At 67.4% G+C, this 64,388-nt stretch overlaps 5 protein-coding genes across 15 annotated transcripts in view; 1 reads left to right on the top strand and 4 right to left on the bottom strand.

Annotated features, from left to right (window-relative positions):
• The window catches only part of LOC123932525 (cold inducible RNA binding protein), a 4,571-nt gene extending 2,326 nt beyond the window's left edge, over window positions 1–2,245 (bottom strand). For all 3 annotated transcript variants that reach the window (XM_045990806.1, XM_045990808.1, XM_045990807.1), the window contains exons 1-6: window positions 2,127–2,245; window positions 1,072–1,180; window positions 897–1,003; window positions 682–820; window positions 508–589; window positions 345–415 (exon numbers count right to left, since the gene is read on the bottom strand). In XM_045990806.1, coding sequence (XP_045846762.1) covers window positions 345–415; window positions 508–589; window positions 682–820; window positions 897–1,003; window positions 1,072–1,174 — 502 coding nt within the window. In that variant the 5' untranslated portion in view covers window positions 1,175–1,180; window positions 2,127–2,245. The remainder of the gene's footprint in view (window positions 1–344; window positions 416–507; window positions 590–681; window positions 821–896; window positions 1,004–1,071; window positions 1,181–2,126) is intronic.
• Window positions 2,246–11,198: 8,953 nt separating this feature from the next.
• Window positions 11,199–20,369, bottom strand: MIDN (midnolin). 2 transcript variants are annotated; one of them, XM_045990646.1, is made up of 9 exons: window positions 20,262–20,369; window positions 18,367–19,022; window positions 17,216–17,303; window positions 16,969–17,031; window positions 14,894–15,022; window positions 14,494–14,808; window positions 14,175–14,319; window positions 13,695–13,955; window positions 11,199–13,040 (listed from the first exon to the last, which is right to left on the bottom strand). In XM_045990646.1, the coding sequence occupies exons 2-9, from the start codon at window positions 18,597–18,599 to the stop codon at window positions 12,784–12,786; spliced, it is 1,491 nt and encodes a 496-aa protein (XP_045846602.1). In that variant the 5' UTR covers window positions 18,600–19,022; window positions 20,262–20,369; the 3' UTR covers window positions 11,199–12,783. The 2 variants fall into 2 exon arrangements, with proteins under 2 accessions (XP_045846602.1, XP_045846603.1); XM_045990647.1 differs by lacking the exon at window positions 14,894–15,022 and having other exon boundaries at window positions 20,262–20,365.
• Window positions 20,370–23,218: 2,849 nt separating this feature from the next.
• ATP5F1D (ATP synthase F1 subunit delta) lies at window positions 23,219–25,560 on the bottom strand. Its single transcript, XM_045990645.1, has 4 exons — window positions 25,348–25,560; window positions 24,558–24,711; window positions 23,962–24,050; window positions 23,219–23,812 (listed from the first exon to the last, which is right to left on the bottom strand). The coding sequence occupies exons 1-4, from the start codon at window positions 25,486–25,488 to the stop codon at window positions 23,690–23,692; spliced, it is 507 nt and encodes a 168-aa protein (XP_045846601.1). The 5' UTR covers window positions 25,489–25,560; the 3' UTR covers window positions 23,219–23,689.
• Window positions 25,561–28,195: 2,635 nt separating this feature from the next.
• LOC123932452 (CACN subunit beta associated regulatory protein) lies at window positions 28,196–35,511 on the top strand. 4 transcript variants are annotated; one of them, XM_045990637.1, is made up of 10 exons: window positions 28,196–28,242; window positions 30,011–30,124; window positions 30,207–30,346; window positions 30,588–30,652; window positions 30,979–31,123; window positions 31,356–31,524; window positions 31,720–31,908; window positions 32,347–32,572; window positions 33,371–33,554; window positions 34,403–35,511. In XM_045990637.1, the coding sequence occupies exons 2-10, from the start codon at window positions 30,032–30,034 to the stop codon at window positions 35,496–35,498; spliced, it is 2,307 nt and encodes a 768-aa protein (XP_045846593.1). In that variant the 5' UTR covers window positions 28,196–28,242; window positions 30,011–30,031; the 3' UTR covers window positions 35,499–35,511. The 4 variants fall into 4 exon arrangements, with proteins under 4 accessions (XP_045846593.1, XP_045846594.1, XP_045846595.1 ...); XM_045990638.1 differs by lacking the exon at window positions 28,196–28,242 and having other exon boundaries at window positions 29,900–30,124; window positions 31,720–31,857; XM_045990639.1 differs by lacking the exons at window positions 28,196–28,242; window positions 31,720–31,908 and having other exon boundaries at window positions 29,900–30,124.
• A 1,196-nt stretch (window positions 35,512–36,707) lies between these two features.
• Window positions 36,708–56,818, bottom strand: STK11 (serine/threonine kinase 11). 5 transcript variants are annotated; one of them, XM_045990641.1, is made up of 10 exons: window positions 55,538–56,818; window positions 46,507–46,590; window positions 45,413–45,502; window positions 44,429–44,561; window positions 44,219–44,355; window positions 43,150–43,277; window positions 41,207–41,264; window positions 40,748–40,944; window positions 38,001–38,214; window positions 36,708–37,288 (listed from the first exon to the last, which is right to left on the bottom strand). In XM_045990641.1, exons 1-10 carry the CDS (start codon window positions 55,825–55,827, stop codon window positions 36,733–36,735), a joined length of 1,887 nt encoding a protein of 628 aa, XP_045846597.1. In that variant the 5' UTR covers window positions 55,828–56,818; the 3' UTR covers window positions 36,708–36,732. The 5 variants fall into 5 exon arrangements, 4 of the variants coding, with proteins under 4 accessions (XP_045846597.1, XP_045846598.1, XP_045846599.1 ...); XM_045990642.1 differs by having other exon boundaries at window positions 36,708–37,261; window positions 55,538–56,334; XM_045990643.1 differs by having other exon boundaries at window positions 37,127–37,261; window positions 38,001–38,219; window positions 55,538–56,323.
• Between the last annotated feature and the right edge of the window lie 7,570 nt (window positions 56,819–64,388).

Here is a 64,388-nt window from a genome sequence, read left to right as displayed (position 1 = left end):
AGAAGCAGGTACAGTGTAAAGCACTGAAGCGCGCGGCAAGAGGCAGCATTCCACTCCCGGGTCGGACCTGGAGGGCGCGGCCCTCGAGCCGCGGGAGTCACCAACCCCCCCCACGGCTGAGGGCCGGGCGGTAGGGCCCTCACTCTCCCTTTCCTCCTCAGTCAGTCTGCTTTTGCCTTTACGTTCTGGAGCAGAGACGGCGGCTGGCACAGAGACCCAGAGGCGCTCTTGTCCCTTACGGGCAAGCACAGTGGCAGAGTCTGAGTGTCGCTTGCACAGGGCGCCAAGGCTCACTGAGCTCCCGCCGCAGGCCCCGCAGCTGGCGCCCTCGGAGCAGGACTTACCGTAACTGTCGTAGCTGTCTCTGTAGGACCCGCCCGAGCTTCGGTCACCATAGCCACCACCTTGACTCCGGCTGGAAAAAAGACACTTCAGGCCACTCACGCCACCCGCCTGCCCGCCCTGTGCCGGCCTCACACACCCCCGGGGCAGGACCTCAGCCACCACCTGCTGTAGTAGTCTCTGGAGCCTCCGTAGCCCCCACTCCTGGACTCAAACCGGCTCCCCCCGTAGCCTCGGTCCCCTCCTCCTGCAGCCAGGGACAAGGAAGCGGTGAGCCACGGCCTACCAGCACGGCCCCCCGGCTCCCGAGGGCCAGGGCCCTGAGCACGCAGCACTCACCTCTGGAGAACCCACGGCCCCGGCCTCGGCCCCCGCGGAAGAAGCCCCGGCCCCCCGCGGAGCCGCCTCGATACCCACGGGAGCGGTTGTCGGACGACTTGCCGGCCTGGTCTACCCGGATCTGCCGCCCGTCCACGGACTGGAAGCGGAGACCGCGCGGTCAGCCTCCGCCCTCCCCGCCCCGCGCCCCGCGCCCCCGGGGCAGCCGCCCTCACCTTCCCGTTCATGGCCATCATGGCGTCCTTGGCGTCGTCGATGTTCTCGAAGGTGACAAAGCCGAACCCTCGCGACCGCTGCGTCTCCCTGTCCTTCACGACCACCACTGCCGGGAGAGACGCGGGTCGGCCCTCGGCCCTCCGCGCGGCCCCCCCGCCCCGGCGCCCGCCTCACCTTCGGAGATCTGCCCGTACTTGGAGAAGACCTGCTCCAGCGACTGCTCGTTGGTGTCGAAGCTGAGCCCGCCCACGAAGAGCTTGCCCTCGTCCGATGCCATGGCGGCCTGCGGCAAACGCGCCCGAGACCCGGGCCGCGGCGCGTCACGGCCAGCCCCGTCGCGCAAACGCCCTGGCGCGTGGCACGGACGCCGCGGCCCTGCGCGCCCGCCGGGACAACGGGGTTCACGGCCCCGCCCCGCCCCCCGGGGCTGCGGGCTCCCCGCGGACGGCGCTGCACCCCGGCCGCCCGGGCCGTCCAGGCCGAGGGCCCCCAGGGACGGCTGCGGCGGGGCCCTCGGGAGGGCGTCGGCCTCCGTCGTGAGCGGCTGCGCGCAGCCCGGGCTTCCCCTTCGTGAGCAGGGCCATGGGGTGGGGAGGGGCAACGTGCTTGGTCCACTGTGGGGCCCCGTGAGGGCCGGGGCTGGGCACGGGGCGCGGGGGGCGGGGCCTCCCACGTGGGGTCTGACGTGGGGGCTGCGGCCCGCTTGGCCCGACTCTTTCCCGCTGGGAGAAACCCCGCCGAGCGGCGCCGGAAACACGGCCAGAAGGCGGCCGGGCCGCGCCTCCCGGACTCTAGCTCGGGGAACTGGGAGGGCGCCGGGCCTGCGCGGCCCTCGCGCGACTCCAACGGGAAACCGGGAGCGGCGGCCCGGGCCACGCATCGTGGCCCCGCCCACCGCCGCGCGCATGCGCCCCGCGCACGCCCTGCGCCACTCCATCCGGGCACCCGGCACTCCCGCCATTTCGCTGGGTGCAGCCTCGCGCTCGCGGCCGCCATTTTGCGGTGGCGTCCCGCTCGCGGAGAGCCGGGCCCGAGGGAAGGACGCTCTCCGGCCACAGCTTGGCCCGGTGTCCCGCTGCCCATCGCCGCCGGCGGGGCGGACTCCACCCCGGGCCCGCCCCGGCGCCGCCCCCGCCCAGGGGCGTGCCGCCGCCGTCCCGCCTCCTCCGGCCGGCCGCAGGCCGCTTGCCGCCCCGGGCCCGCGGAGCCGGTGCCGCCAGGGCCCTCACCACTGAGTCGGGAAGGTCCCTGACGCAGGCGGGAACAAGGCGCAGCACAACGAGCCAAGCCTCCTAACGCGCGACTGAGGGGGGGGCGCCGAGCGCCCGGCCTTAAGTACGCCGCCGCGCGTCCCCGCCTCCCCCGGCCCGCGCCAGCCAATCCGAGGGCTCGGCAGCCGCAGCCGCACCTCATATTCATGAGGCAGGGGCTGGGCTTGTCCCGGCTCCTCCCCCCTCCCGTGCGCGCGGGTTCCGGGCGCGATATTTGGCGAGGACGCGCCTCGCCCGCAGTCCCCCGCCCGCGACCCGGAGGCGGGCCCGGCTCGCGGCGGGGCGGAGCTGACCCACTACCGCAAGCCCGCCCCCACCCCACCTCCCGGCCTGTGGTGGCGAACAAAGGGGTCTCTGGAGGCCAAGGCCCCAAACCTCCCGGGCATCTCCCGGTGTGGCTCGAACTCGGACTCGCGCTCTGCTCCGGCAGTCGCCGCCAGGGCAGCCTTGGCCAAGTCCCTATCCCCACCGGAGCCCCAGCTGCCAGTTCACCTGAACCCTGACATCATTCTGATATCCACGCCAAATCACCGGATATCCTGGTACTGCCGGGACCCCACTACTTGATGGAGTGGGCCCCAACGCCACCCCAAGACTGAGACAACCCCACGTGTGTGGATCCCAGTACTCACCAAGCTCCCGTTTCCTCCTACTTCTCAACTTTGGGGCACCTCGATCGCACGCAACCTGCTTTGCCTACAAACCTCCACCAGCACCCACACCTACTTCCACCCAACCCTGACATCTGCTTGGTGCCGTGTGCACACCGCCACACTCACCTAGACAGACACCTCGGCGCGTTCCAGCTCCGCTCGGCAGGGCAGGCTGACCCCCTCCCGGGCACCCAGCCCATCGCTGGGGCCAGCACGGCACCCAACATTGGTCTCAACCTTTGGCCTCCCCTCCAGCATGCGTCCGGCTTCCTGCCGGCACACACAACAGACTCATCACCCGTGGGGGGTGAGCGAGCGATGCACCCTTCCTCTTCTGTCTGGGGGTTCCGGGAGCTCTGCTGTCAGGAGGACAAGCCTTGCAGGCACCCTCACCCGCAAGATTGCTCTCGGAGAGTCCCAAGGCCACTTTATGGGGGCCCCTGTGTGGCCACCATTTGCCCCCGTGCAGGCTTTGGCTTGTGTTGTCTCTGGTGACCCTGGACTTCTCCATGGGATGGAAAAAACTAGTGCAGAGCCCTGCCTGCCCACACCCTGCTCTAAACAGTCTTCAGAGGGCAGACGCCATGCAGAGGAGCTGGGGTATTTGGGAACAGAGGACCCCACCGCCTGCGCTTTGTTGCCCACCACAGAAGTTCCAGTCCCACTCCAGGCCTCCTCAGACTTGCTGACACCCTCAGGCGGGCCTAGCTGACCAAGTAAGGGACACAGGCAAGGGCATGGTCTCCTGGGACAAGATCACTGGGACCCCTCCTCCGTTCAGCAGCCCCCTCCTGCAGAGAAGCTCCTGACTCATTGCCACCCCCCCCCCCCCCCACGTCGCTGCCCCCTGCCCGCCCTCCCCGTCAGAGGCAGCCCGTGCTGCGTCAGCCTCTCACGCAGGGTGGTTATTAAAAGGAGCAAAAAGAGACGCCAGCTCTCAGCTCCCTCCGCCTCCCAGCCCGCCTGGAGGGGGGCGGGTGGGCTGGAGCCAGGTCAGCCCAGCCCAGGAGCACTTGCCCGCCGCCCTTTTTGGTGGGCGCCCCTAGCAAAGTCAGGTCAAGGGCTCCTGGCTCCAGCCCAGACCTGGCGTCCCCGCAGCCTTGGTGGCCCAGAATCATTCCCGGGCCTGGGCCCCGCCCCCACGTCTCCGCGGTTCCCAGTCCGCCCTCCCCGGGGTTTGTGAAGCGCTCGGTTCATTCATTCCTTCCTTCCAGCAGCGCACGGTTATTAAACGTTTACTACGAGCCTGTTGCTGCGTCTCCGTGTATACCCACGACTGTCCCGGGTCCCATCTCAGAAAGGACCCATGCCTGGGGACACCTGTGGCCAACTCTGCCCGCTCTGGGCATCGTGCGGGGACTGCGTGCGGGCGTCTCAGGTGTGCGGCCCGTCCCCGCCCCGGCCTGCATCCCTGTGGTTTCCTGCATCGGCTCTTCGGGGCGGGGGCGCGTCTCGCACTTTCCTCGCTGTCGCGACCGCTGCGCCACGCTCTCCCCACGGACACGAGGCGGCGCTGCGGCCTCGCTGTCACCCCAGCCAGGGGCTCCGGGTCCCGCCGCGTGCTCCAGCGTGGGACGGGGTCCTCGTCCCGCCCCAAGACCTGACCCCGCGCCTCGGCCAGCGCGCTGGGAGGGGTGGGTGGCGGAGGGCTGGAGGATGGGTCTCAAAATAGCCGCGGGCAGGGGCGAGGCTGCTATTCGCGGCCTGGACGCGCGGTGCTCGCCGCCTGCCCGGCGGGACGGGGATTAGGCCAGGAGGTCCCCGTCCGCGCGTCTACCAATCGCCCCTCCGTGGAGGGGGCGCCCGCCTCCGGGACCACGTCTCCCACCGCGGCCCAGCGGCTCCCCGCCTGGCCTCCCCACCCGCGGACGTCGCCGTGGAGACGAGGGCGGGGCCATCTGGCTCCCGCGGCGCCCCCTCCGCCTTCCCGCCGGGCCGGGCCTCGGGACGCCGGGTCCTCCCCCGACCCGGGCTAATGACCGGGCGGGAGGCGGTAATGAGCGTCTGGGTCCCGGACGGGCGTTGGCCGGGATGAAAGGCGCGTGGGGGGTGGGGCGGGGGACGACCCTCGGGCCGCGTAATTATCGCCCCCTCCCGGTCGGCTAGGCGGGGGCCGGGACAGTGCACCTGGCGGCCTCCCAGCGGGGGCGCACGAGTGGGACCGTCCTGGCGGAGACTCGCGGCCCGCCTGGCCCAAACCCGCAGGGCCCAGAGCCAGGGCGGGGGAAGCGGAGACTGGATGAGTGTGCGCGTTGCCAGGTGTGGTGCGCATGTGTGCCGGTGAGCTGGGAGTCGCGGGTAAACAGACACAAGGATTGCAGGGCCCGTGCCTGCGTGGATGCAAAAGTGGGGCTGTGTGTGCCCGGGTGTGGAAGTGTGTGGACAGTGCTCCGTGCGCAAGACGCGAGGGGTCCAGAGCGTGTGCATAAGGGACTCGGGCGTGGGATCAGTCACGGACAGGCCTGCGTGTGCGTGATTCCCGGGCAGGCCTCACAGAGAGGTGGGCACCCCCGTGGTTGGGGGCGTGCCTCTTGTCCCTGCGGTGGGCCGGAGTGCTTTGTGTCAGCAGTGGCCAGGGGCTTGCAGGGCAGGGGACGGCTGCAGGAGGCCAGAAGCCAGGCGGAGTCCAACTGCCCCCGCCCCACCAGGCTCTGGCTCCTACCTGCAGGAGGAGGTGTAGGCCCTCCCCCCTGTCTGAGGCCCCAGGTGGCTGCTGAGTGTGAATACAGGCAGGTCAGCTCTTTGCCACCCTGAGGCGCTGGAAGGGGCTGCCCCGGCCTCAGTTTCCCTCCTGTTCCTAGGAAGGGGTCTCCACAGTGGAGAACATGCAGGACAGGGGACGGGCAGAGGCACCCAGTGGAGCCCCTGTGAGTGAAGGCCCAGGAACACGGAGGCTGGCACCATCCTGCTCCAGACCCGGCTCCCACCCCAGGGTCGCAAGGGCACTGGACGGTTTGTGGCTGTGAGCACAGACTGTGGGGTGGGCCTAGAGGGGCCCCAGAGACATGCCGGCCCACCTGTGTGAGGGCAAAGCCTCTGGATGTCCCACTCCCGGCCCTCGGGTTTGCACATTTGCTCTTTTTTATACTCCGGACGCCCCAGAGGCCCAGACGGTGACCCTGTCCTTTCTGCAGAGGGTCCCGGAGGCACGTGTGTGGTGGACAAACACACAAGTACATCAAACATGGGCCAGATGTCTGAGAAACGCCCGACCTTGTGCACAAAGACCCCTCTGTGCTCACGAAAACCCTGAGGCTTGCCTTGGTGGGGGCCCGGGCCACAGCCCGCTGGATTTTAAGGCTGGGGAGGGGCCGAGGTTCACACCTCCCCACCCCTGGCGGGAGGAGGAGCTGTCCCGCACAGTGTCCTAGCCACTCACTGGACCTGGGCCCCACACTCAAGATGTCACCCACACACAGCCTCCCTGTGGGCACAAGGAGGGGCAGAAGGACCCCTTCCCGGGGTTTGTGGCTCCATGGCAACACTGGGTGCCCCCCTCCCCCGCTCCTGTGGCAGTTGCCAGGGTCTCAGGGAAGACAGACGTGTCGTGTGGCCTGGGCAGCCCCAAGTGTCCGCGGCACGAGGGCTTCCGTCCCGCAGCTGTCCTGCTGTTCCTTGAAGGTCAGTGAGGGCCGGGTGCCCTGCCGGGCAGGCTGGCGTGGCCAGGTCCCTCTCAGGGCCTCAGTTGCCCACCTGAGACGTGGTTGCAGCAGCAGGGATTCCTGGGGTCAGTGAGGGTGAACAGGGACAAGAGCCCCCCCAGGAGGCACTTGGGGTTCTCTGCCCTTCTGTGGCAGGCACACGGGAAATGGTCTGACGCTCACGCCCCTTCTTCCAGGTCCCAGCAGGGCTGCAGCGAGTGAGGGCACGCGCCCCACCTGTCCCCAACCCAGTCAGCAGCTCTCTGCTTCTCTGGCAGGCCTGTAGCCACGGAGGGTATGGCGGGCCGGAGCGTGTGGCTGGAGCAATGGGCCATGTTCTGGGAGGTGCTGCTGTGGGTGACAAGTCTCTGAGGCTCCGAGGGCTGGCCCTGCCGGGTGTGACTTTCAGTTCTGCGGTTTTCTTAAGGGAGGTCTTGGTCCAGGGTGAGAATGGGGGGGGGGGGCATTGTTTTGAAAATCAGAGCGTCGAGGGACTTTGCGGCGGCGTCCAAGTGTGAGTGGGGCCGTGTGGCGGGTGCTTCGTACTGCAGAGCCAGGAGCCTGGCACTCAGGTGGGAATCGCTGCCATACCTGGCACTCAGGTACGGGCCCCCTAACTGCGGCAGGGTGCACTTCCCCAGAGCCTGGGCCAGAGGCCGTGTGTGGGAGGGGGGCGGTGGGCAGTGTGGGGGGGTGGGGCGCGGGCGGTCTGCTGGCAGCCAGCTGTCTAGAGCCCTGCTCCCCCTGCCTGCGGGCAGCCCCGCCCACATTCCGGAGGAGGGGGGTGCCCTCTACAGCCCCTGCCGGCACCCCAACCTCTGACCCAGCCCTAGCCCACTCCCTCCAGCAGCAGCTGGCTCCAGGGAGGGGCAGCCAGGCGGGGGTGGAGGCTGGAATGTGTGCTGGGGGTGATGGATGGCTCCCCCCTCCGGAGAGGGGGCGGAAGTGGGGGAGGAGTCGGTGGGACAGGGACCCAGATACCAAGAGAGACAGACGGAGATGCTGAGGAAGGCCAACAGAGGAGAGGAGAACCCGCCGCAGGCAGGAGAGGCAAAAAAGGAAGTAGACAGGGGGCAGAACTAGAGGGGAGAAGGAGAGGAGCAAGCCAGGGACAGGGACCTGGAGGAAGGGCCGTCACAGGGCGGTGCCCCAGGTGACAGCAGCCCCGCCCCCACACCGGGGCTGGGCTGCTCACCTGTCCGCGGTCACACCAGAGGCCGCCTGGCCCCTGCCCTTCCAGGGCTGGGCAGCTGTGGGTGGGGCTGGAGTCAAGACTCCTGGGTTGGGCCCCAGCACCCTTGGCTGTGGCTTGGTAACTCCCATTCCCCAGGCGCCTAGAGAGGCAGGCAGGTCCCACTGGGCCTGGTGGGGGCGGCTGTGCCCAGAGCACCCGCGGGGTGCTGGGGCTGCGGGAGCTGGCCCCCACGGGATACCGCTCACTCCTGTCTCCCCACATGGCTCCTACCCAAGCCAGCCCTGACCCTGGCCTATGGCATTTCAAAACCGCGGAGCCAACCCCAATTATCCATTTGGCCACCCCCAAGGGACTCTGGCCTGGAGCAGAAAGCAGTGACCCCCGTGACCTTCTCCCGCTTGCCCACGGCGGTCGTATCAACCAGGAGCACTGCCCACCGGGACCCAAACCTCCAGTCCAGACTCCACAGCTTGGCAGCCCCACCGGTCCCCACGGCCCGCCCGGCCCTCCACTGAGTCCTGCGCCTGCCCCGCGGGGGGCTACCCTTGGACCAGAAGTTCCCCACCTGGCGCGGCCTGCTCCTGCTCCGGCCGCTGCCTTCTCCGAGCGGCTCCTGATCACAGCAAAACGTGCTCCCGCGAGCCTCCCGCGAGCCTCCCGCGGCCCCCTTGCCGGCCACCGCCGCCGCCTGCGGAAAACGCTCCGCCCGGCGCTCCTCGGGCCGCTCCTCTACGCCCAGCCACCTGAAGGTCTGAGCCCTCCTCCCGGGGGGCCCCTCTCAATCCCCGGCCACAGATTTGGGGAATCACCCCCTTCGGGTCGTCGCCTCGGTCTCCTTCCCACCGTTTGTTTCCTCGCCCCCGGCTGACTTCGCAGTTACCAATACACCTGCTTGCGCGTCTCCGCGTCGCGGCGCACGCTGTCTCCCACCTAGGGGCCCCCTCCCCGCTCCAACGCTTGGCCAACTCCTATTCCCTTGGCAAAGCCTCAGGCCGGGGGCGCTCCCCCCCCGCCCGGGGGCCGCGTGCTCCCCCGATCCGGAGGTCGCGCCGCCGAGCCGAGGAGGGGGCAGCACACAATGCCGGGACGTGGAAGGAGGGGTGCGAGCGAGCGCGCCGGTGCGGGGGTCCACGTGCGGCGCCCTCCGCTACGCCCCCTCTTCCGTCCGGGCGCTGCGGAGCCGTCAGAGCCTCGGCGCGCCTCCCGCCCCCAAGTTTGCAGACGCGCGACCGCGGGGAGGGCCCCCCCGCCTCCGCGCCGCGCGTGCGCACTCGGCTGACCCGCACGGTCCCGCCCTCCGGCGCGGACGCCGCGCTGCCATTGGCGCGCGCGGAAGAACGAACGGCGGGGCCACCAGTGAGGCGTCCCCCGGGATGAGTGGGCGGGACCCGAGTCCCCCCACCCGACGCGCGGACGGGGGCGACCGGGGCGCCCTCCCCGCGGTGACGTCAGGCCCGATTCGCGGCGCGTTGCCGTGGAAACCGCGATTCCATTCCTGCGGGTTTCCGGGGGCCACCCCCTCCCATTCAGCTTTTTCCTCAATGGGAGGAGGGGGCGGCGCAGGGCAGACACCGCCCCCTGCGATCTCCGCAGCCCCGGCGGTCACTGGGCCTCAGTTTGTCTTACTTTCGCGTGGCCTGGCCTGCAGCCCCTCTGGCCGCCGCTCCCTTTGGCCGGGCGCCTCCCCCCGGCGAGGTGTGTGCGCTGCGCGCCCTTCCAGGGGGAAGGAGGCCAATGGCCCGCACCCCCCACCGGGGTGTTGTCCCCCTACGACCCCAGGGCAGGGCCGCGAACCTTGGACTCCCGAGCTGGGCTCCAGGCAGCGCCCTGAGGGGTGGGTTCCCGGGCAGCAGGGCAAGGGCCCCCCGCCCTGCCGCGCGCACACATAGCCTGTGATGCAGCAGCCGGTGATTCAGCGGGCGCCTCAGCTGACACCTCCTTCCACACCCCCCACCCAGCCCTGCGGAGTCACCTGGGTACAGCCCTCAGCCCTGACCCCCAGGGGCAGCTGCGTGGGCGGAAGTTTCCACCTGAGGTGTCCCCCCAGCACTTCCAACCTGTGGCCGTTGACTCTAAGGTCTGGAGGGATCATCCTGACATGGGGCACCCAACCTGCCTGCTGTGGGCTTGGTGATTTGGCGGTGACTGGACAGGGAGAGGGGCAGAAGGACCTTCCGGAGATGCTCCCAGGACACTCCTGGGACAGGACCTGTGTCCCTTACCCCTGGGGTCCCTGGAGCTGGGGCTGGGAGGGCAAGGGCTTAGGCCACCCGAAATCTGCCCAGGAGCGAGTGGTCACCAGTTTGACAAACACCGCGATCCTCCAGGGCGACTGATTGCGTCTCCCTGGGCTCTTCAGACGGGGCTGTGATTAGTTAGAACTTCTAGGTGGCAGGGCTTGGGGACTGCGCAAGTACAGGTGAGGAAGCTGGTGCTGTCCTCGCTCTGCCCAGCCCCAAAGTGGATGACAGGGCGACCCTGGCGGACTTGCCCCTGGCCCGGCCTCCGGGAAGTGCCAGTTGAGGAAGTCCCCAGCAGAGCAAGGACGCCCAGGAGAGGGGTGTTCCTGCGTAGGGCATGGCCCGGCCAAAGGCCTGAGGCATGACCGTCAGGGCTGGGGAGCGCTGGAATGCAAGGCCAGGGTGAGGCCAGAGGGGTGAGAGTTCACCCAGGGCTGTGACGGCCAGGCCGGAGGCCTCGAACTCAAACCTCGGGCCCTGGGGAACCACTGACTTCCACCAGACAGCTCCCGGAGGCCCGGTACCCGAGAGAGGGCTCAGGTCAGGGCTCCACCCAGACAGCACCTCCGGCCTGGCCCAGCATTTGAAGCAGGCTCCCCGTCAGCCGCTGGGTACATCGAGGCCCAGAGTGCGTGGTCAGGTAGCCCTGGCGAGAGTCCCAGGGCTCGGTCCCCAGTCCACCTCCCAGAGCCGGGAACGGAGGCCCCACCCCCGGCGCGCTGTTAGGAGGCAGCCCCGATGCCCACACCCTGCAGGACTTCCGGCCTTGGGTACCGGGAAGTGGCCGGCCCCTCCCTCCCCTGCTGGGGCAACTTCCTGCCCGCCCTCACCTCAAGCCGGGGAGCGAACGTGGGAACCGTTCTGGGATCAAGCCCCACCCACTCCCCAGCTGCCACCACCTGTCGGTCTCACCGGGCCCCTCTTCAGGGGAAACAACCACCCGCCCTGCCACTCCCAGGCTTTAGGACCACCCATCGTACCTGGGACCCCCTCTGTGAAGGCCAAGACCCCCCCCCCCCACCTCGCCGAGTGGGCAGCACATTCACGCGTTTCATCTTCTGTTTATTACTTGAAATCACGTTGTTGTATAGGGTTAATCTTTCCCAATTTTGTTTTCATACAGGGAACTCAGGCAAGGTGCTGGGACACCCCACAGCCCGACCCCTGAGGGTGGGTAATGCTTTCTTGGGGGAGCCCTGGTGAGGGCAGAGGGGGACGGGCTGGTTCTTGCCTGGGGCCTCCACCCTCAGACCCGCGGAGGCACAGGTGTTATTTAAAAATCGTTAAAAAAAACAACAAAAAACGACAAAACAGAACACATTTAAATAGGTATCCAACACAGTTCTTCAAAAACAAACCCACTCCTTTTTTCTCCTTTTTCTTTTTTTTTGGAAAATGAAAACAAACAAAAATCAGTGACCCCTACCCTCTGACCCCTCCCTACCCACCCCCCCACAAAAAAGTTTACAGAGCTACAGTTAACACATGGTGTTCACATCTGAAACCATTAACTTCAAACACATAATGGGGGGGTTCACCTACAATAGGATGAAAGGAGGAACAGGCAGGGGCGGGGGTGTCTGGGGGACAGAAAGGTGGGGCAAGGACAAGACTTGGGCAGGGGCAAGGCCTGATCATCTCCATTATCAGTAAAAAAATGAGTGAATGAGAAAAACTCCACCCCCATTGAAATGGCCCCAGTAGAGGGCTTGTCCCTCTGTCCCATGGGAATCTGGGGATAAGGGCACGGGTGGGGAGGGTCCAATTTAGACCAGCAGCGAACCCCCCCCCCCCAGGGGGTTAATGCTACACAGCGTCACCCCTACCAGGGCTTCACAGCTCAGCACCCCCTCCCCTCCTGACTGCCAGGGGTCCCTCAGACACAGCCCACAGGCCACATCTCTCTCGGGCTGGGCCAGGAAGGAGGGCTGGGGGTGATTTCCCCGTCCCCCAACCATTTCTCTCCCGAGTTTTCAAGAGACGCCCAACCACTATTGGCTCAGAAAATTAATAGTCTATAAATACCCCAAGCTCAGAACAAAAAGGGGGTGGGGCCGGGGGAGATGGCACAGTGCGAGGACACGAAGGCTGGCGGCTGGTCTGTCCCCTCCCTCCCTTTCCTATTAGGAGAGGGCCCCACACTTCCACCTGAACCCCAGAGGCAGGCTGGGGCCGGCCTACTGAAGCGCCCCTCCTTTGTGTCCTGGAAAAAGAGACCAAGAGAAAAAAGCACAGGTGTGGGGGAGACCTGGCCGCAGGGCCAGCGCAGCGGGTCTCCGGTGGCTGTGGGGCCTGCCGGCCGCCCTGGAGGCCGGGGTGCAGCTGCCGTGCGCCTTCCCTCCTCAGCCCTGCCCGTCTGTAAAGTGCATCATGAGGCATCTACGTTTTTGACTTAAACCTGAAGGGGATGGGGGCGGCTTCCTCGTCTCGTCCCACTCGGCCATCTGGAGTGACTGCTACATCTCTGGAGCTTGGGAAGTGGGCGGGGAGGGCCCGGCTCGGCCGAGGACGGGAGCCACCGCGGGAGGAAGAGGCGGGGAAGTGTGAGCTGAACCAAGGAGGCAGGAACCAAGTCCATGGAGAGTTCAGAAAACCATGGTAAGAATGGAAATAAAAAACAAAACAAACCAAAAACAAAACAAAAAAAAAAAAAAAAACCCAAAAAACCCCCAACAAAATGAAAAAAAAACCACAAAAAACAAACAAACAAAAAAAAAACAAAACAAAACCCCCAAACAAAAAAAAAAAAACAAACCAAAGAACCAGAAGGAAGCTGGTGGGGAGGGAGGGGCCTCCCGCTGCCCTGACCCCAACTGCCTGCCCTCCCGCACGCAGGCTGGCCCAGGGGACTCTCGGCCCAGGGTGGCCGGGCGAGGGACGTGGGTCCTAGGCCACCACAAACTCTGACTTAATGTCAGGGTTGACTTCCGGCTTCCAAACGGAGTCCTCGAAGTCGAGGCCCAAGGCCTCGCTGGGCCCGCTGCTGGTGTCGCTGCGGCTGGCCTTGCGGCTTGGCGGCCAGTGGTAGGGCCCGCGGGCATCCCGCCGGGCCTTCCTGCGGAGCCGTTTCTGCTGGAGCAGGAGCTGGAGGCGCTCCACCTTGCAGCGGGTGGCCCGGTTTTCCGTCTGCCGCAGCCGGTCCCCTGAAAGGAGGCAGTGACCATGAGCCCTGTGGCCCTTGGGGGGAGAGGCCAGACAGCACCCCCCCCCCCGCCCCGCCCCGACCCCCAGAGCATGAGGCACCACCCAGCCTTCCCGGTCACCAGGAGGTGGCTCAGATGCGAGGCTTCTCAGGCCCCGTCCACCACCAAGACCCAGCCGCGGCGGGCGCTGGAGAACAGAGCCGGCCCACTGGTCAGGTGGGACGTCAGCCCTCAGGCTCGCGGCTTTGTGTCCCCTTCGTGACCTGGGCCGGAGGCCCGCCAGGCAGAACAGTGACACTGTTCCACAGGGCTCAGGATCTCCTGGGGCTGGCTGGGTCTCTGGGGGACTCGAGCCACCCCTGGAGCAGCTCGGCCCCCCCCATCAGACCAGGCCATTCACAGAGGCCCCACCTGCCATCTGGACAAGGTGCAGGGGGTGCGGGGGAAGGAAGCGGCCCCCTCGGGAGAGGACAAGGACACTTTGTGCCCCAAACACACATGCTCCGTTCTCGCCGCTCTCCTGCGGAGCAGGGCAAGCAGCAGCTGCCGGCCCCCCCCCCCAGCCCCCCAGCCCCCGGCGGGTCAGCTGCTCTGAGCCCCGCACAGAGGGGCCTTGAACAGCCCGGGGACGGGCGGGGTGCGCTGGACACTCACCCAGGGGCTTGCACATGCGGGCCTGGCTCAGGGAGGCCGGGGCCGCGGCCGCCAGCTTCTCGCAGGAGGTAGTTTTGGGGGCGAGGTCCGGGGCAGGTGAGGCGGGTGCGCACTGCGCGTGGCAGCGCAGCTGCGTCAGGGACGGGGGCAGGCCCTGGTAGTGCCGCGTGGCACTCAGAAGGTCGTTGAGGATCTGCAGGATGGTGCCGATGTCACGCCGCGGCCGCCCGCTGCTGTCCTGGCAGTTGGGGTGCAGTGTGCCTGCGGGGGGTGGGGGCTGCTGGTGAGTGCGGGCGGGACGGACACGTGGCCTCTGAGGCGCATGCGCAGACAGGTGGGCCCGCAGCCTCGCGTGCGCTGGGGCCCGGGCCAGGAGACCCCGGGGAAGTCGGGTGAGACCGTACCCCCCCCGCCCCCGGCCCCCCCCCCCCCGGCTGCCCCTGGGCGGAGGGCATCTGCGCGGGGTACTGCGACACCTACCAGAGAAGGTCCCTGAGAAGACCCCCGGGGCATGGTTCACGAAGCTCTCGATGACAGCGCCGGGCTTGCGGGAGCGGGAGGTAGGGCTCCCCCCGGGGGTGGAAGAGGGGCTGGCGCCGGCGCTGGCAGGGGGCGGACAGTCCATCTGCGGGAGGCCGCGGAGAGGGAGGCAGGTCAGGCGCGGGGGCCGAGGGGGAGCAAGGACCGCCCCTGGAGGCCGGGGGGCGGCCTTTCGCACAAGCGCAGACCTGGGGCTCGGCGCCCCCTCCCTCCCCGAGGCGGTGGGGGGCGGGGGACAGCCCACCTTCCCCAGACTCACCTCAGGGCAGGCGGCGGACGCGGAGTGGGATCGGAAGGAGCCGGCGGTGACAGGCGAGGGGGACGCGGGGGCAGGGCTGCTGGCCATCGGGGGGACTCGGGCAGCGCCGGCCACGGGCCGGCAGGGGGACGACACGGGGGCGGCCATGCCGGGGTCCCCACGGGCGGCGGCGGCGGCGGCGGCGGCAGCGGCCAGCACGTGGCGGTGCTGGAGCGGGGCGTGCTGGGCGGCCAGCTGGAGCTGCACGAACATCATGTGGTCCCCCACGCGCAGCGCCAGGGTCAGCGGCGAGCGGCCCGACAGGAAGTCACTGACCTGTAGAGAGGGGCCCGTCAGCGCCAGGGCCCCAGCCTGCTGCGCCCCCAGCCCGGCCCAGCCCCGGCGCCCCACGCTGCGTGACCTGGGGCCTCTCGCCGCCCCTCTCTGGGCTCTGGGGTCCCTGTCGGTGCCACGGACGCTTAAATAAAATGAATCGGTATTTCCGGAAGACGCCTCCGCCAGCCCGGCCCGGCCCGGGCGCCACTGGGGGCTGTGGGGGACAGAGGCGGGTCAGATGGGGGGGGCCTGGCCCTCCCTGGCCAGCTTGGTTCTTTCAAGGGGAAACTGAGGCCAGAGGGGGCAAGACCCAGTCAGCAGCCGCTGCCCTCAAATAACCCCACCCTCCCAGCTCCCTGAACACCAGAGGGAGACGATCTCAGACCCCCTCCCAGTTAAGCCACCCAGGCAGCAAGTGGGCGGGAATTCCTGGACAAATTCTTCTTCCTAACCTTTGCTTTCTCAAGATAAATATTTATCTGTCCTGGGTGGGGCTGAGGCTGAGGGGGAGGCTTTGCTGCTGGAGGGGGCCCTGATGGTTCTGAGGCCTGGGTCCCACGAGACCTCTACGCAGCCCCAACACAAACCCTCAGATCTGGTGGGTGGCGGCGGCAGCCGGGTGCATCCGACACCCAGTGCAGACTGGGTCCCTCCTCTGGAGCCTGGCCAGTGCTGAGCTTTCCCCAGGGGCGAGGATGGGGGGGGTGGAGGTTTCTGAGAAGTGACATAGGCCGGATGACTCAGAACCACCGCCTCCCAGCCCTCCGCTGGCAGCGGCTGGCGTAACCTTCTCTGCTTGGGGGCCGCAGGGAGGCGGCAAGGAAGGCGGGCAGTGTGCAGCTCCCGCAAACCCTGAAGCCTGGTCTGCAGGGTACCCGCCCCAGATCCAGAAGCTCCCCTTGCAAGAAAGGCTTGGGGTGGCTCCCCGAGAGCAGCTGGGGAGTCCCCCCCACCCCTCCGCCCTGCAACTTCCTCCCTGGGGAGGGCGAACAGGCAGGCATGACTCGGTGCCAGGCGGGGAAACAGCCCTGGGAGCCAGTCACTCCGCCCAGAGCACCCCCCCCCCCCCCCGCCTCCTGACGCAGGCACTGTGGGGCGGATGTGAACCAAAGACACCCCTGGCCCCCCTGCCAACCGCAGGCCCCCCTGAGCGCCGAGAGCTCAGTTCCCATCTTCACCAGGAAATCCAGTGCGGCCCCCGCCTGGCTTCTGGGACCCCAGCTCTGCCTGTAGCCCCCCGGCCCTGCTGATGGTGGACCACCCAGCACCAGCGCCCCTCTTCCTCCTCACTGCCTAGCTGGTGAGGACAGGATGCTACATGTCGGGGAGGGGGCGAGGGCCTCAGGGCAGGAGGAAGGGAAGCCGCTGAGCAGGTTTCCTGCGGCCAGCCCAGCCCAGCCCACCCCCTAGCCGGGGCGGGCAGCAGCCTGCTTCCCCCACCCTGGCAGCAGGCGGATAGCTGAAGCCTGTGTCACCCTCCTGGGAGGAGGGCCCTGCCGCCAGAAAAATGAGGAAAGGAAGAGGTAAAAAAAATAAATAAATAAATGCTGCAACAAAACCGGGAACCCGGCCGCGGGCCCGTCCCTGCCTTCCGCCTCAGCTCCTGGCCAGTTGCTAAATCTTTTCCTAACATCCTGTCTAGGCCATGGCCCTGGGGTGGGAGCCCCCCTCCCCCTTTTGGGGCAGAGAACAAAGGCCAAAGGGAGAAGGGGGAGGAAGTCACCCCTTACAATGGGGTCAAAGAAGCCGGAAGGAGTGTCACGCAGGCTGGCCCCTCCAGCCCCCTCCCGCCCACCCACAGAAATGTTTAAAAAAAAAAAAAAGAAGAAAAGAAAAAAAGGTCGTCCTGGAGAAACCACAGTGGCTGTGGAGGGGGTGCTCCTCAGTAGAGGGCTGGGGCCCCAGGCCCAAGGTCACCCCGGTAGGCAGGCTTGTGAAAGCCCAGCCCCCTCCCCCACGGCAGCCACCGTGGGAGAGAAGGCCCTCAAGGTCAGGTGGTGAGTGCGGAGGGCGGGAGGAAGAGGAAGCTGGGTGACCAGGCCAAACTGGCAGGAAGGCTGGGCGGTGCGTCCCCTCCCTCCCCACGGGTCTCCGGGGAGCACAACCACCCCCACTCCCAGGCCCTCCCCCTGGTCTCGGAGGGACCGGCGCGGGTCTTACCTGTGTCTCGGTCAGGCTCTCCAGGGCCTGCATCACAGACTGCTCCGGCCTCGAGGCCTGGGACTGAAACAGAGAAGATGCCGCTCTGAGCGGGCGCTCCGCTCCAAGAGGGCCGGGGCACCAGGGCGGGGGAGCTGCTTGCCGGCGGGGCCGCCCTGACAGGGTGTGTGCTGGGAACCAAGCTCTCAGGGGAAGGGGCTGCCCGCCTGCGCCAGAGCCTCAGGGGCACCGTGCCCCAGCCATTTACCATGAGGCCCGCCTCCACGGTGGGCACCAGCGTCAGCTTGCTGCCATCCCCCACGCCGAACTCCTGCAGCTTCCCCGAACTGAGCCGGCTAGGGGGAGGAAGGAAGGAAGAGGGTGAGGCCAAGGAGACAGGGCAGTGAGGCGGAAGCACGGGCGGGGGGGGGGGGGGGGGGGGGGGGGGGGGGGGGCTGTGTTCCTGGGGGAGATATGGGAGTCCTACCCACCCCTATCCCTTCCCAGCTCCCCAACCAGAGGGGTGGTATGTGTGTGTATGTAGGGGGGAGTGTCAAATATCTGGCCCCAAGGGCCCCCCATGCAAGTGGCTCAAAGCTCCTTGGGGAGGAAGGCCCACTCTGGGCTGGGCACCACCTCTGCACCTCAACAAAGCACTTTTTGGTCCCCAGGCGCCAGTGCACCCTGGCGGTCGTCTGCCACCCTCCCCTCACCCCACAGCCGGCCCCTGCCTGTAATTCACCAACTCCGGCCCCGAGCTTCTCTCTGTGGGAGCCACAGGCTTTAGCCTTTAGGGTCTTTTGCTGTGCCGGGCTCCCCCTCCTCCCTCCCTCCCCGGCGCCCGGCGCAGGCCGCGGCGGCTCAGACAAAGGAGACCCTCCCCCACCCGCCCCTCCCCCACTGGGGCCCCTCCGCTGGGGATGGACACTGCGTGTCCCTGGAGGCCCGCGGGGGGAGTGCTCCCCGGCCTGGAGGCGATTTAAATACCAGGGGGGAGGAGGAGACTGCGGGAGTGCTCGGTGGTTAGAACAAAGGGGGGTAGAAAGACGCAAGTAGGGGAAGAAAACAGCCAGACGTGGGGGGGGCACCGAGCAGATGCGGAAGCCAGCGGGAACGCAGGCAGAGAAGGAGGCGGCCGCGCCCCCCCACCCCCGCTGCCGAGACCCCCACGCTGACCGGGGACTCCTGCCTTCCCAGGAGGGAGGGGGACGCCCTCGCAGCCGCCTTTGTGCAGCGACCCCGGGCGGGGGAGGGGGCCGAGGCAGGCAAGGCCGAGCAGAGGGCGCCCGAGAGCGCGCGGCGCGCCCCCGCCCCCCGTCTGGCCGCCCCCTTCCTTCCCCGTGCGGCGCGCTCTTTGTTCCCGCCCGGGGGCCGGGGCCCGAGGGGGCGGCGGGTCCGAGGGCGGCGCGCGGTACCTACGTGTCTTTGTGGAGCAGCGCCAGGCGCTCCTTGGGCACTTTGAGCCGCTGGGACAGCCGCTTGCGCAGCCCCTCCACCGTTTCGTCCGGGGGCACCGACAGCTCATAGCGGGTGCCCGTTGTGCTATGGATGGCCAGACTCATGGGCGCCGCCTCGGCCGCCGGGCCTAGCTCGCAGGCGCCGCCGGGGGCCCCGCGCCGGCAGCTCCGGGCGCCGCCGGGCTGCGGCTCCATCCCCGGCCCGCGCTGGAGGGCTGGGGTCCACCGGGCGCCGCCAATCCTCGTCGCGCCTCCGGGCAGTGCGGGGGGGGGGGTTGGGCTCCCCGAGCCGGGGGTCCTCGCGGTTCCTAGGGGAAGCGCACGTCCCCTTTGAGAAAGTCCCAGAAGCGGAAGGTGAATCAAGAATCAAAAATCCGAGCGGCGCTCCGGGGTCGCGCTGGCTCTTCGGGGCGCCTTCCGGGGGTGGGGACTGCACTCGCGGCTCCTTTCAAGGACGCTGGCCGTGGGGGAGGGTCCCGAGGAGGGGGCGCCGCTTAGGCGGTCGCGCTCGGTGCCGTCCGCCGCTCGGGCCGCGCTTCCCCGCGCGTCCCCTCCCTTAGCAACAGCCGTCCCCGCCGCCGCCGCCGCCGCCGCCGCCGCCGCCGCCGCTTGAAAGATCTGGGGGTGAAAGTAACAAGAAAAAAAAGTTATAATGTATCAACGTTCCAAGGGGCGGGACTGCCGCCCCCTCCCATTCACTACTTACTCCGCCGGCCCTGAGTCGGCCAATCGCCGCGCGCCCAACGCCCAGTCGGCCGCGCGGGCGGGCCAATGAGAAGCGCCGTGGAGCTGCCCCACGTGGCCGCGCGGGCCCGCCCATCGCCCCGCCCCCAGCCCGGCGGCCAAGGGGAGCTCGGCGGGGGCGGGGCTGGCGCCGCTCCGGCCCGCCCCCGCGCTCCACCCGCCCGCGCCGGGGGCCATTCATACCGCCCGCAACAAAGGGCAGGCGGCCCGAGGCAGATCGGGTTGGTGGGGGGAGAGCGGCGGCGCGGGGTCCCGGTCCCGGACGGCGCGGCGTGGGGGCGGGCACTATCCTCGCGCCGGGAGGGGCAGGAAGCCGGGGTAGCTCCCCCCGCGTCTGTCCGGGAAGCCGCCGCGAGCGGAAGCGGGAGGCGACCCCTGCGCTTCGGGCCCGGGCGGCTCTCAGGAGGTTCGGCCGCCGGGCGTCCCCCACCCGTGGGGCGTGAGGTCCGGGCGAGGAGCGGGGCTGCGGGCGGGGCCTGCACCGCGGTGATGTGGGCCGGTGCCGGGAGGGCCCTCCCCTCCCCTCCCCCTCCCGCACCCTCCCGCGCCGGTACCACCTCGCGTCCCACCCCTGTCCCGCGGGCCCGGCCCGCTTCCCTAGTCGCGCCCGCCCGAGCCGTGACGTGACGCGGCGTCCCCGGCTGCGCCCGCGCGCGCCGCTTGGGGCTGCGGTGAGTCAGCAGCGCCAGCGCGCCCCCTACCGGCCCCGTCCGGGAGCGCTGCCTGAAGTCTTGGGGAGGGGGCGAAGCAGCTGCCCCGGGGCGGGGGAGAGGCCTGCGGGACTGCTGGCGAAGTGGGAACCTCCGCTGGGGGTCTGGAGCCTCTACGTGGGGAGGCCGGGCCGCACAACTGGAGAAACTGAGGCTGAACAGCAACTTGCTCAAGGTCACTCGCGGGGTAGGAGGAGTGCCCGGTAGGCGGGGCGGGGGCTGAGGTCTTGCCTGGGCGGTGCTGCTTGCGCCGAGCCCTTCCCATCCCACGACCCGAGGGGCTCGCCAGGGCTGGAGACACCCCGAGCCCTGCCTGCCCCGAAAACAAAGAAAAGTGGGGCACCTTTAAGAGCCTAGAGTGGGGACCCTCCTACTCGTCCGGCGAGATCCCACCCGCACTCACCGGACGCGGCCAGTCCGAGGTCTCAACAGTCCGGAGGGTACCCACGTCCGGGGACAGAGCGCGGTGGCGGGGCAGGTCTGGGGCCGAGCGGGCGGCCCCCAAGCCTTTATCCGCACCGCCTTCCCTCGGGGTGGAGTTTGGGCGGGCAGGGGGCGGAGGGCCGGGCGGCCGGTGACGCAGGCGGGCCCCCGCCCCTGCCTGCAGGCCGGGGCCCTGGGGCGCCTTGGGTTCTCGGCCACCCACCCCGAAGCCTCGCCTCGTATGTTGGGGGTCGCTCCATAAATGCTGCTGAACCCAAGGTCACGAACGGTAGCGCCGATGGATCGGATCCCCAGGACGGGGTTTCGGGGTGCCCAGGTTGGCTCCCGCCCCGCCCCCCTTTTCTGCCGCTCTAGGCCCGGTGCTTCCGCCTGGGGGCGCCCGCGTGGGGGAGCGCAAGGGAGGGGGGTGCCTGAGTCAGCGGCCACGGTCCAGGAAAACAGGCTGGAGTCACCTGCCTGTTGTGGGGGTGCCCCAGCCAGCTGCCCCAGCAGCCTGGCCTCCTGCATCCCTTAACGGTGACCTCAGAAGGCATTTACGGAGCGATTAACCTGCGCCAGGCCAGCCTCGTGCGGCTAGTCACCACCCACCACGCTGTGACCTTTCCGAGCCCTGTTTCCACGGCTTCCACCGCAGTAGACCGATGGGGAGAATCCAGCTCGGCTCATTCTGGGGCCCGGGGGTGGGCAGGATCACCCCACCCATTTCACAGACCAGTTAACTGACAGCAGACAGCAGCAGGTGGAAATGCGGCCGGTCCTCGTTCTCCCAGCATGTGCTCTGCGTCGGGGACTGAGGACCACCCTCAGCGGTGTGGGGTGCTTAGTCTTCCTGCTCCCCTGCCCCTTGTCCATTTATCTGGTCTCTCACTGTATCGGGCCTGACCACCGCCACCCCACCCTAGTCGTGGGCACCACTCCCAGGGCTGTGTTCCTTTCCAGGTCTCCATCCTGCTCCCACCCAAAGCTCCTGCAGCCTTTGACCTGCCCCCTCCCACCCTCACCAACCCCTCCACAGCCAGAGGCTCCCAGGCCCACAGGGTCAGGAGAGCTTTGGGAGGGGGCGCTGGGGGCTGGGAGGAAGTGCTGGAGCCTGGGGAGGAGACCATGCACCCTGAAGCCAAGCATTTGGACGCTGGGTCAGGGACCTGCGGCCATGGCAGACAGGGCTGTGTGATCTGCGGAGGGCGTGAGACCTTGCCCTTCGGGTCCCCGGGGGAGCAGCTGGTCCTCCTGGAACTGGGGCCCCGAGGGTCCACGCACGTTTCGGAGTGGGAGAGTGCTCTCAGGAAGGGCCCATGGGCCCAGCCTGGCTGGACAGGTCCAACTTGAGAAACACCAAGTCAATCCACTTCCTGCTTTGTTTTCCCGCTTAAAGCATCCCGTGCTCTAGTCTGCCCCTAGGTGTGGGCACACGCAGTCCAAGGGGACCCCCTTCCTCAAAGAAGGACCAGCCCTGGTGTGAGCCTGCTCTCGAGGGAAGGGTGGTGACCTCCGGTTCCTGGTCGTATGACCCACTCCACCCTGGGTGTCTCCAGCCCAGGACAAGGCTCCGGACAACTTAGGCTGTCCCTGCAGACCCATGGGCATCCCTAACACTCCAAGGCTCCCATCTCCCTCAGGAGGCCTGTTCTGTGCCGAGGAATCTTACCGATGTTCAGAGCTGTACCCCTGGCCAGCGGCCGAACCCTCTCGGGAACAGGGGCACGGCCAGGACCGCCGGCGTGGGTGCCCGTCCAGCAGCGCGCCTCCACGTGCTGCGCTCGCACCGCCTTACCTGGCCGTGGTGTGGCGTACAGTTCCCGAAGCCTGACCCCGAACTCCAAAACCCAGAGCAGGGAGGAGGGGGCCTGCTCCGTGAGCCCATGGCTGTCACGACGCCCTCTGGCCTGGGGAGAGCCGGCTGCTTGGCCTACCAGCCTGAGCAGGGGGACCCAGGGAGAAAGCCCCCGTAGCTGTGAGCTCGCTAGGAGGCCTCCACAAGCAAGGCTCCCGCCACATGGAGCACCAGCGAAGCCAGGGGACAGTCACTCGCACGGGACCGTGACACACAAATCCACAGCCCGTCTGTGCTGACAACATGCCCGGGGCCGGGGGGGACCTCCCTGTCACCTCCCGGCTGCCAGTGACACACAGGCAGGCCCAGGCTCTCCCGCACACTCACCACCCTGGAATCGCCTGCCAGCCCTGCTCAGGCCCAGGGCTCAGGCTGGGGGGGCGGGGGGTGAGGAGACCCCTCCCCCAAAGTCTCCTGCCGCCCACCTGGAGCCGGCTTCGAGGCCACCCCCGTGCTTGCAACAGAAAAGAAATGGAACAGCACAGAAGCTGCCCGGAGCCAGGGCTGCCCCCGCCCGGCAGCCCCACCCCATCTGGGGCCAGCCCAGGGGCCTGATGCACAGCGGTGCCAACACCACCAGGGACGAGGCGCTCGGCCAGCCAGGCCACCCACAGGCCGGGCGAGCAGAGGGCTGGGCCTCGGGGGGAGCAGGCAGGACCCGCCTCTTCCCAGCGTGGCTGGGGTGGGCTGGGGAGCCCACAGGGCAGACGGCACAGCCTGAAACTTGGCAGAGCCCCAGGTGGGTGTCCAGCAGCCCAGGCCTGGCCCTGGAGCAGCAGCCACGCCCCTGCCTGCCGTCTCCCCACACCCCGCCAGCAGCCTGTGCCAATCCCCGCCCTCCTGGGCTGATGGCACCCCGCCCACCACCTACCCTGGTTTTACAGGCCATGCCCCCTGCACACCCCACTCCCCAGCGTACTACAGACCCCCGAGGACCTTTCGGCCCCAGCTTCCAAGCCCTGGAGCCTGAAGCTGGTGTTTAACGCCTGATCCCCGTGCAGAGACACGCGCGGCTGGCACAAAGGCCAGGGAAGGTCCTGAAGACAGAGTTCCAGGCAGCACACAAAAGCAGCGTACACGAGTCGGGTCCCTGGCTTTTAATGGGGGCTCGAGCTGGGGACAGGCCACCCCTCGGAGGCGGCTGGGAGCTGGTCTCCATGGCAGGGGCTACAGGCTCAGGAGGATGGTGGGTGACACATGAGGTTGGGGGGAGGGGGCTGGCAGGTGGGGGGGACACAGCCCCTCCTCGAATGGCAGAGCAGGTCTCTGGGCTCGCCACCAGCCCTACCAGCCCTGCCAGCCCTGGCGAGGCGCGGGGGTTCCCTGCGGTTCCCTGCGTTTGCGGGACGCTGAAAGCTAGAGCCGTGCTGCCCCCTGGCGGCCTTCGCGGGCGAGAAGGCTCGGGCCACAGGAGAAGCCCGGCGGGTGGCTTACAGCCCTTCCTCCCCAACCCACGGGCAGACCGGCCCCCTGCCAGCTGGTTCAGCCTGCTCGGGACACCCCCTGCCCAGTTCTGGGCTTCGGGTTCCCTGCTGGCCAGGGCCACGCACCGCCTACTCGAGAGCCTTCACCAGGGCCTCGTTGGCCTCGATGCGGATCTGGATCTCAGCCCTGGAGGCCTCGTCCGCCGCCCCCGACAGCTCCGCCTGTGCCTTCTCCAAGTTCACCTTGGCTGCCTGCAGGAAGCGGGGAACGGGTGAGAGCCAGGCGGCGCTCCAGCCTGGCGCCGGCCCCTCCACCAAACTCGCGTTCCCTTCCCCAAAGCCCGCCGTCTCTAGCACAGCCCAGGCCGCCTCGGTGCATCCGTCTCCCCTGGGACACTCACCCCCACGTCGAGCATGTCCAGCGTCACGGCCTCTTCGGCCAGCAACTGCACGGAGGAATCCGCGTTCACGGTGACGGAGCCGCTGCTCACTAGGGGAAGAGGAACACGTGAGACTGCCACGCCCCCCTGTAGCTGACACCATCACCCCCAAACCAGGAAAGTGGCTCCACGCTGCAGCCCTGGAGTCTAGCATGGAAAAGAGGCATCTGGAGAGAATGACACACGCACATGGGGCTCAGGGGCACCCGCTGGAGGCTGGACGCAGGGGACACCCACCAGCCGTCAGTTAAGCCAGCGTGAGGACGGAGGCGGGAGGCGGGAGGCGGGAGGCAGGGGCGAACCCCGCCGCACCTCGCAGCAACTTCCATGCCAGTGGAAGCACGTCTGGGGATGCAGGGGTCTGCGCCTCCTGGGCGGCCCCTCCCGCGCGGGACTTGACTTCTCTGCCTGACCCCGGTCCCCGTGCCGCCTCCCTACAAGCTCTTTAACCCCCAGCCTGCTCTGTGCCCTTTACTTTTCCCAAGCCTGTGCCCAGACGCTGGATCCGGCCTGAGGAAGTTCGCGGCCCCTGGCCAGCCCCTTCCCACCGGACTCACCAAAGTATTTGGACGTGGTGCCGTCCTCAGCGTGGACGACCACCAGCCCCGGCCGCAGGACCTGCAGGGTGGGCACATGGGCCGCGAGGATGCCAAAGGCTCCCGTCTGCGTGGGGACGTCCACCTGCCGGACGTTGGCCCCGTTGAAAAACACCTGGAAAGAAGACACGGAGCGCGTCACTGCAGGCCAGTCTTCCGGCGCTGGGGCTGGCCCCCCTGCAGGAGCACGGCCAAAGGCAGGAAGGAAACACTGACGGGGGACAGAGACGCCCCGCCGCGCGACACATGGGTTTTGGTCCCCCGCAGCCTCTAGCGCAGGACCCGTCCGCACAGAAATGCTGCAGGAGCACAAAGGGCGCACCCACCCAGGCGGGCACCCAAGAGAACGAGTGTCCGACGCTGTGGGACACGCGGAGGGGGCGGGGGGGGGGGAGGTCGAGTCCGTGGACGTTGGCGTCCAGAGAAAATTCTATAGGACTCGGATTCCACACCACAGGGAAGAACGTAGGGCTCGGGCAGGACTGCGGGGGGCGACCCCGGGGTGGGGGGCCCGGAAGCCGGAGCAAACGAGACGGAAGGGGCGCGGGTCCGGGATCCCAGATGGGGTTGGGGGCCTCGGACACCCGGAGGCTGCGGAGCCCGGATTCTGGACGACACCCGGGAGGGACCCAGGGAGCGGGACAAACGGGGATCGACACCCCAAAGGCGGGGTTCTCCGACTGCGGACCACTACGGGTCCGGACCGGAGACGGCGACCAAGCGGGGTCCCGAGCCAGACCGGCCTCCGAACCTGCGTCGGTGAGGCGAAGGTGAAGGACATCTGTCCCGGGCCCGCAGCCGGGGCCGGAGCAGCGGCGGCCTCGGCGTAGGCGCGGGCCTGGCGTGCGAGGGAACGCAGGCCCGGACGGCGGAGGAGGGCGGCGGGGAGCATGGCGACGGCTGCCGGGGGACTCCAGCCGAACGCGGGCAGCTGGAGGACGAGGAGGACGACGCGCGGGGACCTCTGGGAAGAGGAGTCTTGGCAAAGGCGCACGCGCGCACTACGACTCCCAGCGAGCCGCGCACATGGACGACGCATTGCGCCTCGCGCGCGGCATGCTGGGGCTTGTAGTTTCCTTCCAGTCCCAGAGACCAGCCGCGGGGTAAGATGGGGTATGTGCCAAAAGCCTCCGCGGAGCAGGGATTACCTGAATTCAAGGTTTTGGGGGCGCTCAGAGGATGCCAGGCGCCAGAGCCATCAAGAGGAATGCCAAGATTCCGGCTTTGGTTTGGGGCGGTGGGGACGTTTAACGAACATCAGTGTGACGAATACGCAAACCATATGGCACGTTGGAAGCTACGAAGTACTCAAAAGAGCAAAGAAACGCAGCGCTGGGGGCCAGGATGGGGTGCGCTGCGACTGTCGGACGCAGACGTGCTGGGAAGGGCACCTGGGCCTGTCTCGCGCGGACAAGCGCCGGCGCCGCTCGGGTGCAATCCTCGACGGCGCCGGCAGAGGGCACTCCGCGACCGGAGATGCACGCGCCGCGGCCTCGTCCGGCCTCCGCCCCCGCGCGCCGCTGACGCACGGACGCGTGCGCGGGCGGCCCGGGGCTGCGCTGACGTCACCTCGGCTCGCGCAGCCTCGCTCGCGGCCTTGACGTCACCACCCCGCCCCCGCGCTCACGCAGGTGGCGCCCCGGGCCAGGCCTCCAGGCCCACATCTTGGTCTCCGGCAAAACGCGGAGTGTGGGTTGGACGGGGTTGGGGCCCACACCCGGGAGGGCCTTGGCTGAAGGGCCGAGGGGTGCAGCCACAGGGGAGGGGGTGTCACTCCTGGGCCCGGGTCTGGGCACACGCGTTCCGACGCGGTGTTGCCCCGTGGCTCCCCAACCCCAGGGGCTGCCTGCGTCCTAGCTGCCTGCCTTCCAGCATCTGGGGCGCCTGTGGCCAACACAGGGGAAGGACGCAGACCTAGTGCCCAGACCGCCGCCGCCTCTGGGCATCCCGGCTCAGGGTGTGTGCGCGCAGAGAGAAGCCGGTTCGCATTTCTAGGGGTGCGTCCCGTGCGCAATCGCAACCTTTCCCAGAGCCCCGGACCCCACATGGGGCGAGCCTGATCTACCTCGTCAGTCCGCTACTCGAACCCATCCACTGGGCAATTTCTCTCCCATTCCTACTCCAGGGGGGCCAGTGCGTAAAGGCAGCACCTGTTACTCAGGCCCCAAACCTAGGGTGACCCCGGAGCTCTCCAGTGGACCTCCGGTGGGCATGGCCTGTCCACTCAGTGGCCACTCTCACTGGTTTGCACAGTCGCAGCCTCCTCCCCTGTCCTCGAGGCAGGTGAGTTCACACACAGCCAGCGGCACCATGTCATTCTTTCGCTGGGAACCACTAGACGGCCTCCCTTGTTCCCTCCAACACAACACTTTGATTTCCAAACGTACTTTCTTACCCCAGGTCCTTTGCACACCCAGCTCCTGCTCACTTCAGCCAGCTCTTGCCTGGGTGTTCATCCACTTGACTGGCAGATTGTTTTCGATGTGCCGGCCGTGTGCTATGCCTGGGGACCCCAATCCTGACTTGGGACTCACCCTGCAGTGAGGGAATGGGTGAGGAGGACACGACACACTGGAGCAAATAACAGGCGACACGCAGGGCCACAGAAAGGGGCAGGGTGAGAGCTGCTGTTACCAAAGGTGGCCAAGAGGACGCGCACTGAGAATGGGCCATTTAGGAAAGAGTTGAAGGAAGCCAGGGAATGACTCTTGAAGCTGAGTGGGAAAGAAAGAGCCTTCGAGGCTCGGCACCTGCCAGCGCAAAGGCTCTGAGGTTGAAGCGGTAGTGTGGGTTTTCACTGGAGGGGAAAGGGGAGACACTGGGTTGAGCATAGGGCCAGGGGGCTTGGGCTAGGACCCAGACCACCCTGCTGCAGCTTGGTGTCCTAGAAGGCCATCTAGAAGGACAAGTCACGATTCTCTGAGATGGAGAATGGGGGCAGCTTTGTGGGTCACCAGGCATGGAGTCTCTGCTGGAGTCGTTCTGATGTCACCTGGGCAGGCCATGGTGGCACTCAGCACAGGTCATATTCTATCATCGTTCCTCGTTGTTTGTCCCAACAAGACGCAGAGCCTGGTGAAGCTGACAGGGCCACATGTTAGGGCAGAGAAGAGGGGGGCGCATATATCCGACCCCACCCCCCAGACTGGGCATCCTGGGGACTCCCAGGTTGGGGGAAGCGAAGGAGGGGAAACCGATGGACCGGACTCCTCCCCTTGGCTCCCCGTCCCCGCGGACCCTGGGAAGGGTCAGAAGCTGAGTCGCAGGGGAGGGGGTGGAGACTCAGCCACCGCGGGGAGAGCCGCTCGGCGTGGGGAGGGGGCGTCCGGGAGCGCAGGCTCCGCCTCCCACTCCCGCCGGAAGGGAAGGGGAGGCGGTGGCCCGCGCACCGTGAGCCAGACGCGGCGGCGAGCGCGGCGGGGGCGGTCGGCCCGGGACCGGGTGGCACCCAGCGGGTCGGAGCGGGCTCGCCGCCAACGCGGTCACGTGCGCGGTCCCTCCTCTTGCGCCTGCCTCCCCCGCGCGCCGCGCTCTCCATTCATAAATTCTCCGCCTGCTCCGCGGCCACCGGGCGCCGGAGCCGCCGGGAACGCCGCGCAGCCGCCCGCCCGCCCGCCCCCCATGGGCCGCGCGCCCCGGCGCTGAGGTAGGCGCGGCGGGCCCGGGGATACGCCAAGGCGGGCGGGGGCAGGCCGAGGCCGCGCGGCCCGTGGGATCGCCGCCGGCTCCCGACCACCGGCCCTTTCCGCGACGCGGCGAGGCCGGGAGGGAGGGAATGGGGGGAGCCGGGGCGGGCGTGCGGGCCAGTCCGCGGAGCTCTGCATCCGCCGTTAGCGGCTTGGAGAGGGACCCCCCCCGCCCACGCCCTTGCCCGGCCTCAGTTTCCCCCGAGATGCAGCGAGCGCGATGGCGTCTCCGTCTCCCGGATTAGCCCGAAGCGGCGATGTGCCCGGAGTCCGGCTCTCTGCCTCTCCGCGAGGGCTCGCCATCCCGTCCCCGGGGCTGGTTGGGGGCGCAGGGATGGGCGCGATGGCGAGCGAGCTCGGGAAGGACCGGCTGGACCTCAGGGGCGGGCCGTGGGGAACGTCCGCCCTCGGGTCTGGTCCCCGCCTACCCCTCGGAGTCCGCCTCTCTTAGCCCTCGGCTTCTGCCATCTTTTCGGGCCTCCTGTCGCGGCCCCTGCGCTCTGCCCCCTCCCCCCGGCCGGGCCTCCTTGCCCGACCTACATTTTGCGCGCCCCATCCCCTGGAGGATACCGGGCAGCCTCGGCCGTTCTCGGGCCGAGCGCTGAGAACACCTGGCTCTGGCCCGCCCCCCCCCCCCCCGCCCCCGTTCTCGGGCCTGTTTCCCCCCGCTGTCGAGGGGGGTTACAACCCGGAGGGGCTGGGGACGCGGGAGCGTGCACGGGCTCCCCCTCTCCTCTGGGGAAAGGCCGAACGCGCGCCCTGCCTGCTCAGGGCTGCGGGGCATCCCGGCCCAGACGCTGCTCCCCGAGATTCCAGAGTGCAGTCCCCGGTCCTTCCCACCGGGAGGAGCTGGCGTAGGGGAGGGCGGGCAGGTGCGCTCTCCAGGCAGCCCCTTTCCCGAGGGCTGACTCCCCTCCCCCGGCCTCAGTTTACCCCGAGCCCGAAGCAAACGTGGAGGCTGGCGTGCTTGGCCAGAGCAGCTGCTCGTGGAGGCGCAGGGCCCCGCGCTGGGCACTGGCGGGGAGGCGGCGGCAGCAGCCATCTTGCCACCCAGGACCGGCTCAAGCCGCCCTGCAGGAGGCCTCCCTCCCCCGCACCCCCTCCTCTCCCCCAGTGCGCCCTGGCAACACCCCCCTCCCCGCTCGGCCTGCTCGCTCCGTCGCCATGGGAACCGGATTCTTAAGGGCTGGGAACAGATGCGCCTTCTTTGGCCTTTTCGCTCCCGCTAGCACTGGGGGGGGGGGGGGGGGGAACACAGCGACCTCCCCGAGCTGTGACTTGTAGGCACTGAGCTCAGTCCCTGCACCCCGCTCCACGATCCTGGCACCACTCTCTGTCGAACCAGTCTCGGGGCTGCGGCAGGCCCCTCCTCTCCCCCGATGCGGCTGGCAGGGCCCCTGGGGTCTCCCGGTAGTGAGCCGACAGCTCCGTGTCCCCGTTGCTCCTAGGACTGCGTCCCCCTTCCTGGGCAGGCTTCCCGGCCAGCCGCTGCCTTGCTGGGCCGGCCCCACCGGCTGGGGTGGTGGTGGATAGCATACACCTCCCCCATCTTCAGCATGGGGAAACGGAGGTCCCCGCGTTGATCCAAGCGGGGTGGGGGCTGCCTCGGGGCTCTCCTCCACCTCCCCGTGAGTCACTGCCCCGTGTGGACTCCTACTCCCACTCCCTGGGAGCTAGGAGAGGGAGGGGAAGGGGGAGCTGGTCTGAGCAGGCCCTGCCCCCCACCAGGCCCCTCCTCCTAGCTTCAAAATGCAGCCCACGCCCACCATGGCCACGGCCGCCAGCACCGCTGCCTCTGTCGCCCTGACCTCCAGGTGGGAGAACGCCACCGGCAGCCCCACCGTGAGTGAGGGGTTTGGAGTGGGGGGGCCGGGCGGGCCTCCAGAGGCCACGCCCAGCGCTCCTGACCCCTGCTGGCCCACAGGCGGAGCCTGACCCCATCCTGGACAACTACGTGCTGCTGGTGGTGGTCATGTCGCTCTTCGTTGGCGGCACGCTGGTGGCGCTGTCCGGCGTGCTGCTCGTGTGCAGGCGCTGCTGGGAGGCTCACCCGCGTTTCAACAGGTGCGCAGCCCACCCGCCCCGGCGGCCGCCCCGGCGCCCCTGCGGGCCTGGAGCCGGACCGTGCGAGCGCGCACACGCGCGTGCGCGACAGCAGGCGTGTATGGCACCCCGTGTGGTGTTGGGGGCTGCTTCCGAGTGCCTGGGGAGCACGGTGTGTCTGCCCCGGGGCCTGGCCCCGCGAGCTCGGGTCGCGGCCGCTGGGCCCTCCGACCCACCTTGCTGTCCTGCCGCCCCTCCCCAGAGCGACGGAGGAAGCGGAGAAGACCACCACCACCTACCTGGACAACGGCGCTCACCCGGCCCAAGGTGCGGCGCCCCGCCAGGCCCGCCCCCTGCCCACCTGCCCGCCCTCCCGCCCGCCCCCCTCGGGCCGCCTGACCGGCTGTGTCTGTCTGTCTCCCCCACCAGACTGGGCGCAGCTCGATTCCGACTCATCTCTGTTTCCTTAGAGCCCGCGCGTAGGTGCTCACAGGCGCGTGCTGAGCGAGTGAGTGTGTGAGCGGATGTGTGAGTGCCCGCCCCGCCCCCGCCGGGCCCCGCCCCTCGCCCCCGCCCCGCCCCGCCCCAGCCGGCCGCCCGCCCAGCGCCAGGCGCGGCCCGCCCGGGGCCCACCCTCTCGGCTCTCCTCGCAGACCCCGACTTCAGGGGGGAGGACCCGGAGGGCCAGGACGCGGAGACGGAGCGCTTCCTGTCCACCAGCTCCACCGGCCGCCGGGTGTCCTTCAACGAGGCTGCCCTGTTTGAGCAGAGCCGGAAGTCGCAGGATAAGGGCCGCAGGTAAGGGACCCGGTCCCCAAGGGAGGTCCCAGAGCCTGATGCCCTGTGACTGGGCTCCCTGGGCGGTGGATGCTGGGCGCTGGCCTTGCTCTCCCCCAGAATTGACGGGGTGGGCCGTGGAGCCAGGGACAGCAGGTGCGGGCTTGGGGGTTCAGGCTGTCGGAGGGAGGGCCGAGCGTGGGGCGCGGCGGGGGCTGGCTGGCGCGGTGACAGGCAGCCATGCTGGGCGCAGGTACACCCTGACGGAGGGGGACTTCCACCACCTGAAGAATGCCCGCCTCACCCACCTGCACCTGCCGCCCCTCAAGATCGTCACAATCCATGAGTGCGACCTGGGCGAAGCCAGCGCTGCCACTCCTCCCCATGCCGCCGCCCCCAAGGCCAACCTCGCCATCTTCCAGGTGAGTGTGGGGGTGGCAGCTGGCTTGGGGCTCGGGGGATAGGACAGCGCCCCCGCTGGCGGCCCCTTTCTCTCTGGGCTGGGCCCCTCGTCTTAGGACAGGGAGGGGGGCCTGGCTGGGGCGCACAGTGGGCCGTGGGTCCAGCAGTCCCCTCACCCACCCGTGCTCTTTGACCTGTTACTGCTTCCTCCCTAGCCCCCGGGGAAGGCCCTCACCGGCCGCTCCGTGGGCCCCAGCTCCGCCCTGCCAGGTGACCCCTACAACTCAGCCGTGGGCCCTGCTGACTTCGAGATCAGCCCCTTGGCATCCAGCGACTCCGGGGAAGGCACCTGGGTGAGGGCCCCCGAGCGGCCCCTCCCCTCCCTGCCCCACTCCAGGACAGAGGTCAGCCTGTGGCCTCCCCCACCCTCACCCCCCTTGCTCCTGCCCGCCCCCCTGCATGGGAAGAAAAGGGGTCGGCGGCACATAGACGGCACAGCCACCCCTCCCGCGCACAGAGCGTCCCGGCGGCTGGAAGGGGGCAGGTCAGGACCCAGCCGGAGCCAGAGGCCGAGTGCTCTCGGACGCTCACCCTTGACGATGCCTCTGTCTGGGGCTGGGAGGAACGGATCTGGCCGGCGCCTGGCTGAACCCCTGAGCTCAGCATAGCTTCCAGCCGGCCACCGAGTGCCCTTTGCTGCTCCTCTGCGTTCTGGGTGGGGCGCGGTGGCCCTGTCTGCTAGGGCTGCACACTAGAGAGCAGAGCTGGGCCCAGGCTGGGGCCAGCACTCGGGGCAGCAAGGAGAGGGCCCCGGGCCTGAGAGCATTCCTCTTTTCTTCCAGTTGGAGCCAGGCACCAGGAGCAGCAAACCTGCCGGGCCAGGGCCCGCAACGGGGCACAGGGAGGCCGGGCGCGGGGAGGCAGGCCCTGGCTCTGGGGCCGGACCCGTCCTGCAGTTCTTTACTCGGCTGCGACGCCACGCCAGCCTGGACGGGGCCAGCCCCTACTTCAAGGTCAAGAAATGGAAGCTGGACCCCAGCCAACGGGCATCCAGTCTGGACACTAGAGGTGAGCTGGGGCCCTTGGCAGAAACCGGGGCCCAGGGGGTACAGCTCCCACTGCTGCCCCAGCAGCCTTCAAGAAGGAGGTTTCACACCCGGGGAGGGGTCAGTGCTCTCGGACCCCAGGCACGTGCCCTGTGCTGGCCAGCGGCGCCTGTCTGCCAGCAGGCATCCTGCCCGCCAGCAGGCATCCTGCCCAAGGGCTTCCAGTTGGTTGGGTCGCACGCTGGGCCCCAGTGAAACAGGGTTGGCAGACCGGTGACCTTCTGTAAGGCATGAGACAACAGTGGTTTTGGGTCTGGGGTCAGCCTGTCTGGTCTGGCAGCGTGGAAAGAGCTGCAGACTGCATATAAATGAGTGTAGGTACGTGCCAATAAAACTTTATTGACGACAACAGCTTGCGGGCCCATTTGGCCCGTGGGCCTGAGCATCCCCAGGCCTGAACTACCGAGACCAGCCCTTCAATCCCGCAGAGCCCAGGACACAGGCCTTCCTCATCCTCAGTCCAAAGCAGGAGCATGTGTCGGGGGTTGGGGAGTGGGCACCAACGTCTCTACGGATCGCCTGGGGGACTCAGACAGGACAGGACAGGACAGGCTGCGGGGCTGCCTGTGGGGGTGGGCCCCGGTGCCAGGACAGGCGAGGAGACGGCACAAGCCCCCGTGCTGGGGGCCGGTTCCAGCTAGCGCAGGGAGGGGACGGCCCCCTCCACTGCCTTGGGAGCAGAGATGGAGCCCTGATTCCTGAGCACGATTAGAGTGGAACCCTCCCCTGGCCCCAGGCTGACACGCCTTCCTCGGTACAGGCTCCCCCAAGCGGCACCAGTTCCAGCGGCAGCGGGCAGCCAGCGAGAGCACAGAGCAGGAGGAGGGGGACACCCCCCACGTGGATTTCATCCAATACATTGCCAGCGCCGGCGCCGCTGTGGCCTTCCCGCCCCCCCGCCCCTTTCTGGCCGGCCCCGCCAGCCCATCCCCCACCCTCGGCAGGTATTTTTCAGTAGGTAGAAGTGCCAGGGGTGGACCAGTGGGCCCCTGCCCCCCCCAGTCCCCTCCCCCTTGCCCTGGGAAGGGCTCTCCTCACCCTGCAGACACGGGGGTCCGTGCCTCCGGTTCCGCCAGCCCTCCTGGAGGCTGCCTCACTGGGGCTACCTCTCCAGCATGCCTCCCAAGAGGGAAGCAGGGGGAGACGGGGGAAGGGCAGAAGGGCAGGTGGGGCCCTGGACGATGGCCCCAGGGTCCCCAAGACAGGATGCCTGCCCAGCCGGGGCTGTGAGGGGCATGTGCCTACTTGGATGTTATCGCTTCCCGGTGGGGTCCGTGGCCTGATGGGCTCTGCTGTAGCCTGGTGCTGCTTCCCGCCTGCCCGTGTTCCTGACAGCTGCATGGCCCTTTCTCAGCAACTGTGACCCCTCCCGCCAGCAGCACCCCACTCCTGCCTGTGGATGGGAGCAGCGGGGGTGGCGAGGTCCAGGGCTAGAGGCTGAGTGGGGCTACCCCCGAATCCAGTCCATCCCCAGCCAGTGTCCGCAGGACAACGTCCCTCTCTCCAGGCGAGGAGCCGGCCACCTGTGCTCCGAGCAGGTGCTTGGCTGAGGCACTGTAAAAAGTGACCTGGTTGAAAAGCAGGTGTCCGGAGGACTCAGATTTACCCAGAAAATATACCCTGCAACAGGGACTGGCAACATTTTTCTAAAAAAAATTCATTTTCCGCAGAGCCTGGCCAAGCCTAGGGGGTCCCCACCCATGCCCGCCCTTCCGGACCCAGAGTCAGGGGGGCTGGGGAGAAAATGCAGGGGCGTGCACGGCCTTCTTGACCGCTGCGGCCTGGCTTGCAGGCTAGTGGCGGCCGAGGAGGTGGGCGCCGCGGGAGGAGCGAGCCCCGAGTCTCCCCCAGAGGCTAGCGGCGGCGTGGGGCCCGAGCAGCTGCAGCAGCAGGAGTCCGATGGCGAGCGGGACTCGGGGCCGGAGCAGGCGCAGACCAGCTACCGGGATATCTGGAGCCTGCGCGCCTCCCTCGAGTTGCACGCCGCGGCCGCCTCGGACCACAGCAGCAGTGGCAACGACCGCGACTCGGTGCGCAGCGGCGACAGCTCGGGCTCGGGCTCCGGGACCACCGCGCCCGCCTTCCCGCCGCCCTCGCCGCCGCCCACACCACGGTCCGCGGACGGCGAGGCGGGAGGTCCGCGGAAGCTGCTCCAGATGGACAGCGGCTACGCCAGCATCGAGGGCCGCGGCGCGGGCGACGACGGGCTGCCCAGCGCGTCCGAGAAGCGCTCTTCCTTCACCAGCGCCGGCCGCACGGCCACGGTGGGCAGCAGCTTCGAGGGGGCGCTGGCGCCCACGGAGGCGCCCTCCCGGCCCCGCAGCCCCCGCGCCTGGCCCCGCCGCGCCCCGCGCCGCGACTACAGCATCGACGAGAAGACGGACGCGCTCTTCCACGAGTTCCTGCGCCACGACCCGCACTTCGACGACGCGCTGCCCTGCACCGCCCGCCACCGCGCGCGCGCGCACCCGCACCCGCACGCGCGCAAGCAGTGGCAGCAGCGCGGCCGGCAGCACAGCGACCCCGGCGCGCGCGCCGCCACGCCCGCCCCGCCCGCGCCCCCGTTCCGCCCCGACCCCCGGCCCCCACGCGCGCCTCTGCGCCGCGGCGACAGCGTCGACTGCCCGTCCGAGGGCCGCGCGGGCGAGGACCCCGCGGCGCCCGCCATCCCGGTCATCGAGGAGGAGCCCGGCGGCGGCTGCCCCGGCTCGGGCCTGTGCGTCGGGCCCCCGGGGACGCTGCTGGACAAGCTGGCGGCCGGCCTGGACGACAGACTCTTCCCGCCGCGCCTCGCCCAGCCCATCGCCGCGGCTCCCGCGCTGGCCGCCGCCGCGCCTCCCGCGCTGGCCGCCGCCGCGCCGACGTCTCCCGACCACAGCCCGGCCTAAGCCCCGCGCCCCGCACCCGCCTCAGCTTCTCGGCGCCGCTCGGGGCCCGCGCCACAGGACGCGCCTCCAGCCGCCCCCGGTGCGCGGGCTCCAGTCCTCGGGTCACCCTCGAGCGGCCTCCGGTGCGCACGCGCACAGGGCCCCCCCCCCCGACCCCGGGCACGGAGCCGGGGCCCTCCGCGGCGCCTCAGCGTGCGGGCCGGTCCGGAGGGAGCGGGGCCGCTTCTCCATCTGCCTCTGGCCTCGACGGCAGCCCCGGCGCGGGGGCGTCTTGCGCACAGAACGCCGGCAGGCGCGCGCCGGTACCCGCACCCGGGAGCGTGCGGGTGGAGGAGCCGAGGGAGGCGCATGCGCGGGGCGCCCCGAGCGAGGCCCACGGAGCCTCGAGGGGGCGGGCCGCACGCGCCGGAGTCTGCCGCGGGGCGCATGCGCCGAGCTGGGACCGCACGGCGGCGGCGCGGGAGCCGGGCGCGCGGGCCCTGGGCTGGCCGGGAGGGCGGAGGCCGCAGCCGCCCAGGCCCCGAAGCTGTTTACCTCACCGCGGTCTGAGCTCGCGGCCCCCGGCGCCCCCTGAGCAATAAACCCCGGCCGCCCGCCGCCCCCTCGTCCCCGCCCCGCCCCAAGCATGTGAGCGGGCCGCCGCCGCCCGCCGCCGCCGCCGCACCGTCCAAAGAGCTGCCACGACTCACGTTTGGAGACACACGAAACCCAAACGGCCAAGGTTCGAGTTTCCCGAGCTTTATTTATTGCCAAAAGATGCGGCCGCCCCGCCGCGCCCCGTCCCGTCCCTCGGAGCTTCCTGCCGTCTGTGTTCCATCCGTGGTGGTGTTTCTCGTGGTTGTTTTCCGGGTGATTATAAACATTTACTGCTCACGCTCGCCGTCCGCGTTTTCTCTGGGGCCCTGGCGCACAGAGCCCTCGGAAAGGGGGCGGGGGTCCGGCCATCAAGGGGTCCTCCAGCCGCCGCACTGGGCACTGGCGGGCCCTGGGGCTGCGCGGAGGGTCCTGCTGAGCTTTGGGGAGACCGGTCGCCACTGAGAGGACTGATGTCCGGCACGGCTGAAGGCTGACCCCCGAGGAGGACCCAGGTCCCACCACCTGCCTGCCCGCTGGGCTGGGAGGTCCACCGAGGGGGCGCGGACTCAGACCCACTGCCTGCAGGACAGCGGTGCCGCCGGACAATTCCCACACACCCTTCACAACCACAGCTCAAATCCACCGGCTTTATTTTTTCTTAAAAAAAAAAGAAAAAAGGAAAAGGAACCAACCAAACAGCAACAACAGGGCCGCGGCCCGGCTCCCTTGGGCTCGGGGCATGCATCTCGGCGGGCAAGCCTGTTCCTCCCGCGGCTCCTGCCGCCCGTGGTCTGAGCACACCACCAGCTGTGGGAGGCGCCGGCGCGGAGCAGAGTGAAAGGAAGTCCGGCCGGGGCGAGAGCCAGCAGGTCTGAACGTAAAGTGCACGGCAAGGGCTTCCCCCCGGGCTACGGACTGCCACGCGTCCTCCCCTCCGGCCAGGGGAAGGGGCCCGGCACACGGCTACAGAGTCATCAAGAGGTCGTGTCCACTGGCCGTGAGGGGAAGGCCAACCCCCAGCCCCTGCAGTCCCCCAGCCACAGCCCTCCAGGACCCCTGGCTTCCCAAGGGGCAGTCGGCAAGGCGGGTACGGTGGCGGCCTTCCTGGGCAGCAGGCATGGGCCAGCAGTCGGCGGGAAGATTGAGGACCTGGGCCGCGGCACCTGGCTGGGGTTCCATGAGACAGGCTGCAGACGGGAACACACGGGTCACTCCTGGGCCAGCAAACAAGCTCTGCATCCCAGGAGGCAGGCCCCACCCCGCTGTTAGGGCGGGGAAACGGAGGCCCATATAGGGCTGTCCGACACCCAGAGGGGCCAGGAGAGGTGGTGCCGATTCCAGGGCTCACCCTGTCGTTCACGCGCTGCCCAGTGGAGTAAGTGCACCGGCTGCCACAGAGGAAGCCGGGTTCCCAGCCCTCCGAGCTGGTTCTGATGCCAGCAGGTGAGTACCACGGGGCCACTGGGGCAGCGGGCAGCTCCCCCGGAGAGGGCACTGCAACCCAAGCAGCATCTCCCGCACCCCTGCGGCCCCATTTCCCACCGCACACACCTTCTCGGACTCGGGAAGGCAGGGGCGGGAACAGGAAGCAGAGGGCGGCCGAGCAGCCACCAGGACAGGATGGTAGCCTAGGCCCCCCGAAGCCGTCCCCACCGCCCACCCGCAGGGCCTCATATGCTGCCAGGGGGAGTCCAGCATCGCCCGGGGCTGGCAGGACAGGCTGTCAGAGGGAGGGACCCCCTCCTGCACGCGGGAGCGGCTGCCCTAGCTGCCTGGCCAGGGTCCTGCGGGCTGTGCGCGCACCGACAGAACAGGAAAGGCAGACCTGGGGGCCCCGGCGGCAGCGGCTGTAGCTGTCCGGCCACGAGAGGCCAGTGCCCACTCACGGGCCCCACCCTCCCTTCCCAGGCCCCTGCAGTGGCCCACCTGCGGGCGGCCGCCCTCACTGCTGCTTGCAGGCCGACAGCCGGCGGATCTTGCTGCTGGCCGAGCAGGCCTTGCGGGTGGGGTTGGAGGCAGCGCTGGCCCGGCGCTCGGCCCTGGATCTGGTGCTCAGCGGCGCCGACTCGGTGCCGTTGGCGCACAGCACTTTGGGTAGGCCCCGGCTCTGCCCGTTCTGCCCAGACTCCTCCTCTGGGACCTGTCCTAGGAGGGAGAGGGCGAGTGTGGGCTGATGGGAGCCTGAGGCCGACAACCTGCGCCCCCGGCCCCGCCCCGATCCCCAGGCCCAGGCTCCTCCACCACCGGCCCCGCCCAGGGCCTGCCTGCGGGGGCCCCTCATCCAGCTAGAAAAACAGATGCCCTCGGAGTTGGCCAGCCAAGGGGGGTGCCCAGCCCACGCTCACCTGCCTGCCCCTGTGCGAACCGGGTCTCTGCGCTCAGGAGGGCCTGCTTGCCCCGCTCACCCTCCACCGCAGCACAGGGTGGAGGACCAGGGTCCCGGGGCACAGGGCCCTAGGCCGGGCCCGCTCACCGGCGCGGGGGCCAGACCTCACTGGGCCCTGAGCGGCAGAGAGGGGCTGGGCTCCGGCCAGGCAGGCCACACTCATGTCTCCCCTTGAGGCCAGCCCCAGCTCCCTGGACTGGGCACGGGACGAAGAGATCAGAGCCAGGGGCCTGCCGTGCCCCTACTCGCTACCAGGCAGCACCGGCCCTTGCTGGCGTCCGGGGGGGCGGGTCACAGGCCTGGAGCTGCACGACTGCCTGCACTCCCATGCCCTGAGGCATGGTGGGAGGGGAAGGGGGAGGACACACAGGGGTCAGCCAACCTGCCAGGGCCCACACAGCTCATTCAGTGCACATGGTAAATCGGCCTCTTCCCCACACCCCACCCTCCCGGGACCCGGGTGAGAAGCCGCCCTCAGCCGCCTCTCGTCCACCTCTGTCCACAGAGCACCCTCTAGGCCAAAGGTCCCCAGTATCTGACTCAGGAGCTTCTGGAACTTGCTGTGAGCCTCCCCTATGCACACAGGAGGCATCCTAGATCAGAGCTCGTCGCTGTTGACAGGTTTCTGCCGGGGAGAGGTCTTGTGTGGGGTCGAGAGCCCCGCTCTGACAGGGGAGGGCCCCGCAGGCACTGAGCCCCGCAGCTCCGCACAGGCCACCTGGAGCCCAGCTACGGGCACAGCCACTGTGGCTGTGGGTCGGGGCAGGAGGGTGGGTACAGGATCTGGCCTCCTCATCCCCAAAGGACTGGAGCATCGCCCACAACCACCCACCTCTGGCCGAAGGCCCAGCACCCAGCTTTCAGAGCAGGAGGCAGACCCCCGCAGTGGGGACAGTCCCGGGAGACCAAGACCAAGCAGCTGAGGGCCTCTCAGGGCGACCACAGCGCTGGGACCGCAGTGAGGAGGGACGAGGCCGTAGCACCGCCCCTGTGGACCCACGAGGGCCCCGAGAAAGCATCAGCGGTCCTGGGAGCAGCTCTGCTCCTTCTACCCCAGATGGACGGTCAGGCGTCGGACTCCAGCCGGGGAGCCGCTGTGGCACGAGCCCTCCCCAGCCACGACAGGCAGCTCCTGGCCTCTCGCACACACAGTCAGTGTTCTGGCAGGGTTCTGGGCATCTGGCAGAGTGCTCACCCCCCCTTGCTCAGACAGCAGATGGCCCACCAGTGAGGGTCCCTCCCAAGGTCCTGACACGAGAGCCCAATCCCTCGGAGAGGCAGGACACCTCTTTCCCGTTCTACAGAGGACCGACCTCTGCAAGGCCACAGACACCCAGCACACATCACCTCCTGGGACTTGACAGGGTCACCGCTGAGCCAAAGCCACCGCCACTTGGGGTCCAGCTCCAGAACGGGCACCTCAGACCCCAAGCACGCCCCTTGCTCAAGTGGGACGCCTGAAGCCTGCCCCGGCTCTGCCGGGAAAACAGCTTTGGCTCTACAGCATTACTGGCCAGTGGGGTGTCCCCAGGGGCCCCACCCACCACACAGGCCACCCCCGCACACCAGGTTTGTCTACAATAAACTGACATTTGGCAAACGAGCCAGGGAAAAGGGAGACAAGGGAGACGAGAGTCACCCACGCACGCACAGCGGGGCGAACCTTTATGATGGGAACCCGCGAAACCGGCCCCAGAAAGAACGGGGAGCGCTGGGGTGGGGCAGCGGCCCTGGCCGCCCTCAGACACCTGGGCAGGGTCAGGGAGGGTTGGTGGCCAGGCGCCCAGGCCTGGCCTCTCCAGCGCCGGCTGGCACTGCGGGGAACAGAGGCAGGGGGCATCGCTACACTATGGCCTCAAGCCCTTCTGCGCCCCTGGCCTCAGCTTCCTCTCCAGAAAGGTCTGAGCACTGGCTCTTCTGCGTGCCTCTCTCCTCTCTAAGCCCTGCCTCAGACGCCTCCTCGCCACCTGGGGAAGCAAGGCGACATGCATCAGGGTGGGCAGCCCGGTGCCAGGAGGGCCACTGGACCCTCTCAGGCCCGTCAGAGGGGCTGCCCCCCCCTTCACCACCTGGCAGGATGTGCTGTGTGCTCCCCAGAACACAGGAGGGCGCCCTGGGGGGCCTCTGCCCTCCAGGAGCCCCACCTGCCTCCGTGGGAGAGGGGAGGGGCGGCCACACCCCCAGGGCTGTCTGTGCCCCACCGGGGACGTCGGGGGACGTGCGCTCTGCCCTGGAGGCAGGTGACAAGGAGGCCAGGCCCCGAGGCTGCAGCGGCGGCCGCACTCACCGGGCACCGTGAAGTCCTGAGTGTAGATGATGTCATCCTCGATATCGAACAGGCCCTCGTCCCCATTGTCGTCAGCGCAGCCGTGCAGGTCCTCCAGGTAGGGCACCACCGTCATGCCACGCCAGCGGTCCTTGCCGTCGGCGCTTGGCGGGATGGGCACCGGCTCCTCGGCCGGCGCGTGCTTCTTCCGGAACCAGCTGTAGGAGCCCGCAAGTCAGGACAGCCCGGAGGCCCCCCCAGCTCCCCGCGCCGCTCTTGCCCTCAGGACAGGGCGCCTGTCAACCTCTGGGCCCACCCCTAAAGTCTGGATGGGGGAGCAGGGCGGGCAGGAGAATGAGGGCCAGGAACACCCCTGTAACCTGAGACCCCACCCACCCACCCACCCATGCACGCCCAGAACCTCCCATTCAGGCCCGCACGGGGACGCCCACCCCGCCGCGGGGCCACGCAGGCGCTCACCTGTGCTGCCGGATCTGCTGGATAGAGAACCTCCGGGCGGGCTCGTACTCCAGCATCCCTGGCGGGACAGCAGCGGCCGCGGGGGTCAGTGCCGGGCAGGCGCCCCTCCCCCCACGCCCCCGCTGCGCAGGCCACCGCACAGATGACACCCCCCGGGGGGCGGGGGCGCGGGCGTGTGGGAGTGCGACTCCAGCTCAGGGTGCTACCGGACCCTCCCACCGCGGTCCCCCGTGGCCTCCACCGGCAGGGCTGACCCAGGCATGGGGCACAGACGCAGAGTCCGCGGCTGCGTCAGGACGCCCTGCGGCCCTAGGAGGCAGTCCGGCGGGTCGGGAAGACAGCCAAGGGCAGCAAGTGCTTTTCACACAGACGCCAGAGGGGCTGGGAAGCAGGACCGTCCCATGGCAGGGACGCACTGCCTGTGCCCACGCCGGCCGGCTCTCTGCCGCGCTCCTGCAAGGGCCCGGGCCGGGGCAGGGCCCACCCCTGAGCCCTCGGCCGCCGCTTCCGGCTTCCCCAGAGCAGGCGGCTGGAGCTTCTCCAGCACCACCCGGAGGAGGGTGGGGGGCCCGGTTCTGAGAGCTCGGCACAGCACCCACGAGGCGGGCAGCCTTGTTCTCAGGACATGGGCAGAGACCTGGAGAGCTGGGGACTCAGAACCCTGAAGGTGTGAGTAGGGCCGAAGAGGAGGCGAAACCATGGGTCATAGCCCGCGTGCTCAGGGGCAGACGAGGACGGCCACCAGGCCTCAGGGCCAAGACGGTGCTCTAGGAGACCCCGGGAGCCACCCCACCAGTCCTGGCTATGGAAAGAGCCTCCAAGGCACGCACTGCCAGCACAAAGGCCCTGAGGCAGGCTTAGGTGCAGGGGGATGTGCGGACCAACAGCCCTGGCAACCTCGGCCTTAGGTCAAATGAGGTGGAGGGGGTAAGGGATGGGGCAGCCCCGCCTGGATCTGGACACAGGGACTGACGCCCTCGGCCATCTAGATCATCGGCCTTTCTGCGCACTGAGAAGGCAAGGGCAGGCGTGCATCGAGCAAACACACCCCCAGCCAGGGCCTGCCCTTGCAGCCGCTCCTGCCGTGATCCCCAGCGCCTCGGCCCTCAGCCAGGCGGCTGGGGGGCATGGGAGTAGGTCAGAGGCCTGCGCTCTGGGTGCACTTGAGGACAGGGACAGCTGACATCACGACCCTTCCACAAAGAGTGCCCGAGGACTTCCCCAAACGTGGAGACGGAAGGAGAAGGCTAGGTCTGCGCAGTGGGAGGGCGCACCCACCCAGCCATCTTTCAGGGTCCCAGGGAGGGGATGGGGAGCTGCCCGGGTGCCCAGGGGTGGAGTCCAGCCGCTGCTGCCCAACAGCCCAGCTTGGGCTCCACTTCACTGGCACCAAAACGTAAAAACCAGCTGGACTCTGTTCTAGAAGACTCTCAAGCGCCTCCAAGGTCACGGGGACCTACTGTCTCGACCGTAAGTTACATGCGGTCTAGAAAGGGACGAAGGCTCCAACCCGAGGCAGCATCTCCTCGAGGACAGGAACCAGGGACAAGTGGGGGTGATGGTCTGCACGTGCTTGGCCAATCAGGCTCCGGCCCAGGGCCACGACGCGGACATCGCCAGCCCACCCCCTCCCAAGCAGCCGCATCCGGTGGCCCAACCCCAAGGGGTCCGGCCGTGGCCACTCGGGTGCCGCCTGCTACAAGGCCTGGGCTGTGCAGGATGCCACCCAGGGACTCCGCAGCCACGGCGGGGGCGGGTGGCGGAAGAGGCTGGAACAAAAGGCCCAAAGCAGCTGTAAGTGCGTCCGTTCCCTGGGGGGCTGCGGAGGAGACCCAGGGTCTCCAGAGGCCAGTGGTCAGCACAGCAGCCCAGGACCCCCATCGCCCCCTGGCAGCCTGCTCCCGACCCCTCCAGCCCCACAGGGGCCGTCCCGGGGGCCTCACCTCTCAGCAAGTCCGAGAGCGGGGGTCCGCAGTCGCCCGGGATGGTGTAGTCTCCCTTCCCAATGTTCTCGAACAACTTGTAGATGTTGTCCCCCTCAAACGGGTACAGGCCTGTCGTGATGTTATAGCTTCGCCCCCAACGGGAAGGAGAGAAGCCGGTCAGTCGGGGCTCCTCCTGCAGCGCCAGCCGGAACCCAGCCCGGCACGGGAGCCTGGAAGCTCCCTCACCCATGAGGCCTCACGGTGGCGCCGGCTACACCACTCGGGATCCCCGACCCGCCGCAAGATACATCTTAGGAGGATGGCTCTTGCATGTGAATTCTCTCCCAGTGACGACACAAAACCGGGCGCCTGGGCGGCTCAGTCGGGTCCATGCCTGACAGCTGATCTCATCCTCAGGTCTCAATCTCAGGGTTGAGTTCAAGCCCCGCTCTGGGCCCCACAATGCCCAGCGTGGAGCCTACAACCAGTCAGTCAAATAAAAATAAAAATAAAATAAAACGGACCCCTGTGCTGGCTGGCAGCTGCCCTACAAGTGGGGACAGGAGGGAAGGTTCTGGGCTGCGCTGGTCCGCGCTGGGCTCAGCCGGTACATCTCTGCAGCGCACGCTCAGGTGAGGGCCCCAGTGAGCCCTGCCGCCCACTCAGCCCCCGCTCAGGTGCTCAGGGCTGCGCGCCGTCCGGGTGGGGGGCCTCGCAGCTGGCTGGGCAGAACCGCAACCTGCCCCAGAAACCAGCAGGAAGACGGGGGCGCGCCCTTAGCACAAGACGGGAGGCCGGGTACGGCCCGAGGACGGCCAGTGTGTGTGCCCCCACATCAGGCCTCCGACCCCGAGGACCCCACAAGATGGGAAGCGGCCCCATCTGCTCCTACCCACAGGGGGCCCCGCTCCTGGCTCCACTGTCTCTCTGGCGCTCTGGCCACCCCAGTATACTCGGGAATGGTATCTGCAGGACCCACTAAGAGGGGCAGGTTCTAGAAGCCTGGAGCCCAAACGCAGTTCCTGAGTCCTTGGTGGGCAAAGGAAGGATCCCTGGGGCGGGAGGGGGAAGGCCTCTGGGCACTTACAGAGTGACCCCAGCCGACCAGATGTCCACTTTAAACCCGGAGAAGGTGTCCAGGCCGTTGGCAATCTCAGGGGGCTGGAACGCTGGGGAGCCCTGGCTTGTCCGGCACGTGTCGTCCTCGGCAAAGGGGTGCAGGGCCTGCGGCAACAGCGCAGCCCTCAGCAAGCGGCCCTCGGGCCCCCGTCCCTGCGCGCCACGGGAGGGACGCTACCTCGGCCACACCCAGGTCGGAGATCTTGAGCGTGCCGCTGGTGGTGAGCAGCAGGTTGCCCGGCTTGATGTCCTTGTGCACGATGCCCTGGCTGTGCAGGTACTCCAGGCCGTCCACCAGCTGGCAGAAGTACCTGCGGGGGCGGGCTCCGTAACCATCCCCACCCAGGGCGCCCGCCCCGCCTGGCCACCGCCGCCCCCGGGGGTGCACCCGGCAGGACCAGAGACAGAACGCTGCAGCTCGGCGGGCCCTACAGCCGGCCCGACAGGAAGGACAGGACAGGCAGCCCGGCCAAGCGACCGCCGCCGCAAAGGCTGATGCAGGCCTCCGGCTCGAGCCTCCCGGGGCAGGCAGAGGAGGGCTCCCCGGCCCCCAGCTGCTACCCCAGCCGGCCTGCCTTTCTTTCTGCTCCCCACGAGCCCAAGGGCCGTGCCCTGTCCTCCACACTCGGTCTGTCCTCGACGTGACCCTGTCGCCTCCCTAGAACTGCCCCCTGGGGCCAGGGAGACGTGACCCCCCCCCAGGAGGGCCAGCTGGCCTATGGCAGCTCCGTCCTCATCAGGACGTCTCAGGGACCGAGAGATCTGGGAGCCCGAGCAGCGGGCGCACCCGGGTGGGCAGCTGGCAGAGGGGCTGCCCCAAGTGTGCTGCCCACGGAGCTCCCCGGGCGGGGGCTGATCACACACCAGAGCGTTCGTCCCACGCACGACACAACACCCGTCCCAGGGCCGCCCGGGGGCGCGGTTGGTGAACTGTCGCACTCTTGCCTTCGGCTCACGTCGTGATCAGGGGCCTGAGACGAGCCGCCGGGAGCTGAGCCCCGCAGGGAGTCAGCTGGACGTCCGCCCCCCGCCCTGCACCCACGGGCCCGCGCGCTGTGTCCCCACCACCCTTCACGCTGTCTGAAGAGAAAATGAAAGAGCGCGGTTTGAACTCGGGCCAGGAGCCCCGGAGCCCGCGGGCAGCCCCGCAGCAGGCACTCACCCGTGGGCCTGGCACACGGGAAAGCGCTTCTCGGGCACGCTGTCCAGCATCTCCTGCATGCCGCACACGCAGTACTCCATCACCATATACGTGCGGCGCTAAGGAAGACGCACCGCGGAGAGCCCGCCCCGGGGAGCGCCCAGGGGGAGAGGACCCCGACGCTTCTGGGGGCTGCGTTAACAGAGATAAGCAGGAGCCCCGAAAACAGCGAGAAAGACCGCAGGGATGACAGCGCCTGCGGGGCAACTCTGCCCTCCCACTGACCCGCCCAGGGTCACCTTGCAGAGGCCTGTGGCCGCCCGTCTGGGCTCAGCGCCCTGGACCCACAAGGAGGCCTCCCCAGGGACTCAACAGCCTGGGGCGCTCCATCCGCCCGAGGCCCAGGAGGAGGTGAGGAGACAGCCTGCAGGACGGAAGGGAGGGGCCTCGGGCCACACTGGAAAGGGCCAGGGGTCTCGGGCCAGCCGGAGGGAAGGACAAAGCCCCCGCCGTGTTCCCAGCACAGGTGGCCCTGAGAGCAAGCTGGAGGGGAGCCATGGGCTCGACACCCCATCACCCCGTGCCCGGCACTTCTGTGGGAAGACGCCTGCCCCCCGATGAGACCTAGGGCCCCCACATGCCTGCTCCCTAGACCTGACGCTGCCCAGAGCCTCACCCGCCTGGAGAGATGGGGCCCGTCCCGGAGGGGAAGGGCAAAGGCCGAGGACACTCCCACAGAAGCACTCGTGCGCAGGGACACCCCACGCCACGCTCTCCCCGCAGCACGGGGGCCCTGGCGCCAGAGGCGAGGAGAGAGAGCACCGGCCGTGAGGCCCCCCAAGCTCAGAGCCACCCAGACCAGCACTCCCGCTCCCGGGCACAGGGCAACAGCAGCCACACAAGTAAGGGAGGTCTGAGACACTGTGGGGCCCTGGCAGGTGACCCGAGGGCTTCATGGTCCACGGCCTGCGGCACCAGCTGCACAAGGCCGGCCTCGGACCGGGGCTGCTGCTGCCTTCGGGGCTCCCAGCCGGAGTCACAGAGGGGTGGCTCCAGGGTCAGGAAGACGGCGCCCGAGCCCCACCCCGCCCCCAGCGCGGCGGCCGCAAGGATATATCTTCTGCTTCTCGTCGTCGTACAGCACGTCCACCAGCTGGATGACGTTCCTGTGCCGCAGTCTCCTCAGCAGCTGGATTTCCCTGAAGACGACAAACAGGCGTCAGCAGCCCCACCGCGAGAAGGGCCGCCGCCTCGTCTGCTCACATCGGCCCGCTCCCTCTGCGTGGGAGGAAGAGCCCGCTTGCCCTCCGGGTGCCGTGCAGAGGACACGCCGGGCTCTGAGGCGCGCGGGCGCCGGGAGAACCAGCAGAGGTTCTCCTGCTTCCCCTCCAACCGAGCAGGCCCCCCCGCGAGAGCAACCGGGGCTCCCCGAGTCTGCGGGCTTCAATAGGGACACCACCATCCGGAAGCTTTCTAAACGTTTTACGAACGTTCTTCACGAGGGACCACGGCACGCAGCACAGGGACGGCAGGTCAGGTGTGGAGTGAGACCTGCTACGTGCCGCAGCCAGGGCGCAGCTCCCTGGGCCACCCAGCAGCCCTTCCGAGCCTCCCCGGAGCAACAAAGCCCCAGGCACCGCGCCACAGCTGGACCGGCTCCATGAGGACCCCCTTCCTCTCCCTGGCGCCCCACAGCCCTGCAGGAAGGATGGAGAACCCTTCTCACGAGAGCCCTGGAGACCTCTGGGGCTCCAGTCCCGGCATGGAGAGAAAGCAGCTGCTCCGGCCTGCCAGAAGGGACACCAAGGCACAGCCATCCACCTGGCACCAGCCTCCAGCGCCTGCTCTGCAGACGGCCTTCTGACGCTTCACCTGGCCGGGCTCCGGGCAGGTGCTGGCGGAGATTACGGCCGAGCGACCGGCCGAGCCAGCAATCCCATGCAGGTGCGCCCGCGGTAACTGGGCGCGTCCACGCGGAGAGCCCTATGAGCGCGGTCACGGCAGCACGAGCCACAGGGACCCGAGGTGGGAACGGCTCCAGGGTCCATCACCAGGTGGACGGACAAACACAGTGTGTCCACCATGCACAGGAGCGTCCTTTAGCCACGAGCAGGAGCGAGGCCCCCATGCGCCACCCGGGGACAGACCCCGAGCCCACGATGCACAGGGAGGGAACCAGACACAAGAGGCCCCACGGGGTGTGAGTCCACGCGGGTGACACGCCCAGACCAGGCTCCTCCGCGAACGGGAAGGGGGCTCGTGGGGGCCGGGGGTTGGGGACGGGAGTGGGGAGTGACCGCTGATGGGGAAAGGGTTGCCTTTGGGGAGATGGAATATTCTGGAATAAGATAAAGGGGATCCCTAGGAATACACCAAGGGCCACCAGATTGAGTGACTGTGAACAACATCTCAGTGAAGTTCTTTTCAAAGTCCTCACCTGGCCGCCCAAGCCCGGGACCTAAGAACAGCTCCTCAGAGACTCAGGTCCCATCCGTCCCACTGTCCAGGCTCTGGGAGAAGGCTGCCTCTTCCAGGAGGCCCTTCCTGACAGCCTCCCCCCCCCAGTGCATGAATCCTGTGCCCCGACCCCACTCGCCCCCCGGGGGCAGGTCCTCTGTCGGGCCGTGCAGCCCGCAAACACCGGGCAGCCACCGCCACAGAGCCGCCAGGGCCCCGGAAAGGGCATCCGTGCACGGCGCCCACCCAGACGGGAGACCCCAGGCCCAGAGCCCAGGAGGCCATCAACTGGCAGCATGAAGCACAGCCTCGCGGCCACGTCCCCCCAGACTCGCCGACAGAAGCCTGTGCCCACCCCCACCAGAGCGTTCCAGGTGAGACAAGGGTTCTACCCTGGTTTTCCCCGGCTTTCAGATGGTGCCCTAACCACCGGGCTCCAGAGGTCCTGGGACACCGCACACGCTTCACGACACACGCTGAGTGGGGGCGACTCACAGACGCTGGGGTCGCCCTGGTTCGTACCCTCTGACCCCGGGGATTTACTCCGGTGTCCAGCGTGAGCAGGGACCAGACTCAATCTTTTTTCCAAATAATTAATGCAGGGTTTGTCCCCCTTGGCCGCACCGACGTTCTGGGCAGGTCACTCTCTGTGGGAGTGTCCCGGGCGCTGTGTGCGGGGTGGTCAGCAGCGTGCCTGGCCCCCACCCCCTCAGTGGCAGGAGCACCCCAGTCCCGCCGACCACAGACGTCTCCAGGCACCACCCAGTCCTGGGGAGCAGGACAGCATCATAGGAGAGCTCCGCTGTGAGGGATCCACAAGGCCCCTGACGGCTTGGCGCCGACCCTAGAGCCCCGGAGCCAGCACAGGGGTCCCTGGAAGCCAGGCCCCACCTTCCTCCCCCACCCCACCCCGCCCTGACCCAACCCATCCCATTGCCCTGACTCTGGCGCCCTGCGCCCGAGGCTCACAAACACTCCGTTTCCATCCGACCAGCGCAGGGTGGCCGCAACACCCACTTCGCGGCCTGGTGCCCCGTCAGCTCCCCGCCTGCGGGCATCAGGGTCCCCGCCACGTGCTGCCTGGCCTGAGTGCACCTGGAGCACAGAGCAGCTCCTCTCAGAGGCCACTGTCCGGCACCTGCTGTCCGCCCAGGCAGACCGACACCCCCTGAGCACCTGGTCAGCAGCAGGGCCCGGGAGCCAGCTGCGGGGGCGCCTGTCCAGGGTCTGCAGCCAGGGTGCAGGCAGGGAGGCCCGGGAGTGACGCCACCCCAGATGACAGGGGCCTCCACGCAGGGCGCAAGCTAGTTAGCAAGCCCTGCGGGGCCAGTGGGGACGGAGGGGTCAGCCATGGAGACAGGCCCCAGCTCCTCCAAGCTCCAGCTTCCTGGGACACGGGACTGGGAACCGTCAGGGCGGACCCCGGCGCTGGAACGAGACTCCCCGACACACTCAGGGCAGCTCCGGTCAGCGGATGCAGCCTGGGGAGCCAGGGGCTTCCTCGAGCAGTCCACACCAGCCTCCCCAGCGCGGAGACGCCCTCGGGGCACTTCTCTCCATCCAAAGAGATCCCCGCGCTGCGGGCGACACAGACTAAACCCACGAGCGGATGGCGCCGGCCGGCTCAGTCCGTGCAGCGCGGGTCTCTCCCTCTCAGCGTGCCGAGCTCAGGCCCACACTGGTGTGCAGCGTACTTGAAAGATAAATAACGTAAAAATCACAAAAATAAAAATAAAAACACCTGTGCTGGGACAAGGAGGCCTTTCCTCAATGCAACCTGTGGGGGCAGGTGCCGAGGAAGCGGCGCTGGAGAGTCTGCCGCTGAGCCGCCCCCGGCCTCCGGCGCCTGCGACCGCACGGCCGAGCTCCGGCACGGCGGGCAACAGAAGGGCACCACGGCCCCGGCGACGCGCATGCTGGCTCCTTCCTAGTGAGAGGGCGAGAGCCCAGGGCTCCGCATTCTCTTCTGGCTCGAGCCAGCCCAGACCGTGCGTCCCCCTCGCTGACGGCCGTCAGGGGAGACCACGGCCGTACCGGTGTCCGTCTTCCGAGACGAGCTCACGTCGCGCACTCCACGAGGCAGAGGGCAGCACCCTCTCCGCGAGGAAGCCGCTGGCCACTGCTGCTCCATCGCCCGTAAAGCTCTGCGCTCTTCGCAGGAACAGAAAAGGCCGGGCTGGCCCACCGCGGGGCGCCCCGCTCGCCGGCTCACGGGGATCACGCCAGCCCCCTGCGCCACGCCGGGAGCGAGCGGACACGACGGCCGACCCCACAGAAGGGACCGCGGGAGCCACGCGAGCGGAGCTTCCCCGGAGACCCCGCGGGAGGGGGTGCGCCCAGCCACGCGCCCAGCCGCTTCCGGGGCGCACTGAGGGCCCCGCCTCTGTACTTGCAGCGTCTCCGACAAGGGACAGCGCGGGTCCGAGACCGAGAAGAGATGACACGTGAAGAAAAGGCAACACGAGCAGCCCGGCCAGGGTGAAGTGAAGGCACGCGCCCCCCCACGCCCGGGCTCCGCGCTATGCTCACTAACCTCCCCGCCCCCGCTGCCCATGGAACCTTCCCCCGGTCGCTGCCTGACCCAAGTGGCTGTTTATCGGTTCACTGATGATTAAGCAGAAGAAAAACGGAATGAGGCTCGGGAAGCCAATCAAACTCGGAGAAACACCAAGCAGCTGCCTCCAAGGGCAGGCCGGCCCGAACAGAACGCACAGGGGCAGGGACAGGCCCACGGCCACTGCCTTGAGAAGCACCGGCTCCACTCAGCCCAGAATGAGACGGAGCCGCCCGCGAACCCCCGCCACTCCCCTCCAGACAGAGACGGGTCCGCTGCGTGCCCAAGGGGCGGGCCAGGGGCCAATGGCCCTGCCGGAGGGACACTGAGCAAGACCCCCCTCACCTCCCAGCCCCTCTGCTGATGCTTCCAAACATATGACCAGAGACCCCAGAGGTCCAGGGAGGAGACGAAAGCAAGGGAAATTGCTAGAAGCAGAACTCAATGGACACGTGCCCGCACGTCCCCAGCAGCACGAAGCATAAAAGGCATCAAGTGGAATCAGTGCAAAGACCCGCGGGGCTGGACGGACAACAGGACGCGTCCCCACACGCGGGAGTGTCCCCGGCCCCGGCAGGAGCCAGGAGCCCCCACGCACAGCCCCGGGGATGGACCGAGCCCGCGACGCCCAGGGAGGGAAGCAGACACAGGAGGCCCCGCCAGGTGTGAGTCCACGCGGTGACACGCCCAGACCAGGCTTCTCGGCGGCCGGGAAGGGGCTTGCAGGGGCCGGGGAGCGGGGACGGCTGACGGGTCGGGGCTGCCCGCTGCGGAGCTGACGCTTTGTCGAGTCTCACAGCCGGGTGCGCGGCACGGACATGTGCCTGGACGCCGAGAGTCTGGGTACGCGGGTCACGTACTGGCCAAGCTGTCGCGAGCGTAAACCACAGCTCGGCCACGTGGTGGCTCCGGCAGCGTCGCACACGCTCCCAGGCCGGGCACACGTCCCTACGGCCCCCAGAGCCCAGGGTGGCCGGGAGCTCCCACGTTCCAGAATCAACACTCCCCGCCCCGAAAGACCAGACATCAAGGAGGCCGCCAGGACCTTCACGGTGGGTGAGCGGCCTGGCCCTCCTGCTGCCACCTCTGGCGGCGGGCCGGCCAGCCCGGGCTCACAGGGGAACCCTTCCCAATATGGGGCGGGGGAGGGACGCACGCCACACACGCCACTTGGGACGAGAACAAGAGCCGACAAGGCCCAGAGCTCGGAGCCGGGACACGCTAGAATTCCAACCACTCGCTGCCCAGACCCAGCTGTCCGCCAATCACCGCAAGACAGTCCTGGCCTCACTGAGGCCCCCGCCGGGCCACTGGCACCTGCTCTGAGCTGCGGTCCATCTGCCAGGGACTGGGAGGACCAGGTGCTCCTGGGGGTCACTTGGGATGCAGAGGCCGGCTGGACGAGACTGGCTGGGGAGGCTGGGGCATTCTGGATGGAGCTTCTCAAACATGCACAAGCTCCCTCTGACCCAAACCTCCGCCTGTGGGGACATGCCCTTCGAACACCCTTGCACTTCTTATGGGACCGTGACGCAGAGTAACCCACCTCCACAGCAGACAGAGCCGCCAGCACAGGGTGGGTCAGAGCCGGCCACAGAGCCCCGCCACCGCCAAGGCCACCAGGACGCCTGACCTCAGAAAGGCAGCCTGGCTCGGGCAAAAGGACAGGGCTCCAAGGACCGCGGCCTGATGGCCAACGGTGACGGCCCCTGTGCCCATTCCACAGGGAGCAGCAAGCGATTTCTACCCCCCAAACAGTCGATGGAAGATAAAGCCCCAGAGAGCGTCTTGGGACGCAGGGAACTCTGCGGAGCCAGTTGCGCGGTCGTGGCATCGAGGGTCCGGCCTGCACCTGCAGCCCGCGGCCACCCTCCCGCCGCTCCCACACGACGCTCGGTAGGCCGCCTGCACAGCTGAAGCCACCACCACCTGCCCCCCGACCGGCACCAGCCCGGGCGCCTCTCCCTGCATGAAACCCCACCGGCAGGACCCACAGCCACGGGTCACCCTCGCTGCCCCCAGTGAGAGGGAGACCCCGCTCATGTCCTCTTTCCAATGTTCACAGGGCCAGTGCGTGTGATTCTACGGTCACTTAGAAAAACAGCTATGAGCAATTTTCTAAAAACAATGAGGAATAAAAAATATAATAAAAATGATACGGAGGGGCGCCTGGGTGGCTCAGTGGGTTAAAGCCTCTGCCTTCGGCTCAGGTCATGATCCTGGGGTCCTGGGATCGAGCCCCACATCGGGCTCTTTGCTCTGCAGGGAGCCTGCTTCCTCCTCTCTCTGCCTGCCTCTCTGCCTACTTGTGATCTCTGCCCGTCAAATAAATAAATAAACATTAAAAAAAAAAATGATAGGGAGGGGCGCCTGGGTGGCTCAGTGGGTTGAGCCTCTGCCTTCGGCTCAGGTCACGATCACAGGGTCCTGGGATAGACCCCGCATCGGGCTCTCTGCTGGGTGGGAAACCTGCTCCCCCACCCCCACCTGCTTGTGATCTCTGTCAAATAAATAAAAATCTTTTAATATAAAAAAAAAGGATATATGAAAAATACTTGGACAGATTTAAAAACAACCAAAAAAGACTGGAGGAAACCTGGCAAGATGGATCAGTTCTGAGATCATGAATGATTCTTTTTTTTTCAAATCGAAGCTTTCTGAAACGTTCTTGCTCTGTGATGAGAACCTATTAATTTTAGGATGCGGGAAGAGCAGAGGGGGCTAGCAGAGGCCCTTGGCAGGCCCGGAGAGGAAACCACACTGAGAGGATGCCCCGAGCGGCCCCCACTCTGGTCACAGACATCAGTCTTCACGAAGAAAGCTTCTGATCCAAGCCGGGACTCCCGACACTTCTCTGGAAGGTTCCGGACACTTTACTGGGAGAAAAGCTACTGGAGTTTATTAAGCCTCTCAGAGACAAAAGAGCCCTTTTTCCCTGCAGCCGGCTGGCAGCAAGGCTGTCCCGGGAGCCCAGACCTCCCCTTGCAAGGACACCCCTTTCTTTCCTACGAGAGCCAGGCCCTGAGCTGATGCAATGGGCCCAGCGCCCTGCAGCTGGGAGACCTCATGCTCGCTGCCCAGCCAGCCGGGGACCCCCCCACTCTGCCTCCTGGGCCTCCGTTTCCCCTCAGGTTTTTCCGACGGACACTGCGGGACCGAGCTCCTTGCAGCCTCAACACCGCACAGCCAGAGTCTCCGCAAGCTCCTGGGGCCCTGGCGGAGAGCTCGGGAAGGCCGAGACGGGGACACCAGTGCTCACCAACCCTCTGGTCAGCGTCGGGGCACGTGTCTCCCACGGAGCACGAGGGAACTCCCGGAGGTGGCGACCAGTCCTCTAACCTGACCTTGTCAAACACACACCGCGTCCCACGGTGAGCCCCACGGTGAGCGCCCGCGCAGGAGGCCCCTGCCCACCCCGACGGCACCGCCCCCCGCAGCAGGGTCCAGAGAGTTCCGGGACCTGCTCAACTCTGCATCTACCTGGTGCCCCAGGACAGCCAGCTCGCGTGCCTCTGAGCGCACGTCAGTTGGTGCTGGAACCCAGCCCGGGCCCTTGAATGGGACTCAGGGACTCCGGGAACCTCAGGGTGCTGCTCCCCAGAGGCTGGGGCCTGGGGCCCAGAGCAGCACAGAGCACTGCGGCCAGCAGACCGCCTGCACGGACCTGCAGTGCATCCAACCAGCAGAAGAGACCCGCAGCCTGCTGCCCAGGCGTTACCAGGGATGGGACCTGAGACGGGCCAGGGGGACAAAGATGGACCTGGAGACTGGGAGAGGGCTCTGTTTCCAGAGGCAGGACTCAGGAAGCCAGGACGCAGGAGCTCACAGCCCCCCCAACCCACAGCCCCCAGAAGCTTCTGACTTCGAAGCCAGCAGGTGGGGAGGGACGGATCTCTGAATCGGGGGGTGAGAGCTGCATGGACCTCCGAGGGTGCCGGCCTGCCTCAGTCTCCCCCAGTACATCGGGGCCCCTGCCCAGTACCACCTCACAGGTAAGAGAGGGGCCCTAGGGCACGGGGCCATCCCTGCTCCGCGTCCAGAGGCTGGGGCACGAAAATCGTCAAGAGGCCTCAACATACCGCCCATCCGCCTTTGGGCCGCACTGGCAGACGACTGCCCTGACTGGCTCTGGGCCCCAACACCAGAGCCGGCCCAGCGCCGGTTCTCCTTTCCACGCACAATGTCACCACGCCCAGACCCGAGGGGGCCCGGAGCAAGGGGCAGAGCGGCGCTGCCGCGTGAGTGTAGGCTGGGCAGGAAGGAGGAGGTGAGAGCCGACGGGGAGCAGCACTTTCCAGGACGGGCTGGAGGGAGGGCCAGCAACAGGACGTCCAAGGTCGTCCCTCCGTCCTGCCTGAGTCCTGCCGCCTGCAGCCTGGCCCGTCAGATAAACCCCTTCTTGGAAACTGGGAGGAGCAGGAGCCCAGGCAGGGTGGGGTCCCAGTGGGTGGCCGCCATGAGGAGGGGCGCCCCCTCCTGAAAGCAGCGAGAGTGACGGAGACAGGGCTCCCAGCGTCCCGGGGCTGGGGAAGGCCCCAGCAGGCGGACGCCCGCACCTGTGCGGTGCCTCAGAGCTGGCCCGCGCCTGAGGAAGTTTGGGTAAAAAGTTGGCCAGGACACAAGCTGATCCCCCTCCCGGGGGGACGAGCCGCCTGGGCCTGCAGCCACGGATGTGTCCAGTCTCACATCCCAAGTGAGTTACCTCCTGCTGGCCGACAGGCCGGTGCAAACAATTATTTTTGGCAGCCGCAGGGCTCCCCTCCAGCAGGGTAAACAAATTGCATTTCGCGGGCCCTGGAACAGCTGCCCGCTGCGCGGAAAGCCTGCTGGGGGCAGCCCGGGCCGTTCAGGAACACAGATCCCGGGGCCAAACGAACCCTGGCTGGTTCCACTGGGCACAGCGTCACGGGTGAACGGGGTGGGGCGCACCCCCCCAACTGAAGGAAGGGGACACCCGCGGCAGCAAGGCGGCCGGACTCCCCCGGAGCCCTTCAGCGTTTCCAACACTTGCCCGGGCAAGCACCACCCGGGGAGCGGGCTGGTCCCCTCCAGGCTCTAAGGGAAGGGGAAGGAAGGAAGGAAAAGGAACGCCCCGGCTGGCTGGCCACACGCTGACCCAGGAAGCCCACACTTACTTCTTGACGTTCGCCTCCCCGTTGGGGATCCTGCGCAACTTCTTCTTCTTGAGGATCTTGACGGCGCGCCGGCACAGCGTCTCCGAGTCCAGCACCTCCTTCACCTTGCCGTACGACCCCTCCCCCAGGAGGTCTCCCATCAGGTACTTGCCGATGAGCTTGGCCCGCTTGCGCCGGGGCTGGTAGATGACCTCCGTGGAGTCGATGCGGTGAATGAACGTGTCCATGCCCACGGACATGAGCTCGCCCTCCGTAAACATGCCCAGCTGCTGCGGGTCGGCCACATCCATCCTGGACCCGGCGCCGCCGACTCCCGCCGGCGGCCCTTATCTCCCCGATCGACCGCCCCCGGCGCGCGGTTCTTCCTCTTGTCCCCCTACAATTCCCTTCTCAAGAAACACCCCAAAAAACAAAAACGAAACAAAAACACAAAACCGAAAAACCGAAAGTCAACAAAAACGCCAAAGGAAAAAAAAAAGAAAGAAAAAAGAGGAGAAAACCCTTCTCCGGGAAGAAACGATTGTGCTCGTCGCGAGTTCAGGGGCCGCGCCTGGCCCGGAGCCCCGGCCCCCGAGGGCGCGGAGCGTCGCAAGTCTGGGTGCCCGGCCGCCTCGCAGCGTCGGGTCGGGCCGGCGCGTCCGCCGGGGCCGTCCGCAGGCCGCTGGGGCTCCCGCGCGCTAGGTCATCCTCCGGGGGCGCACGGCGCGGCGGCCAGAGCGAGTCTTCCCCGGGCCGGGCATTACCTGCGGGCCGCGGCGCGCGCCCACACCGGGCCCCGGGCCGCGCCGCCGAGCTTCGCCGGGCGCCGGGCGCGCTGCCGGGGGCGGCTCCCGGCGGGGCCCGCCGTCCCGGGGGCCCGAGGCCGCGGCAGGCGCCTATCCGGACCGCGCGGCGGGCACCGCCGTCCGCCCCCGCCAGCCCCGGCCGCGCGTCGGGGGGCCGGGGGGCTGCCCGGGGCCCTCCCGCCGCGGGGAGCAACTTCCGTCGGAGCCGGCCGCGGCCGCGGCGCCCCCACACCGGCCTGGGACCCCGCAGCGGCCGCCCCCCGCCCCAAACGGCAGCCCGCGCTCGCTCTCGGCCGCGAACGCCGTGGGCCGCGAGCCGCGGGGCGCGGGGCCCCGTAGGGCGCCGGGCGGCCGGGGCGGCGCAGGAAGCAGGCCCGGGCCGGGGGTTCCCGAGGCCGCCGGGGCCCGGACGGCGCGCGCCCCCGCCGCAGCCGCCGCACGTGTGGAGCAGGCGGGGCGGCGCGGAGGCCCAGCCCATGCAAGGCGGCGCGGAGCCGGCCGGCGCCCGCCGCCGCTGCCTCCCGCGCCCCGCCTCAGTCGCGGACACCCCGGGCCGCCTCCCCCTTCCGCGCCCGACACGCCGCCGCCATCTTGTTTACCTCCCGCCCCCGCCCCGCGCCGCCGCGCCGCCGCACGCCCGCCGCGGGACCCGCCCCCCGCCGCCGACGTGCCGGCCCGTTGGCTGAGCCGGAAGGCCCCGCCCCCGAGGCCCGCCCCGCCACCAATGCCGATTGGGCCGTTTGGACCCAGGCGGGCGCCCAAGCGGGGCATTGGTTCACTCTCGGCCCCGCCCCGGGGGTGGCTCCAGCTCTGCTCATTGGCCCGCGGAGGCGCCCGTCACGGGGCCGGGGGGAGGGGTTGGCGGGAAGCGAGCGCGGGGAGAAGAGCCCGCGGTGTTGACCTCCGAGAGGATCGGGGTTGGGGTCGGAGGTCGTGAGCGACAACGGCCACCTGGGAACGGCTGCGGGGCGGGCAGAGCCCTCGAGGGCCGGGGGTCTTGGCTCGGGGACCCCGGGGGCACCTGCTGGGGCCGCTGAGCCCAGGCGCCCCTTCCAGGCCAGGTCAAGGGTCAGGAAGGAGCACCAAGCCTGGGGCGCCGGCCAGGCCGCCGAGCCCGAGTCTGGATGTCGGGGTCGGAGCCCGATCGGCCCCCGCGCTGGGCACGGAGATGACCTCCGAGATAAAGAAGTGGCGCGGAGTGGCCGCTTGCAGGCCACAGGCCTCGGCGGAGGCTCCGGGGCCAGAGCCCGCAGGGCAGCTGGCCCGGCGCCCGCAGGCGCTCTGGCTCGGGTCCGCGGGGCGCACGAGATTTGCCCTCGGTTCCTCCCTTTCTGCTCAGGAGCCCGCGGCCGTCAGGGCCATTATTTCGCTGCAGCAAAATCTAGCTGCAGCTGGTCCTGGGAGAAGCTCCTGGTTGGCTGCGGCCCCAGAGTGGGCGCTTTGGGCGCGGACACCGTCAGCTCCAGGCTGACCCCGAGACCTGTGGGCTCCCCAGCGGCCTGTGAGGCCTTGAGTGTGCCCCCATGAGTTCCATCGCATTCCCAAATGACCCGGAGGGGGCGATTGGTGTAGCTTGCACGGGCAGGGAGGCCACAACAGCGGACCCGCAGCCCCCAAACTCCTGTTGAGAAGGAGATCCGAGGATGGGGGAAAAGCCAAGAGTAGAATAGGGAAAGAACCGGGAAACCCGAAGATGTTCTTTGAAGTGATCTTGAAAAAAGGACAAAACTCTAAGCAGATTGACCGAGAAAGAAAGATGACCAACGCCAGGCATGAAAGAAAGGCGGTCACTACAGACCCCAGAGCTATAAAAAGGATTACACGCTAGAAACGACTATGCCCATAAATTCCACTCTAGGGCCGTAAGTGGCACCCAGCTTCGAAAGACACCAAAATGAAGACTCACCTGCGGGGAAACATAGTCAGCATAGCCCCGTAACAGAAAAAATTCTTCGACAAAGACGATGAAGGCCTAGACCTTTCAGTGGCAAATTTTCACCGAACGTTTCAGAAGAGGTTCATCGTTTCTAGACCATCTCGCCCGTAAAACAGAACAGGAGGGGCTTTTGTCCGACTGAAATCCCTTTGGTGTCTTCAGTTGCTCTGGCTGCTGGCTTACTCTGCGCATTCTTGACGTCCTGGTGTCTACAGGCGTCCTATTCCTTCACAGAGCCCACTCTCCTCTCCTGACAGACAGACACCACGGAAGGGGCTCAGGACATGTTTGATGACCATTGTAGAAAGAGTCATTGAAGGAACCGCATCAGCTCAGCAGCCCCCTGGGTCCCTGGGTCGTTCCCTAGAGCACAGCCCCCATCAGTCTGATTTCCTCTTCCAAACTTGTCGCCACAAGAAATCGTCTCATGGGGGCGCCTGGGTGGCTCAGTGGATTAAGCCTCTGCCTTCGGCTCAGGTCATGATCTCAGCGTCCTGGGATCATGATCTCAGCGTCCTGGGATCGAGCCCCGCATCGGCCTCTCTGCTCCGCAGGGAGCCTGCTTCCTCCTCTCTCTCTGCCTGCCTCTCTGCCTACTTGTGATCTCTCTCTGTCAAATAAATAAATAAAATCTTTAAAAAAAAAAAAAAAAGAAATTGTCTCATGTACTTCTTTATCCCTTTTTCTTCCATCTCCGACACTAGACTGGGGGCTTCCTGGGACCAGGGCTGGATCTGTTTTGGTCACTGTTGTGTCCTTGGCACTGAGAGCTGTCCGTGACCGTATCACTGGCCACGTGTGTCCGTTAAGCTCTCGTAATGTGGTTGTCCGAACTGAGATGTTCTGTGCGACCACACACAATTTCCAAGGCTTTGCGTGAGAAGGTATAAACGTAAACAGTACTTGTTAATAATTTACGTTGATTGCACAGTGAAATGACAACCTTGGATATGTTAGATGAAAAGATATACGTCCTTACAACGAACACTTCACGCCCACTGGCATGGCTGTGACAAAAAGGACAGACAATAGTCCGTGTGGACGAGGACGCGGAGACACTGGAAAGCTGGTGCAGATGGTGTAGCCACTTTGGAAAAAAAGCCGAAAGGTTAAATACAGTGTTTCCACGTGGCCCGGCTTCCAGTCCTGGGCGTGAGCCCTCAGTCCACACAGAAACCCCCGCACTGTGCCTTCCCGACAGCACGATTCACAAGAGCCAGAACTGGGGAAAGACGAATGCCCGCCCACAGGTGACCGGATACACACAGTGGGAGTGTCCCTCGGCCACAGAGGAATAGGCTCCTCTATGGACGGGAGGGGGGCTCCCAGGGGCCGGGACTGGGGGAGGGGGTGGGGAGTGACGGCAAATGGGGACAGGGTTGCTTTTGGGGTCTTGGAAAGTTCTCTCGCGGTGAGCTGAGGCTTGCGGAGAGGAGGCCACCTGCCGGGCCGTCGGGGGGGTGGGGGCAGTTTACGTGGGGGACCGCAGGTTATTCGTGTGAGCCCTAGGTTGTGGGGGGCCCGGGTTATAGAGGGGTCTAGGTTGCAGTCCCTGCGTCACAGATAAAGGGCCCCAGGTTACAATGGGGGACCTCAGCTTGTAGGTGGATCCCCAGGTTGCAGGCACAGGCCCTAAGTTACAGGTGGGAGACCCCGTTCTAGGTAGCCAGCCTCAGATCATCGATGGGGGGCTCCGGGGTACAGACAGCGGCCCCAGCTTACTGGTAAGGCTCCAGATTGTAGAGGGTAGCCTCAGGTAACAGGTGGGCGCTCACCAGCCCCTCCAGGGCTTAGGCCTGCCTGGCCTCTGCCCTCATCTCCTCCCCACACTCTGTCCCCCACACCTCTCTTTTCTCCTGCCCACCCCGTGACCCCCATACACATAGACACTTGTGCCCAGCTGACCGCCTTACCCGCCCCCCCCCGGCCCTCTCACGGCCCCCAGCTCTGACGCCAAGACTCCCTTTACCCCCTCCCCAAACCAAGGACAGAGGAAGCCGACGGCCGTTCTGACCAGTCTCCTGGCTGGCCGCTCCGTCCCAGATTTCCTTCTGCTCAGCGTGTCTCTTCCATGTGGGGTCCTTGGCCCCAGGCCCGTGCCCCCGCGCGGACCCAGCTCAGCCCCATGCCCGCGGAGAAGGGGCCCCGGGAGCCGGCGGAGTCCTTCCTAAGAGAGGTGGCCCCCGCTGGGAACGCAGCCAGGGTTCCAGGTCAGGATGTGGCTGGGAGGGGCAGGGTGTGTGGGGGCCTCTGCGGCCGCCAGGGGGCAGGCAGGGACCGCAGCCGAGTCTCCCCGCCTGGGGGGGCGCGAGTGCCTGTGCGTCGGGGGGAGGCGGGGGAGAGAGTGTGTGTCTCTGGGTGGGAATGGAATGGTCGGGACCCCTCAGGACGGGGGCATTCTGGGTCATTGCCATGCCCCCCCCCCTTGTCGGGCCTTGCCACACACTTGTCACGGACAGAGCAGGGATTCCCGGAGTCACTCAGCTTCCCTCCGGCTCCCAGACAGAAGGTACCTGCTGAAGGATTCGGGAGAAAATGTCCTGCTTCGGCCCCTCATGTTTTTATGTTTAAGTAAGGTTTTTTGGGTTGAAAGGTTGTCCCTGAAAGAGATGTTGCCGCCCAAATTCCCAGAGTCTGTGAATGTTTGGAAATGGGCTTTTGGGGGCACCTGGGGGGCTCAGTGGATGAAGCCTCTGCCTGGGGCTCAGGTCATGATCCCACGGTCCTGGGATCGAGTCCCGCATCGGGCTCTCTGCTCAGCGGGGAGCCTGCTTCCTCCTCTCTCTCTGCCTGCCTCTCTGCCTACTTGTGATCTCTGTCTGTCGAGTAAATAAATAAAATCTTTAAAAAAAAAAAAGAAAAAATTCTTTTCTTCACTCCCAAGGCCTCCTCACACCCATTCCCTCCGCCCCCAGCCCTTCCCGGGAGAGGATCTGGTTTCGTCCCTTACATGTCCGGCTTTTGCGGGTCCGCCGGGCGGGATGGCGCGGTGAGGGGCCGCTTCCTCGCGCAGCCGAGCTCCTGGGAGCCTTCAGGACTCGCTCTGGGTCGTGTTCCTGACCTTCCGCTGTGTGGACGTTGCCGGCTTTTCTGACCCCGCGGGTCGAGAGACATGCAGCGTGTTTGCTGTTTCTGGCGACGGCGGGTCCTGCGGCGGCGAGCTGGCGGGGACAGGAGTTCCCATCCCTCTTGGCATCCGGGAGTGGGACGGCTGAGTCCAACTCTCCAGGAGCCTCGAGCCTGTGGCTGCATTTCCGCCCGTGACGCTTGGGGGCCCCTGCTGTCACGTGTCCTCACCCACACTTGGTCTTGTCCACTTGGGGGACACAGTGGACACACACGCACGCACCCTGCATTGTGCCTGAGAAGACGAAAGGAGGGATGTTTGCGTGTATGAGAAATAGAGTAAAAGGTTAATTGCAAGAACTAGGTATTGAGTTTTGCCACAAAGTCCTTCCAAGTCTTTTTTGCATTTGGAAACCTTCCTAATATGACCAGTCCCATGGGAGCCGAGAGGGCGCTGGAAGGGTCCCTGGGGAACTGTCCCCAGCCTGTCCAGGGCCCTCCTCTCTGGAAGATGCCCACCCTGACAAGGATGACTCTTGACTTGAGTGAGGGCGGGGGGCTTCAGGCCAACACTTAACCAAAGCTGGTGCTCGGGAGCGGGAAGCCTGATCAGCCCCCTCCCCTGGGACCAGAGGAGAGGCCTGGGACTCATAGACACATGGTGGCCAGCCAGACACACAAGCAGGCCACTGCGGAGCTGAGATTCCAGAATGTTCTTGGGTGTAAGTCCAAGTCTCAGGGTTGTGAGTTCGAAGCTCACGTTGAGTGTGGAGCTCACTTTATTTTTTTTTAAGAATTCTTTATTTATTAGAGAGAGAGTGAGCGATGAGCGGCGGAAGGGACAGACGGAAGGATATCCGAGCCGACTCCTGCTGAGTGTGGAGCCCGACACGGGGCTCAAAGTGGGGCCCCATCTCGTGACTCTGTGATCATGACTTGGGCCGAATCGAGTCGGACGCTTCATCGGCTGAGCTCCCCCAGGCGCCCCTAGAACTTACTTTAAAAAACAAAACAAGAGGCACCTGGGGGGCTCAGGTGGTTAAGCCTCTGCCTCCGGCTCAGGTCGTGATCTCGGGGTCTTGGGATCGAGTCCCCCATGGGGCTCCCTGCGCAGCTGGGAGCCTGCTTCTCCCTCTCCCTCTGCCTCTCTCCCCCTGCTTGTGCTCATGCTCTCTCTGTCAAATAAATAAAATCTTACAAAAAGAACCACATGAACGTCTGTTCCAATGTCACGCAGCGTATACAAGGAAGGGTGACAGGCTAGACTTGGCCTGCGGACCTCTCCAGGCAGCTACGGGATCTCGCTCAAGCTTTGAGCTGCTCTCCAGAGGCCCAAGTGAAGGAGCTGAGCGGTGCTAGACAGAGGGATCTTGGTGACATTCTTTGAAGGTCCTGGATCTAGCCAAGCCTGAAAGCAGTTGGATCAATGGGTCTCATGGCAGGGGGGTGACTCTGCCCCCCTAGGGGACACCTGTGCTTGTCACATGGTGGGGGGTTCCTGGCATGGAGGGAGTGTGGGCCGGGAACGCTGTTCAGCGCCCCACACCCCAGCGCTGAGGACAGTTGCTCGATGCAAAGAACCACTTGGCCCCAAATGTCAGCCGTGCCAACGGGGAGAACCCTGAGTTAGATCTATCCCTGGACCTTTCAGTCCCTTGAGCAAAAAAATTCCCATCTACAAAAAAAACCTGGTTTCAGTTGCAGTTTCTGTCACTTGCAACCAAAAGATTCTAGCGGAGAGCTGGGAGGGAAGACTCCTGCGGGGGTTTTAGGCCTGGACGTGCGGGCAGCTGGGGCAGAGCGCCCGGTGCAAGGGCCACGGCAGGGGGAGGGGCAGGCCCAGGCCCGTGCTTTGTGTAGTTATCGGCCTAGGTTTCCATCTATGGGCAAGCGGGAAAGGTACTGTGGGGGCCTCCTGTGTCCCTGGCACGCTTCCCCTTGCTGAGAACCGCTCCCCTTAGCGTGGAGCACTTGTCATCCATACGCTAACGACTGATGTCGATTTAAGATTTCTGTAGTTCTCCTCAGTGTTCCTTTTCTGCCCCAGGACCCCACTGGGACCCCACGAGGCACTCAGCTATCGTGTCTCCTTAGGCCCCTCTGGGAAGTGACAGTTTACCAGACTCCCCTTGATTTTGAGGACTGGGCCGTGTTGACATTGGGAATTTCATAAATCGTCCCGTGATTGGGCTTTGTGCAGTGTGATTCTCTGGGTGAGACCCGGGACGTGGGTTTTGGAGGAAGACCGCGGAGGCGAGGGGTATGGTGCCCCTGATGCCCCGGATGCCGGCACGTTCTTGCCTGTTAAACCCAGATTGCCCTGCGGACTCCGAGGGCGCGTCTGACTTAGGACTGGGGATTCTGGCTCTGTCCTAAGCCTGCGGGAGATGGCGGGCGCTGGGGTCCCACGAAGTTCTCCAAATGCCCTGATGTTCCTTGTCCCTTGGGAGCCTGGCCCCTGGGGTGCCTGTTGGACCTGGATGTGAGTCAGCCCAGCCCCGGAGTTTCCCTTCAGGCAGGGCAGATCCAAGGTGAAGGTTCCGGAAGTCCCAACGCAGGGGACATCAGTGCCCAGGACTGGCTGCTCAGCAGGGATGACAGGACAGCCAGGGTGGGGGCAGGGGCGGGGGCTTCATCTAGCCGCTCAGACCCTCACCAGGCAGGGTGTCCTAGTATCTGGGCCATGGCCTGGGAGCCTCAGGGGGCCTGCCCCGCCCTCTGCTTCCCAGAAGTGCTACAGTCCCCCTGGCCGGTGCACCCCCCCCATCCGCCACCAACCCCCTGCCGGCCTGTAACCCCCCCAATGCCCTCCCAGTCCCAGCTGCAGCCCTCCCCTGCCTGCCCCCGCTGCCTCTCTGCTGGTGCTCCCCGTGCCCTCTCGGCTCCCGGAGGACGCCAAGCCGAGTCCCCTGTGACTTGGGGCTGCAGGTGAGTCCCAGGGGAGGGGCATCTGAGGGCCCTCACCCACCCCCTACCCCGACTCTTCTCTGGCTCAACCCTGGCTCACCACAGGCCCTTGACAGAAAGGGATTCAAAGTCTGGCTCCTTTGTTTGGATTTGGGGC

This window comes from Meles meles, chromosome 20 (assembly GCF_922984935.1).
Source record: "Meles meles chromosome 20, mMelMel3.1 paternal haplotype, whole genome shotgun sequence".
Classification (NCBI taxonomy): domain Eukaryota; kingdom Metazoa; phylum Chordata; class Mammalia; order Carnivora; family Mustelidae; genus Meles; species Meles meles.
The sequence above is the reverse complement of the archived record's forward strand: the minus strand, read 5'-3'. Positions and strand labels throughout refer to the sequence as shown.

What these genes read in the sequence shown, in the direction of transcription:
- ATP5F1D (XM_045990645.1), bottom strand. Translation starts at nt 25,488, where the DNA reads ATGCTCCCCGCCGCCCTCCTCCGCCGTCCGGGCCTGCGTTCCCTCGCA. An exon ending in CCTTCGCCTCACCGACGCAG is followed by an intron (nt 24,712 to 25,347) that starts GTTCGGAGGCCG and finishes TCTTCTTTCCAG; the next exon opens with GTGTTTTTCAACGGGGCCAA. An exon ending in CACCACGTCCAAATACTTTG is followed by an intron (nt 24,051 to 24,557) that starts GTGAGTCCGGTG and finishes CTCTTCCCCTAG; the next exon opens with TGAGCAGCGGCTCCGTCACC.
- LOC123932452 (XM_045990637.1), top strand. Translation starts at nt 30,032, where the DNA reads ATGCAGCCCACGCCCACCATGGCCACGGCCGCCAGCACCGCTGCCTCT. An exon ending in GCTCACCCGCGTTTCAACAG is followed by an intron (nt 30,347 to 30,587) that starts GTGCGCAGCCCA and finishes GCCCCTCCCCAG; the next exon opens with AGCGACGGAGGAAGCGGAGA. An exon ending in TGCCCCACTCCAGGACAGAG is followed by an intron (nt 31,909 to 32,346) that starts GTCAGCCTGTGG and finishes CTTTTCTTCCAG; the next exon opens with TTGGAGCCAGGCACCAGGAG.
- MIDN (XM_045990646.1), bottom strand. Translation starts at nt 18,599, where the DNA reads ATGGAGCCGCAGCCCGGCGGCGCCCGGAGCTGCCGGCGCGGGGCCCCC. An exon ending in GGGGCGGCGAGAGGCCCCAG is followed by an intron (nt 14,809 to 14,893) that starts GTCACGCAGCGT and finishes CCCTCTCTACAG; the next exon opens with GTCAGTGACTTCCTGTCGGG. An exon ending in CCGCATGTGCAAGCCCCTGG is followed by an intron (nt 13,041 to 13,694) that starts GTGAGTGTCCAG and finishes GCCTCCTTTCAG; the next exon opens with GGGACCGGCTGCGGCAGACG.
- STK11 (XM_045990641.1), bottom strand. Translation starts at nt 55,827, where the DNA reads ATGGATGTGGCCGACCCGCAGCAGCTGGGCATGTTTACGGAGGGCGAG. An exon ending in GGGGAGGCGAACGTCAAGAA is followed by an intron (nt 46,591 to 55,537) that starts GTAAGTGTGGGC and finishes TGTCGTCTTCAG; the next exon opens with GGAAATCCAGCTGCTGAGGA. An exon ending in TCAGGACTTCACGGTGCCCG is followed by an intron (nt 38,215 to 40,747) that starts GTGAGTGCGGCC and finishes CTCCTAGGACAG; the next exon opens with GTCCCAGAGGAGGAGTCTGG.